At 38.0% G+C, this 72089-nt stretch overlaps 1 protein-coding gene and 2 long non-coding RNA genes across 3 annotated transcripts; 2 read left to right on the forward strand and 1 right to left on the reverse strand.

The window, feature by feature from the left end:
• The first annotated feature begins 24327 nt into the window (after window positions 1-24327).
• On the forward strand, window positions 24328-34883 carry LOC139124259 (uncharacterized). Its single transcript, XM_070690402.1, has 6 exons — window positions 24328-24425; window positions 27982-28572; window positions 32107-32139; window positions 32435-33025; window positions 34389-34421; window positions 34702-34883. The coding sequence occupies exons 1-6, from the start codon at window positions 24371-24373 to the stop codon at window positions 34881-34883; spliced, it is 1485 nt and encodes a 494-aa protein (XP_070546503.1). The 5' UTR covers window positions 24328-24370.
• An 8320-nt stretch (window positions 34884-43203) lies between these two features.
• LOC139152745 (uncharacterized) lies at window positions 43204-57949 on the forward strand. The gene is made up of 5 exons (XR_011556698.1): window positions 43204-43452; window positions 48718-48749; window positions 49069-49192; window positions 56958-57112; window positions 57811-57949. It is a non-coding gene; the product is annotated as an uncharacterized lncRNA (long non-coding RNA).
• A 5694-nt stretch (window positions 57950-63643) lies between these two features.
• LOC139152750 (uncharacterized) lies at window positions 63644-70384 on the reverse strand. Its single transcript, XR_011556699.1, has 3 exons — window positions 70247-70384; window positions 66126-66227; window positions 63644-64018 (listed from the first exon to the last, which is right to left on the reverse strand). It is a non-coding gene; the product is annotated as an uncharacterized lncRNA (long non-coding RNA).
• Window positions 70385-72089: the final 1705 nt, after the last annotated feature.

Consider the following 72089-nt stretch of genomic DNA (forward strand, 5'->3'; position numbering starts at 1 on the left):
GGGGGGTCATCAATTTTTTGGTACAATGGGTAGGGGGGGTTCACTTATTTTGACTGATGCGCAGGAAGAATTTGCCAGCCCACCCCGGCCATAATAACTGAACGCTCCATAAGGGAACTATGCGGGGGCCTCTACCAAGCTGCGTACTTACATAGTTACAGAGTTAGGCTGGGGGAACTATGCGGGGCCTGTATGAAGTTGCGTACTTACATAGTTACAGACTTCGGCTAGGGGAGGTATGCGGGGCCCTGTACCCACTTGCGTACTTAGGGACGGACCATTAAATCTTGGGAGGGGGTGGTCTCAATGAAACTGTGAACATTTTTTTTTTACAATTGTAAATTTCTAAAAAAAAAATTTAAATGAGAAAAGCTGTGCTAATCTTTTTTTCTGGGTAAATTTTCAGATTTATTTAGTTTTTTTTAGTTTGACGCTGTCTGGGGATGCCATGTACATCCATACCACTAGCGCTAATAAGATTGTGTGCTGTAACTCCAACATACATATGGCCTAGTGATTTATATTGCTGACAGTCCATCCGTCACTCCTGGTTCTGTAAACAATTCTGAACAGATGATTCATATAAATGAGACAAATCAGAAAAAAGACAATGTCAGCAATGAGTTTCCCTCCCTGCATCATGACAGTGTTTCCCGTAGGATTTTTTACAAGAGGGCGAAGATCGTACCACAATCGACCGACCACACTTCCACACTTTCAATCAAAATTTTCACATCAAACCGGCTGGGGGAACTATGTTGGGGCCTGTATGAAGTTCCGTACGTACTTAGTTACGGAGTTAGGGTAGGGGAACAATGTGGGGGCCTGTATCAAGTTGCGTACTTACATACTTACAGAGTTAGGCTGGGAGAACTACGCAGTTGCGCACTTACATATCTGGCCCCGACGGAAGATAATCATATTATCAAGTTTGCTCAAGTGAACTGCACACAGAAATTGCGTCACAGTTTGATTATTTTGCACAGCATGATCACATTAAAACTCGCAATTTAAATTCCAATACGTACTTACTAATATATATGTTTTTATGTTTCGTTCTTGGCCGCATTTAAGAAACGGACCTACGAAAAGGCGCCCTCTTATAGGCGAGCGGCAGACACACCCATTTTTCACACTTAATGTACCCAACATACATACGGCCACATCATACATCATTTGAAAGCTTATTATCTCTACTTCAAGAAAATTGACGATGTGGAGCTGCCAAGTAGGGCCATAACCCCCTAATTTGCATAATTCACATGGGTACCCAATTTGCATAAATGTGATATAAAATTAGGAAATTCATTGTTAACTACTCTAAACATACTTTTAAACTATTGAGTGATATATCAAATGAAAGGTATTTGCATGTAGAATACAAAATTGATATCCAAAAAGATATTTAAAATGGTTTTACTGAAATATTTTCATATTAATACTGAAAAAAATATTTAACCCTTTTGAATAACAATATCTTAAATATTTGAACACATTCAGCCACATCATACAGCCACATTATACATCATTTGAAAGCTTACTATCTCTACTTTAAGAAAATAGACAACATTTAGTTGTCAAGTACGGCCGTAACCCCTAATTTGCATAAGTCCCACGGGTACCCAATTTGCATAAATGCGATTAATATTAGATATTTATTATTCACTACTCGAAAAATACTTTTAAACTACGAGTGATATATCAAATGAAAGGTATTTGCATGTAGAATATTAAAAAGACATCCAAAAATAAATTTAAATTCATTTTACTGAAATATTGTCATATTTATATTGAAAAGATATTTTCCCCTTTTCAATAACAATATTTAAAAAAATTTAATACAAAAAGCCAAATCTTACAGCATCATCATACGTTATTTAAAAGCTTACTATCTCTACTTCAAGAAAATTGACAATGTGGAGCTGTCAGGTACGGACGTGGCCCTTAATTTGCATAATTTACATGGGTACCCTATTTGCATAAATGCGATATAAAATTAGAAATTTATTAACTACTATAAACATACTTTAAACTATCGAGTGATATATCAAATGAAAGGTATTTGCACGGAGAATACAAAATGGATATCCAAAGAGATATTAAAATGATTTTACTAAAATATTTTCGTACTAATGTAGAACAATATACTTTCCCCTTTTAATAACGATATTATAATAATTTTAACACATAGAACCGCATCACACAACCACATCAAACGTTATTTGAAAGCCTATTATCTTGCCTCATGAAAAAAGACGATATGCAGCTGACAAATAGGGCTGTAATGATTTAATTTGCATAATGCAAACAGGTACCTAATTTTCATGAATACAATATAAAATTACAAAAATCAATTTTAAAGTACTCTAAACTTACTTTTCAACTATCAAGTGATATATCAAATGATAGGTATTTGCATGTAGAATAGAATCATGAACTCCAAACGTGTATTCAAAATATTCTTATTGAATATTTTCAATTAAATCGTAAACGTTTTGACTAGTTTATAATATTCGAAATATTGTGTACTAATAACGAATAATGCTAAAGTTTTGGGGATAAATATCTGAATTTGTTTTGCAATTTATTTTTGTTTATTAAGGATACGAAAACTGGAACATTTTCCTGTCTAATTCCCATATAGCTGAACAACAAGAATACATAAAACCAATTGGAACTAATTTGGGATAATTGGGTCTTCATATTTTGCAAATTTTCTAAAGCGTGTTTTGTGCTCTATAGTTGAGTGTTGAAATATAACAAGTTACTCTTAAAAACATTACAAGTAAAAAGAAAAGCAGATGAGCTTAAATTTGCAAATTAAACCGACATTACTTCACCATCCAATTATCCCAAATTAGTTCCAATCTTGTTATAAATAGCTGTGTGTTGAATGACCCTTTTGTATTATTGATGTCATTTTGTTTCAATTTCTCTAGAAATCTTGTTTGATGGAGACATCATTGGTTACTACATCTGTGTTACATCTGTATTTTCAGTTCAGTTCTGTGGCATAAGTAGACGGAAGGCACCATATTTCATTTATCGTATTTATTGTCATATAATGAGGAAAAGCAACTCAACACACCGTTCATATCTTCGTTGTTTGCATTTTGTGTATGATATTGTGTATATTGTCAGTGTATATTATGTTTGGCTGTTTTATATAAAGTGTTAATTAGCCATGGCGATTATTCTAGTCGAGAGTAAAACACTAGCACCACTTACAAGTTGGTACCTTATGCTAAAAATACAAGTGAACAAAATGACGCCCACGAGGAAAGTTCGTCGGCCGCCCAACAGTCCAACCTTTCACAGATCAAAATTCATTGACTATTTTCTCAAATAAATCGTGAAGAAATAAACAACATACATCAAAGATACGACTGATTTTACACGGAAAATTGAGACAATAAAAGTTCCGGCCAATGCGACATTGGTAACACTAGACATTGTTTCAATGTACACTAATACAACGCACAATGAACCAATGGAATCAGTCGACAGAGCATTAAATCAGGAAAGATCATCAAATGATTGCATAATCAAACAACCAACAACAAAATACATGATAGCTATGCTGAAAATAATCTGAAAAACAACACTTTCAAGTCAACAGTGAATTTTACCGTCATGTATTTGGGTGCGGTACGAGATCTCCAGTTTTACCAGAATTCCCGACATTACATTTCACAAGACAAAATGAGAATAATTCAGCAACACACTGAACAAATATCGCTCTGACTGAGATTCAGAAACGATGTATGATTCTCATTGGAACTCAACACGAGCTTAATGAATTCATATCAAACATGAAAAAATGCATCATACTTTCAAATTTTCGAAAGCTCTTCTCAAGAAATCATATCGTTAGACCTCATTATCTATAAAGGTCATCGGTGGAACAAAGAGGACATTCTCGACTGCAAAACACACACAAAACCAACAGATACATTGCGGTTCACGAAACCAAACGGCAACATTCAAGGGCCTTGTTAAACGCGAAACATTACGATACATTAGAACAATCATGCAACAACAAGGCAATAGAGAATACAAGATATTTTCGAGATAAAAGTAATGAAATGAGACCAAACGATTCTAAATCTTGTTAAATTATAATTACTTTGGACAATCGGATGACATTTAAATGTTATTAAATTTTCATTAAATTAATTTCAAATTTCCTTGGAATCGTAAATCGTAAAAGGGAACCAAAACATTTTCAGGTCCCCTATATGCTGATCAAAATCTCCAAGTACCCCTCTACAATCTCCCAAAATTTTCGATTCCAACCCGAATTCCTCTGCCTCTCACCGTTATTTGTGAGCGTAGCCTAATCACATACATAAGAAACGGTAATATAAGCGTTACGATGATGCCAAACTTCACAAAACCTACAACAGTCCGATCTCCGATTCAAATGAGCTTACACAAATACAGCCTGAACGAACAGTAGACATCCTAGCTTCCGTACTTGAACAAACTGAACTTTCAGTGGAACAACTCGATTGGTAACACCTACAATCATTCAATCAGTGCACATGTTTCACCAAAAGAAAATGAAGGACTGATGAAGACAACTCAGTACTCTCGAAAGGTAGCATCAAAGGATATCGCAGTGTCACATTAGTCATGCTATCCCATAGGGCAGAACACGTAGATTAGGGTTGCGTCTCGCCATGGCAAATCAACACTATACATAAACGGCCAAACATAACATAATATACACTTACAATATACTCATGTACCGTACACAAAATTCAAACAACTAAGATATGAACGATTTGCAGAGCTGCTTTCTCTTATTACATGTCACCAATTGTGTCTGCTGTCGAATTAATCTTCCCTGCACAGACCTTTGTTCCTGCCAAGGCAGCGATAACTGTGGCAACCCTTTTACTCATGACAATGCTGGTGAAGAAGAGGATGATGAATTCCTACAATTACTAGATTTACTGGAAATGACATGAATGATTTGGATCATAAATCATGCCATTACTTTGACTGTAGCTTACTCTGACACATTGTTTCAGCTACAAAGCTACATTTCAACAACTACAATAGTGTCTTTCGTGTGGATCTTTTTGTTGCATTGATACTTAAATTAATTTTTTTTAATACCATTATTAAAAAGAGGAAATATTTATTTCGACAGAAATATGAAAATATTTCCGTAAATTAATTCAAATATCACTTTTGATATAAATTTTGTGTTTTAAATGCAATTACCATCACCACAGACCATATATCACTCGATAGTGTAAAAGTGTGTTTATAATAGTTAACAGTGAATTTTCTAATTTCATATCTCATTTCTGCACATTGCTTACCAGTGTAATTTATGGACATAAAGGGGTACGGCCTTCCTTGATAGCTCCACATTGTCAGTTTTCTTCAAGTAGAGATAATAAGCTTTCAAATGACTTATGATGTGGCTGTATGATAGTACTCTATGTGTTAACATTTTCAAAATATTGTTATTCTAAAGGGGAAAATATTTTTTCCATATAAATATGAAAATATTCAGTGAAATCCATTTCAATATCTCTTTGAATATTCATTTTGTATTCTACATGTAACTACCTTTCATTTGATATATCACTCGATAGTTTAAACGTATGTTTAGAAAAGTTAACTATAAATTTATAATACTTATCGCATTTATGCAAATTGGGTATGCGTGTTTATTATGCAAATTAGGGGTTATGGCCCGATTTCGTAGCTCCAAATTGTCAATTTTCGTGAAGTAGAGATAATAAGCTTTCAAATGACGTATGGTGTGGCTGTGTGTTGTTGCTGTATGTGTTCAAATTTTTAAAATATTGTTATTCAATACGGGAAAATATTGTTTTCCATATAAACATGAAAATATTTCAGTATAATCAATTTCAATATCTCTTTGAATATCCATTTTGTATTCTACATGGAAAGACCTTTCATTTGATATATCACTCGATAGTTTAAACGTATCGTTAGAGAAGTTAACAATAAATTTCAAATATTATATCGCATTTATGCAAATTGGGTACCCTTGTTAATTATGCAAATTAGGAGGTTATGGCCCTACTTGGCAGCTCCACATCGTCAATTTTCTTAAAGTAGAGATAATAAGCTTTCAAATGATGTATGATGTGGCCGTATGTAAGGTGGGTACATTAAACTCCTAAAATAAGGCCCTTTTTGTGGATTCGCCGCTCGCCTATTAAAATGCCGTTTTACACTATATGACATCGACGGAAGATAATCACATTATCAATTTTGCTCAAGTGAACTGTACACAAAAATTACTTCACAGCTGCATGATTTTTGCAGACAATGGTTACATTACATCTGGCAGTTTAAATTGCAATCTGTACTTACTCATATCTATGTTTTTATTTTTCCTTTTTAGACGCATTAGAACACAAAAATATCGCATAGCATTTGCCGCCTATCTATTATTAAATATCGTAAAAGTCACTGAGTAGCGTATTACCTTATACACTCTACGATATTATCTTTCCTTTTTTCCATTTTCATTGCATGGAATACGATATAGGTTATATATTTTACCTACACTTTGGCTTTCCGTATTTTTATTCTTACAATTGTATAGGCCCTTCATTGTTACTCCTTGGGTTCGTGGCACATATCCACACTTTCAATCAAAAATTTCACATCAAAGACAGGCTCGCACAACCATCACATGTACAATCTTTGTTAGGTGTACATGTTAACAAAAACGAACATGTTTTGTAATTGTCAAAAAGATGCATTCGATTATATGTAGTCACAAATGTATTTTACGTTTTTCACCCTTTTTCATGGTCAAATTTACTAACTCTCTAAGTCATGTCTTGACTTCAATCGACACCTACCTATATTTGAGGGCAAAGGTTTACATTTTTTAATTTCTTTTTTTTTTCTGCATAGTGTCTATTTTGTATATTCGCATTTACAATCGACAATTAATTGTAACTTTAAGGATCATTATGCAAAACGGTAACGGTTTTCACAAATCCAAAACACGGTTTTTTCCCAAATATACTCAGTTGTCGATTGCCTTTAACATATCGCCTACGTACGTGGTTTCCAATTTTACTTGTACTTTTCTCATTGGGAAACCTTAAAATCACAATTTCTTGACTTCAAAACACATACGAAGGTATAATGTTACAATGTCATAACAAATCGCATTTCTTCAAATATATGTTAGATGTGAAACCCCGATTTTATGTTAATTTTTTCATTGAAAATCTGCGTCCACGAACCACACTCACTTCATTCATTTTGTCATAAATTTCATCTTCTTTTCATTGGCATGGTTTGGTCTGATTGATAGTCTAGTTTTCTGTTTACGCATTTATAAGTGTTTCTTGTTGTCTATGAACCAGTTTCCCTACCACCCTGCACGTCAAGGTACATGCCATAGGTAGGGTTTGTAAGTGTTGTTATGTATTATGTTTGTGTGTGTGTGTGTCTTCGTTTTAGCAATGTGTGTGTGTTCGTGTTAGCAATATGCCGGCTCATTTTTATCAGGTGTCCTTCCTTTGACCATCGATGGATACTTCTAATTGGCGGGCGAATATGCAGAGCAAACTTCGTGCTCTATTACTAACTTCTCTTCATTTACCCATAACAGAAGGTTTGGATTTCTGCGATATTATTACACCCTCGTTACGCGCAATGTCACTTTCAGCTCCTGGGTTATAAAGTGTTACAACTTCCTCTTCATTCATTTCCGATTTGGCGCTAACTCTCCCGTGAATGCATTCCATTACCAGCGTTTCTTCGATTTTTCATTTCGTGGTGTTAACTATTTCATTGGATTCGCACATATACTCAAGACCACGTACTTACTTTAATACGACCATTCTTTCTCGTGTTCTCCGTTCTTTCGGTTCACTTTCTCTCTCCGTTACAACTAGTTTGAAATTGTTTTCACAGTTTACACATTTACATCTCTCGGAACAGCCCCTTTCGATCTTAATGTAAAAAAAGTGTAAAAGAGGCTCCCCCCTACTATCCAAAATGTTTTTGTGTCGAGTTTGTGTTTGATTCGTTTTCGATATGTGTTCTTACATTCTTATCCGATGTTTGTGTTGCACCCGTGGCCACTTCAGTGTTGATCAAGGCTACTTGATACAGACAGAAATTCTGCTTGTACAAAGGCAAAACTAGCTCTGTCTGGGGTTGTAAATTAGAGTTTACGATTGGTACCTGCGTTCAAGATTGAGATACAATGTAACATTACCATGCACTGGTCCAAGTCTTGTTTATTTCCATTTCTCCAGACACACTATCTGCATGGGACATACAATTTTACTTGATGCTATATGATTGTTTCGCTTTGAAATATGTAGGGAAATTTGGATTAGTGTGTACGTAATGTTTTGTTTGTGTGGGGAAAGCGTATGGCGAGACGCAGCCGGACCTATGATGTTACAAATTTGATATAGAGTGGCCCTTTGACGCTTGCGTTTCGAAACCCGAGTGTGGTCTCTCATCAGTCTCAGTGTACATTCTTTCCTCAGTTTGTGTTTGTGAAAATTTATTTTAATGCATTTCAGTGTTCTTGCTCTTCGAGTAGCAAGGCAAGTATATCAATGTTTGGGTCTTGTTGTGAGTCCGTTTGATGGTCCGGTTTGTTTGTTCTATGTTTTTTACTTCTGTAAATTTTGTTTTGACTAGTGTGTCTTTTAAATTTTTATTTATCTTGTAAGCAATGATTGGTGACTCTAGAAACAGATATTAGTGTTGAATCCTTCTCCAGATCAGCCCAAAGTTTCAAAAGACTTCCCTTAAAATATTTTGTTTTGATGTGAGGGCTGTATGTTGTGCTGAAGATGAGTTTGTTTGTTGTTTCTTTATGTGTACCTGTGCGGTTTGTTAGTGTATTTTGGAAACTATGGTCTATTTTTGCTGTTATTTTCGTGATTTTGTTGTTTTTGCATTCTCTGTCGAGTAGTTTGTTTGTAAAGAAAGCGACTCATCTAGTAAAGTCGTCATTGTTATTACAAGTGTGAGTGTATCTAAGGATTTCGCCTTTGATAAAGCCATTAAAGTTGCTGTCGGGTGACACGATTCTCTATGTAGAAATTGGAATGTGTCTATCGGTTTAGTATTTGTTTTGATGTCGATGATATTTTCTTTGTAGTATCTTGCACCGTTGAAAAGTACTACATCAAGAAATGTAATTTCTTGTGTTGAGCTTTCGAATGAAAACTCAAATGCTGGGTGCATTGTGTTGATTTTTTCGATGAAGTTTGTCAGTTCGGTTTGTGTTCCGAGAAAGATTGCAAAATATCATCTCTGAATATTTTCCAGCAATGAATGTTGTTGTGGTTATTTACGATTATTTTCTTTTCAAGTTCATGAAAAGTAATGTCGGCTATCTTTGGTGAGGCGTTTGATCCCATCCTGCAGCCTCGGGTTTGGCAGAAATATTGCTTGTTAAATTCAAAACTGTTGTGTTTGAGAATTAGTGATAGCATTTCTATTCTTGTATGAAATTTGTTGTATCTTTTATATATGTTGGTTGTTGCTGAACTAGTAGTTCTATGAAGTAATCCAGAAATTCTGAAATTCTGTAAATGGGACTGGAGCAGCCACTGATTATTGGTCTGCCTGAAATTTTGAGTTTACAGGCGGCAGTTTGTGAATGTAGTCAATAAGTCTGTAACTCAGTAAGTTCGCAACTTGATACAAGCCCCCGTGCAGTTCCCCAGCCTAATTTTGTAACTATAAGTATGCAACTTGATACAGGCCCCCAGGCAGAACTCCCCTAGCCTAACTCTGTAACTAGTAAGCAAGTATGCAACTTGACACACACCCCGCTTAGTTCCTCCAGCCTAACTCTTTAACTAAGCCAGTAAGCAACTTGATACATGCCCCTGCGTAGTTCACCACGCCTAACTCTGTAACTGTGTAAGTTCGCAACTTGACACAGGCCCCCCGCGTAGTTCCCCTAGCCTAACTCTGTAACTAAGTAAGTACGCAACATGATACAGGCCCCCGCAAACTTCCCCCTAGCCTTACTCTGTAACTAAGAAAGCACACAACTTGACCGAGGCCCCCGCGTAGTTCCCCTAGTCAAACTCTGTAACTAAGTAAGTACGCAACTTGATAATGCCCCTCATCGTTCACCCAGCCTTATCCTGTAACTAAGTAAGTAGGCAACTTGATACAGGCCCCCGCGAAATTCCCTGCCTTACTCTGTAACTAAGTAAGTACGCAACTTGATACAGGCCCCTGCGTAGTTCCTCCAGAACAACTCTGTAACTATGTAAGATGCAATTTCATACAGGCCCCGCGTAGTCTCCCTTGCCTAACTCTGTAACTTAGTAAGTACACAACTTGATACAGGCCCCCGCATAGTTCCTCCAGGCCAACTCTGTAACTATGTAAGTACACAACTTCGTACAGGCCCCCGCATAGTTGCTCCAACCTAACTCTGTAACTAATTAGGTACGAAACTTGATACAGGCCCCTGCGTAGTTCCCATAGCCTAACTCTGTAACTAAGTTAGTATGCAACTTGATACCCCTATATTCGTGTCGTCGAACAGTCTACCCCCCTATTACCATATTTGTCCAGAAGTCATTTACGTGTTGGCTACATGGACTATCTACCCCTTATGTCCTGTTTCTCCAATGATGCGTTTTTTCATTTTTGCTCACGATGTCGATCATCAACGGCCGGAATGACGAAGCACGGTCTGGACAGTGGGCGAAGACATGAAATGACTGGCCATCCGATGGTTACATCAATTGTGAGTCCTCAGCTAAAACGTCTGGAAGACCATGTGAAAGTATCTTCCGTCCATGGCAAGAACTTTACAATGTTTAAGTTCCATGATTCTGTTGTTTTCCTCGATAGTCGGAGTCGAGCAGTCGCGATATGCGCATGTGTCAGACCACAGACGTACGTTTCAACGTTGGCGGCGGTGTTCCGCATGACGTTATCGACACAGTGATTGGTTTATTTTAGTCACACGGGGTTTATGGGATATATTTTAAACGTCTCCTGTTTTAGAGTGTACACGAACACCACAAGAACTGTGTACGTGTGCGCTTTTTCAACGCATGCGCATTCAATCTCAGTGAATTGTTTGCTTGTCGTCTCAATATTGTAGCGAAGCTCATATGTGTGTCGCGAAATGAATTCACTCGTGTGTTTGAGAAATCTCAACCGCACACGCCGTTGTTACAACGCATGTTCGATGCATCTCAGTGATACGTATCGTCACCAACGTTGACAGTGTACAGTATTTATGGGGGATGTGTTTGCGTATTGTATAAGTTTGTGCGTCTTGTGTTGCTATGTATCTTGACCTTTCACCATTTCTTCTGAGTGTTCTGGACTAAAGGTATGTGTGCTCGTGCATTAATCTCACAGATACCATGTGGACTTTACCGCGCGTGTATATATATATATATATATATATATATATATATATATATATATATATATATATATATATATATATATATATATATATATATATATATATATATATATATATACGTATGTGTATATTCATGTACAAACATGTATGTATGTATGTATGTATATGTGTATGTGTGTATGTGTGTATGTGTGTGTATCAATTGTATGTGTACGTGTTATGTGTATGTGTGTGTACGTATCCATGCAGAGACTATGATGTGATGTGTGTGAGAGTAAATATATGCGCTTATACGTTTTAAATGTGTGAATAATTATTTTACATTCGGCGCCCCATACATGACATAGTGGATCAATCCACTCAGTATAAAGCCAACTCTTATTAATTTTGAGTGTAGTGTGAAGCGATTCATTCACAAACGGTGACTTAGTTGTAAAAAAAAACTCAAAAAAAATTATTTGTTCATTATGTGGAAAAAGATATAAACAGGGTAAAGTGACAAGTAGTCAATAATTTAGAAAAAAGTTTAAAATTTAGGTATTAAAATTGTTACAGTAAAAGAAGAGTTGTTTCGCCCATAAGTGAGTGTGATTGTTTGCTTTTGCGGAAGGCCGAGCAACACTGTGTGAAGCTATACCGATCGACTCTCCTTAAATTTACGGGCAAGCGACAATATGTCGCGATGAGAGAGATTGAGAAAAAGCCATAAGTTAGACAGAATTTTACATTTATTATGACCTTAGAAAATTTGTGGCTATAGGCTTGGTTCTAACAAAATGTGACCAACTGTTTAACAGTATCAAGTGTTGATCGCTGTCACCGTGCAGTCATTGAATGTGCCTTAATCAGGGACGTCAGGTCCTACTAGGCTTAATCACTTACGGAACTACCAGGGGAAACACAATGGTAAAGTCACTTACAGTGCGTTTCACCTAGGTACCACAACTCAGCGTATGAGACAGACACAATCCACGTACAAAACACACTATTAACTTGGGTATCACGGACGCATTTAAAAGCCACCGACTCGTCGATTGATTACAGTAAACCAGCATGAGGCAGCCGCTGTCTGGACTGAGAGATAAACTGTTGACTGGATTTGATCTACAATGTAACTGTTTCTTTTACAATTTCAGCTAAGAGTTCAAGAGGTGAAGGTATTCTCTAAAGAAACTAACTAAAAAGCCACACATTGTAGATCAAGTGTATCTCTTAGTCTAGACAGGGTGGCTGCCCCATGCTGGTTTACTGTAATTAATCATTGAGTCGGTGACTTTCAAATGTGAGGTGATACCCAAGCTAATCGTTTGTTTTGTACGTGGATTGTGTCCGTCTCATACGCTGAGTTGCGGTACCTAGGTGAAACGCACTGTATTTCAATATTGTATGAACGTTTCAAACTATTAAATTCATTTTCTTGAAAAGAATCGATTCAATATCTAATTTTACGATCCTTTACGCCTGAATTGGATTTCAGTATTTTTGACCGTCGTCATCGTCTGTGTACGGCCTTGATCCACCTCTTTGGTGTGAAACAAGACACTCGCGAAGTGACGTGCGTCCTTGAGATAGGCCCGGGGATGTGTCAAGAAAGCTGACTTATTTCTCGATATGAAGAAAAAATGAAAGAGCTATCATTACGTTTGACATTGAAAGTGCCTGACCAAGTTGAAACTCTCAACCTCAGCAGCGCCTACAGTATATGTGGACGTTGCTTGGACTTTTCTCCCTCACCGGTTATTGATAGTAGCAGAGAATTGTGTGAATAGATACGTCATCACTTTCTGCGCGCTCTTCTCATGTTCTGATGATGTCACATGTTCACTTGTCTTTGGCAGTCGTTTTAACGTAAAACAGCCACTTTTCACATACATCTTTTTTCGGGAGCGATTTTTACGCTCGCTCCGTTATAGACTTTATGTTAAAAGGATGAAAAAAACACCTCTGTATTTTTTAAACTTCTGTATTTCTCGAATAGATTATAAATGCAGTGTTACATGACGGGGTGACATATTTATCCCAAGCCACCAAGAATTGGTCCACGTGCCTATAATTGAAAGTGATACAAAAGTATCGATGAAGCCTGTCGTATTATAACACCATTGCCTGCTTCCGTCATTATAAGGGAAAGCTACTCTGTCAGCATTCTCTCACTTCAATGTCTGCAGTGCCCTGGGTGCAGTGCTAGGCACTTAAATTTCGTGAATGTGCTCCAAGGTTATCCTTTAAATGAGATGACCTTGCTTTTGCTCACCAGTGAACAGTTTGCTATGAAAGCACAACTTTGGGGGGTTTTAAATATCGGATATGTACCGTCTCGTCACACGCGGTTTTGGGCTGGATGGTGGTCTGCTTGATCGACCAATCGGCTGCTCGATCTATTGATGACATACTCGTTGCTCTACCCTACGTGAGGTACATGGCAGAGCAATGAGTTACACGATCGACAGATAGAGCAGACGACCGGGCGATCAAGCAGACTATCAAGCCCACAAACGCCTGTGCGTCTAGTATCAAAGTTTGACGTCTCACAAATTTCTGTGATAGATAACACACATCGATTGTACTAAATTCGACACTAGACGATACTACAACGACGTGCCTTAGTGGGCACGCTGGGTCTTTGAAACCGACAATTTTTTTTTCCTAAATTGGAATATTAAAAGGTGTTCTCACTGCAACGTTTCGCCTGCTCAGTAACGCCCCTTATCCGACTCTGATATACAAAATACGCGAGAACAGTTTCCAATGTCTCTGCGATCATGTTTGTATTCATAGACACAAAATTTCACCGTAGGCACTCAGCGCTGTAGGTCCTGTAATACCTAATCCTGAAACGACTGATTGATAGAAAGCTATGGCTTACTTAAGGTGGTTCGCGCCTTGAGGACAGATTTTTTCTAATCTTCAACGTTGGGGGCTCATTATAAAGCTCTTGGAGTAAGAAAACTTCTTACTGCCATAGTTTTTCGAAATTCGAGACTTTTATTTTTCCCCGTAGAGATAACACAGTGATGACTGCCATTTTGAATTTCAAATATCGATAAATGTCAGGTAATTTGTTTCTCTAGCACCAAACTTTGCATGGACACCCCTGATTTTTATTCTTGATTTGAGAAGATTAAAATTGAAAGTTTAATTGAGGAAAGTTTGAGAAAAAGTGCAAGTCTTTCACTTTCGAGGCGCATACTACCTTAAGATGAAAAGTATCAGCAACGACGGCGGAGTGACAGGCTTGCGAAGGCTTGCCACCAATTTGGCTTCCCGGAAGCAATGCAACTATAGACGAGACAAGGAATCATGGATAATTCCAGATTTACCCCGTGTGTACTTTGCAAGAAAACCCAAACATTTATTATAAGTTGCTGCAGCTAAGACTCAAACTTGCGACAACTCCTTTAAGTTTTTAACACACTAAAAATAAGCCAACCACAATTGCGGCTTATCTGTAAACGGAACTCTCATAAACACAACTTCTGATCATTTTTATTTAAAATATAAAACACAACAGAAACAAAACATGATATTGTATTTTTATTCCCGGGGAATTAGATTTTTTACGTCATTGGGAAGCGAGGAGATGAGTATGAGCTCCCAAATTGAAAGACTTAACGTTAAAGGTCGACGAAAAAACGATAATAAATTTAGATAAAGTTTTATGAGTATACAGCTTTACTCAGCAGCAGATGTGCCCATACAGAGATATATTTCCCAAAATTTAATCAAATTGTACCATGATGACTCGGCAAAAACTAAATGAAGAAAATTACTAAATTCTTCGCGCGGACGGTGATCTTTGATTTTTTATTACTGATTTTAAAAGGCAATTGTTTAAAGTTTCCGTATGGAAGATTGCGCAAAGGTTCAAAAGAGTCAGCAAAAATTAAATGTGCCTTACCCGAAAAAGAAGTGCGGTTATTACTCACCCAATATTTACCAACACATGAAACTCCAAACGGGCGCTACCCCTATGTTTACTCTATTGGGAAAATTAAACTTTCGATTTTCACCAATATAAAGTTTTATTTACCCATTTACCTTCAAAATGAAATCCCCATAATTGGTATACCAACACGGTATTGAAAGGTATGGCAGTCCGGATATTCAACAATAAGCTAAAATAGATGCGCTGGTATTAGAAATCGCTCACCCAATGTTTACCAACACATGAAATTCAAGACGGGCGCCATCCCCATGTTTACTTTGTCGGGAAAATTAAATTTTCGATTGTCACAAAAATACAGTTTTATTTGTTAATTAACCTTCAAAATGAAATCCTCATAAATGGTATGCCGAAACAGTATTGAAATGGTATGACAGTCCAAGTATCTGTCCCTGACAGGAAGCGCATTCTACCAGAACGACCCAACACTTTTGTAACGAATAAAGATCGACTTGATATCCCATGAAACACTTTAGGAAATCATATCAAATTTTCTTGATAATTTGCAACACAATTTATCACTCAAGCACGTAGAATTTTTGAGTTAATTTCTCTACATTGTTAATTTTGCATCCGAAAATTATGTTATTTAATCTTTCTCTATATGTATAGAGATAATAGTATTTCTTGCTGATTAAAGCGTCTTGTAAAAGTGAGGAATCATCTTGACAAGATAATGATATCGAACGTAAAATAAGAGGTCATAACTTCTTCAGCATTCGTGATTTCAAATACGTTTTGATAAACTTATCATGTTGCCAATGCCATGATGCAGTTTGGGTTTACTGTAACAGTTGGTTCTGTCAGCTCAAAGTCTGATTATCAAGTAGATTTCATGGTCAAGACTGATCATCGTCACATCATCTTCACCATTATCATCGTCATTCAGTTTTTGTTGCTATTTTTGCTCATACATTTCCTTTTCGCTTATTGTCACGGATTAATAACCGTCCAACGTCATCGAGCGTTGCATACAGAAGCGGTCATCAAGACAAGCAATTTGCATTTGCGTCGTATCTCTCGTAAAACCTACATTGTCTATTTGCTGGTCTCCAGAAATAATAGCTCATGCCCGCTTTTTGTTCACATCACTGTTATATTTTCCGCGGCATTTTAATGTCTAAAACAGTGTTCTGCAGAGGAGCTCCATTAAGAAATGTCACACTCTGCTGACGTAGAGGTCGACGCTGTAACATTGACACAAAGTAAACACGGTGTAAAATACACAACTACCGACCACTAACATTCACCTCTCAGCAATATAAAAAATTTTCTAAGAAATTCATATGTTGAAAGTACTGAAAGCGCACCGTCTTGATGATTGACAACAATATTTTTTCGCATTTATTTACATTTATGTTGTTATTGTAAAGATGAAAAACAGAATATTATTTTATTCCATTGTCTGCTATTGCTAAGCAAATATTCACATTTCTACTGTGTACATTATAAACACTTTCAAGTTAACACAGTTACTTTTATTACTCAAGGGCTATATGCGGTATGTGAGGAACACAGACCCGACCAGTTCACTGAGAAGCAATCCCCTATTCTTCACAAGATATAAGAATATTTTCGCCGCTCTTTTTTGCTCATGTATGCATCATATATTTACATATTTCTTGTGAAATTCAATGCAGCTCAATAAAGACAAAATGCATGAGAGTGTTGTTGTCCGAGACTCGAATAATTGACACTGTTAAGAAAAGCTTATAAAATTATGGAAATTGTGATAAAATAATAAGTATCATACTAGCTAGACTGACGCAGTATGAGCAATTCATTCATATGATCATTTGCGATGTATGAAATACGTTTGGCGTCATTTACCACACAACGCTGCTAAACAAGAGTCTAAATTAAATTTAATGTTACGCATGTTTATGATCGACACAGCGATTAAGGAAATACTGTATCATTCTTGTTAACAATTTGGGATACTTCCACGGGTCAAACAGGACTAACTGGCCGACCATTATTAACAGTGCATATGTACGGCGGATACAAGCCCTATATCGTTGGTCATTATGAATCAGATATTCACTGATACTTGCAAAACAAGCCGCGAAGCATTTACTTGAGTTCATTCAATATCCTACACAGTACGACATGTGAAACTTTTAAACCGAATTCAATCAATTTAAGTTGTTGTTGCTTTTCAGGTTTTTTTTGTCGTTGGGAGGGTGTGTTTTTTTTAGTGCCAGCCTGCTAAATTTAAGTATACAAAACGAGTAGAAGACGACAAATACGTAGTACACGGATATCAGCGATTTACTGTGCATATCACAAGGGGATTCCCTATATCTTTCTCTGATTGACCTTGTGCCTTGCCTTATGTGTATGTGTCTGTCTGTCTGTCTGTCTGTCTTGATGTCTGTCTGGATGTCTGTCTGGATGTCTGCCTGTCGGTCTGTAAATGTGTCTATTTGATATTTTTTGTGTGTTAACACAGATTGTGACATCCCTTTTGATATGAACATGAGTTTTGGATAATGGGTTGGTATGATACATTTTTATTGTATGATGTCTTTACCATGATGCTAGTTTGTTCTGTCTTCATTTTTGACTTTCAGAGTAATTGTCTACATGACAACTTTTACGCAAAGCATTGGCGACTTTTTGTACAAATAACAAAACACATAGGTGAACACGTTCATCTGCGTTCAGTCTGTATATTGGACATTGTATGTCCATGGTCCATGGCTGACAAGGGTCTTTCCCACGCAATTCTCATAAAATATGACGACATTTTCACTGTGTTTGAACACGTTGTGAAATGTTTCCGTAGACAAGCTATGTAATTTGTTAGTTTTGAATCCAAGGCGAATAATTTGGTTGCACGGTTTCTGGGATGGAAAATACAGCCTGCATCATCAAAGCAAACGACATTACTCTCATGAAGAAGAAGGACAACCAATTCTACAAAACCGCTTGAAAATGTCGACAAGATAAACATATTTGCCAATTGAAAGGCATGTCTTGATTCAAACGTTTTTATACAAGGCTAGCATAATAAATAGTGGGAACACTTTCAAGAGATAGCTATAGCTGTAGAGGACACTGTACTCAAAACACAATATGCTAATTATGAGTTCAACTTTTTACAGCAAATTTAAGGAGATAGTACTACTGCTACATTTGTTAATATCTAAATACGTCTGATAAGTAACTTTTTTAAAAAGCCACGCGTCATTATCAATTCTATATAACTATTCAGACACAGGTATTTGACGTGATGTTTTATACCCGTCCAGGAGAAATTACACATAATCAATGATGATAAACCAGAAGTATTGACTTAGATTCATCTGAATGAATCTTTAAGTCGACACACGAACAAATTGTAAATTTCAGACTCACCTATGACCCAATGACATAGGTGAGTAGGAAGCTAGCTGATTGAAACATGATGCCGTTTTTATTGAAGTCCTGTCGTGACGTATCAATTACGCCATGTCGAACTTTCCTGTGTCTTAAAGATATGAAATCATGTTTCGATTAGTAGGATTCGTGGAAAGTGTCCAATATATAACATGTTACATGTCCAATTGATATATTCTTTGTGATCTTCATATTTTCCTGGCAGCAATGAATGATATTCTATTATAGTAATCTCCGAGGTAGACTCCAAAGGCATTTGCACCTTAGGTATGGATGCAAGTTGACCATTCAAGGAGTACGTAATCGTATAATGTACATATTTGTAAGATTCGGTCTACATGAATTACTCGGAATAGATCGTGCAGATGACTCACACATACGCACTGTATCTTTACAAAGTCCATTCACATTTCATATCAGCAAAATGTCAAATACACCAACGCAGTTGATATGAATTTTATTCAATAGCATTTTCTGTTTAATTGAATCTATGCAATGCCGACACCACACTGTAAAGTTAAGTGTTAAAGGATAGAACACCAATTAAACGCCTTTTTGTAACACTTTTTGAACGCGTCTAGAGACGTTCAGAAATTTAACACTACGTGTTCAACCAACGTTCAATTTTTGAACACACGTGTGCAGATTTTGAACGCTACGTGTTCATCAGACATGATATTGAAACACCATGGTGTTCCATATCTGAACACACGTTGCACATGAAATGTGTTCAAAAAATTGAACGCATTTACGCGTTCAAAGGGCTGTAACACTTTTTGAACGCATGGACGCCGTTCAACGATAAGTGTGTTAAAGGCTAGAACACATGATGCGCGCTTGTTGAACACCTTTAATTTGGGGCGTTCAAGAGGTGTTCAAGCCTTGAAATAACATTACAGACCACTGATATTCAGTAAAATTATTTTATTCTAAAAATACACAAAACATTTTTAGAGTAAAATACAATAATTTACTGTAAAATGGGCAAATAAACATTGCCACTTTGTATGTAAAGTTTGTCAGAGGAAAATACCAACGGTGTTAACACCTTCCTATCAAAAACATAAGCATTAAAAAATCACCATAAACACTGTAGATCGTTTTCAAAAATATGAACAAAGTAATGACAAAACAGGTTTTACATAATAAAGATTGTGGATTGCGTTATATGTTCATACTTGTAAAAACGTACAAAAACTTATATTTTATTTAAAAAAGCTCAAATTTTGGAATACTTATTGTGTTGAAAACACGTATATGTATGAAATGCATACTCCATTTTTGTAAGATGGTTTCTTAAAGACATTTCCTCTTGTATAGACAATTGTAAATTTTGAAGGAAAAAAAGTTAATCAAGGTTTCTCTAGTGCACATGGTATATAGTTGTCCACACTAAAGTAAACACAATATGTCAAGTTGTCAAAGTGTCACAGTAAGGCACAACATGCAGAAAGTGTGGAAAGTGGGTCCTTGGCAGGGTAAAACCTATTTCCTTGTCCCACAAAGTCCTTTCATAAACAGAAAGGTGTGTTTGTTTGTAATATCTTTAAATAAACCCTGAAATCAATCTGTGACATTACAAAATCTACTTCTCAGAAATTTAAAACATATTGATTCGTAAAGACCTTTCAAATTCTGGTGTACCCTGCTATTCATTTTTTATACAATTTTTTTTACCAAAAATGGTAAAAATCACCCTTAAAATAGAAAAAAATGTAGATTTCATCATAACTTGAATATTATGGTAATCCCTAATGTCTTAAAATGTCTGAAATGTCTTTAATGTCTTAAAAATACAAAGTTGCAAATTTCTGCATAATTTGAACAATCTGAAAAAGGCTATCAGTAGAGGTCTATGTCCCAAATATCAAAACTGTTCAATTAGCAGTTTTGAAGAAGATTTTTTAAAGATTTTTTGGCCAAAAATGACAAAAATTGCCATGAAATATAAAATTTGAATATTTCATTACAACTAGCACAAATTTGACTGAGGTCATTCTTAGGGACATGTTTACTAAATATTGAAGACATCAGTAAAAGAGAAGCAGATTTTTGCCAAAAAATAGCAAAATTAGCCTCAAAAATATAAATTTGCATATTTCATCATAATTTGAACATATCTGATTAGGGTAATCCCTGGGGACCTGTAATCCAAATATTAAAGGATTCGTACAGGCTGTTTTGAAGAAAAACCTTTGGATGTACAAATTTAAGGACAATGCTACAATCCACCTATTTAGCTGACAGCAAAGCTAAAAACCAGTTGCTAAGTACAAGAGACGTGTTGAGCTACAATACAAAATAATCTTAGGTTTGGTAGCAGGCTATGATCAACTAAATGTTACAGGGGCATAAGCTTTCAAAGACGTGAAGTCTCCTTCATCAGATACACGGGGGAATGAAAAATTGAAGCAGAAAGTGACAGAAAATTCAGAGTGAAAATTTCAGAACATTCAGTAATTCAGAGTGGACATTTTTACTCTGAATGTTCTGTCGCTTTCAGCTTTAATTTTTCATTCCACCCTTGCATCTGATAAGGGAGACTACACATCTGTGAAAGCTTATTCTCCGGCAACATTTAGTTGATCGTAGCATGCTACCAAAGCTTAGATTAATTCAGAACAAAAATACAGAAATTTATCAAAATTCAGTTACTGACCCTTGGAAGTTTAAATCTACATTATAGATGAACTGAGGTTCTCAAGCTTGTTTCCAGACAGCTACTTGTACACTCATCTTCTTCATTATCTGTGCCACGAGCTTCTGCAACAACTCTTCGATTTTCAGTTAAATCCAACTTTTTACATCCTGAAAATAATGCCACAATAGGTAATGGCGAGATGAGACTTTAAATGAAAGACAAGGGGCTGATTAGGTTAAAGGAAAAGGGGAGACTTTCATATACAGTGCCTCTCTTCAATACTGTTACATAATATTTGCTGCTTCTTGTCATCAACTGATTAAAATAAGAAAGCCAAACTCTCATCTGTTGAAACAATACATTGTATACTCTGCGATGTTTGACTGATGACATGCGATTGTGTCTACTAAAAGACATGTGTTAGCTGTGATTACGCAAGGCGTATCGATCGCGCTCAGGTCAAGGGTTATCGCTACAGTTGTGTTCGTTGACCCTTGACCCGAGTGAGATCGATCGATAGGCTATGGCCAAAAGTACCAATGCGTATTCACAGCTAGTTGTTGGTATACCAGGCACTGAAAGAATAAAGGTTTCTTCACGTAGTTAAGCTATTTCAAGGTACAATACAATTAATTTCAAAGGATAATAATACAGATGCTTCAAAATCTAATACCTTTTACTGTTTTGGAGAGGAAACTTACCCTTTCTGGTCTTGCTTCCGCACGATCACGACTTCAGGGTGCGCTTACAAGAAAAATGTCGCAACTTCCGTTTTGATGCATCATGGGATAGGAAAAGGCACCAAATTTGAACACCAAGTGTTTAGAAGTAGAACGCCTCTTGCACGCCGATGTTAAAATTAAAACGTTCATGGTGGTTTTCTGATTTTCTTTTCAAATTTTGAAAATTTCAACCCGTAATAAACGTGTAAAATTATTTTGTATACTTCCTTTTTTAGAAAAAACATGCTTTCAGCAATTGTAGACCGGAAATATTTTTCACTTAGTGTGAAATTCGTTACACCAAAATTCGTGTACGTTTGCCGGACAGCGAGGCAGTAGCAAATTTAATATAGCCATTGTAAAGTAAAAAACATAAAAGATTGTTAATTGTTTCACAGTATTGTAAAATTTCTGTGATGCTGAGTTTTTGAACACTTGAAGGAGATGGTTGTTAACACATCGTGTTCAGGTTTAGAACATCATTGTTAATGATATGAACACTAGTGTTAACAATATGAACACTAGCCGTTCAAATTTGAACACCGACATGTACATTTTGAACGCGTAAAGACGCGTCTAGCGTCCGCTATTTTTACAGTGCAGATGGAGAGGTAATATTGGATAATGTAGTATCTTGAGTTTCATTCAGAACTTTCGTCAGTTCTTGTCACTCACTCCAAGATCAGTGGGTCCAAACAGTCGCTCTGTCTCAATGGCTTGTCCTTAATGGTTAGAAGCACTGTGTTCTGCAAGCCAATAATCAGACTGCCACGTGTCTCTCTTGCAACGACACGCTTTGGATCAACACTGCCAGTATTTTATCCAGAAAAGCTAAAAGTTAGGTTTTCCGTGGGCATATTTATGGTATTGATATAGCCGAACAGCACATTGACGCTAAGCCTTTACACACATCAAATAACAGTCGCATCAGCCTTGCATACTAATTAGGTTATAAAAAAAGCCGAAAACAAAGATGGCACTGTTTTGTTCAAAAGCAAACTTGCTGCAAATATTTCGAAACGTCTGACTCACCTTAATAAGGAACAATACCTGCCGAATGTCATTGTCATTGTATATATGTAATGTTAAGTGCCCATCCCTGTTAAACGTTATCCCTGTTCATTATTCTCCGAAGGCAATAACATGTGACCTTTTTGCAAGGTAATATAATTTCAAAGTGTTCATGATATCGAGAGCAAAGTAACATAATTTTTTTAATGAAGGTTTATACGCTGAACGTTTCTCTCTAGTATCTTGGAGTTGATAACACAATTTTGAAAATGTAGATTAATATTTCTGACATTACGTACTTGACAATGTTACATTTTTCATAGTTATTTTTGTTGTGACGTACTTGACAAACTTGTTTGGAAATTGGGTGTTTTCTTAATCGCATAGAGAAGCATATGGTTACTAACTAGTCAATACTGTTATTGTAAATGCAAATACAGTCACAAAACCAAAATACGTTCGGCGGTTTACACCATCATGTATTCAAAGTTTAGGAACGAAGGGAAAACCAGATCAAGTTGATTTCGGGCATTAAAATCGCTAAATCAAAGTAATGATATTGTATTGTTCATATTTTCTTTTGGTCCGTTCCTATTTTAATATTTCGTCCGAAAATTGAATGATTGACACATGATTTTATAAATATACTCGAATCAAATCAAGGCATCACGAATTGTGGGCGGTGCAAACATAAGACTTGCTCTGCATTCGTTCTTGTTTTTGCATATCAATTAGTTGAGAATACACCACCTTGATATATAGCAGACAAGTATTTGATAGAAAACAGAAACCCTTGGTTCAGTGGCAAGCATTACACAGCAAAGTAAGTATTCTTTAACAGTTTTGATAATATTGAGTGATTCTTGGGGGATTTTCACGCATCACTAGCTGATCAAACATTTATTATAATCGCACTTAGTTTATCATTATTTTGTTTCCCAACGTAGCGTAGTAGACATGGACTGACCATTAGCCTGGTCTGTATGGCTATACAGCTTTCAAATAGGTGATAAGCAAGCAATATTTCAAAACTTTAGGGTAGATACTTCTATGGTGATCATTTGATATTCATTGTTTCTCTCGAAATCGATTTTGAAGAACTGCAGAGTCCGTCCCAACATTTTTCTAATTGCGCATTAAATAATTTTATGTCGAAAATGTGCAATCATATTACGTACACTCGCGTCATTGTGGATGATTGAATATTTACTATGTGTTTTCTTGCTGCACCAACACTTAGGACTCATCATTAGAACGCAGTCACACTATAACAAGACGTCACTATGCGATGGTTTATGTTCCTGAGACTGGTCGTATCTGTTGTAATTCCATTCACAGGTATGTGTTCCGAAAACCATTATAATATTTGGTCATTTGCACTGTATCTTACTACTTTAAAGTGTACTTTGTCAACTTGTTTGAGAAATATATGTCAGGCGTATCTGTAGATGGGTAAATTTTAAGCTCGAAAATATGCAACTTTAAGGAACCATTACTTTAAAATACATTCTGTTGAAAGGTTTGCATAGCGAGTCTTCACAAAATTATTCATTCCAATTAGGATAGAGATTGAAGTTATATCTTGCATGACATTCTTTCCTGTTGATAGACAAATTACGATCAACAATACATTCAATAACGTTGATTGAGGGAAAAGATTATGCAGGTTTTCATTGATATAACTCACAAATACCAGATTAAAAATTATTGTTCAAACTTGAAATGAAGTCAGTTATCATCAGGGTATCATAGAAACCAGAATGTAATTTTTTTCCGTCTATTTCATTTTAGATAGCACGTAATCTTTCAACGCAAGTAAATACTCTTACAGGCATCGTCCAAAAGGACATGCACTAATGCTTAGGCATATTTACGGATTAGCTGTGTCCATTCGCATTTCCATACCACCCACCCGCCATGGAATTATCAGGCCGTTTCTTGGCCAAAGAATGGTCCCGAGCTATGCTATTATTGTCATGGCTCAGTGATTGGAAAAAAAAACTTCTAGAGAACGCTCCCTGTGCACATTTTCTATGGAAACGGTTGCTAGATTACGCGTTCAGTATCTGGACTCTCCGTACTGATAATATAATGTTATTTTTAACTTCAAAAATACTTTTCATGACACTATAAAATTCACTATGAGAGTAATACAGAGCTCTCTGCCTTTGCTTGATGTAAAACTTGAGATCGACGAAAAAGGAAAAATTCAAACGGACCTGTACAAAAACCCTACAGACACAAACCAGTACCTGGAATTCAATTCCGCCCATCTTTGTCACATAAAATCTACATTCGATAGCCCTTAGGGTTTGCAGAATATACTGTAGAACGGAATGGAGAGACCAACGACTTTCGGAACTCCACACCTATCTTGTACATCGGACACTGCATAAAAACCTATAATACTGACTATATTAACATGGATTATTGCCTGTATTTTAGCTGAAGAGTGCATATACAGATGATACAGTCAAGAATCCATTTTTTGTGTTCAGCAAGTCTGTATTCATGTGGATTCATGTGAATTCACGTGTATTATACTATAATACAGGCAACTCATTAATGTGAATTTATCTGAATTATCAGGTTTTCATGCAGTGGGAGTTATCCCATTACACTAGAATTCAATCAAAACCATCTCGCTAGATTCATCCCTACAACCTAGCTATTCCAATATAATAACAAGACAAAGAAAACAAGCAATTTTCGATCTATGGCAACCAAACCTCAAAACAATCGTCCAATCAAACTTCGATACTCGCCAAAAATCTAAACAATATACCAAGGCCATTCCCATCCTGTCGATAATATGATATCGTGAAACACAAACTTGAGGGGTCTGTTGGTGAACAATAACTTTAAAACTTCAAGGACGGAAGTTGAGTTGCCCAGGGGTTGTAACGTCTGTAAACAGAGCGTTAACACGAAAAACTTTAACAGTACAACTGACAACACTATTTATTCTCTAAGAAAAAGGCTTGCTTGTACAAGCAACAACATAATGTATTTCATAACTTGCAGACGATGCAAAAAACCCAATACAGTGGTGAACAAGACTGCACTTAGGCTTCGCTTTAATAACCATCTTTCTACGATACGTCATAAAAAATACACCCCTGTAACATTACATTTTAATCAGAAAGAACATATCATTGATGATGTTTCAATGAAATGTATCCATACAAGTCAAGAAACAAGATGATGAATTTCGCAAATAACTTTGCGTTTACCTGTAAAGCGCCCTCTATACGCCCTACCAAACTGTATAAATTCAGGTTTTCCTTTGTTCTCACTGATACCGTTTTCCATCACCTGGTATCATCAAGATGAGTCCCATAGCTTATCTGGTAGGTTCTTTTTCTGTATGCATGACATGTCTTTTCGATTCAGATAGCAGTGTAATATTTTGATAATTAAATAACTTCTATTCTGCATCTGTATCACACGCTACATTTTCAAATCTTCTAAACAAGCAATGCCATTTATCTGACTTCTGTGTACGCTCAAGCGAACAGATTCCACTGTTATCCTTGCGATTGACAGGTATATTGAGATTTGTATATTTCATTACTCTAGATGTACCAGAAGAAGTTCTAGCTATAGAGCGAAACGTCGTACGCAAGAAATACATCTAAGTATAGACAAAACAACCAAAGTATGAACCTGTTGTTCTTTTTAGATTAGAGAGAGAGAGAGAGAGAGAGAGAGAGAGAGAGAGAGAGAGAGAGAGAGAGAGAGAGAGATGCACAGACAGATAACAAATCTAAATTAAGGCCCCAGGCGAGTTATGGTGACGTCAGGTGGTACTGGCTGTTGCTTGCCAAGATACGGTTTGATCACTCCAGATGACCGAGTGGGACAAGTGGACATGCCAATGGACATAGCTATTCCATAAGCATGTCTCAGTATAAATCTATTTCCTTTTGGACGATGCCTATTAGGAGAATTGATTTGCGCTGAAAGGTTACGTGCTGTCTGAAAAATAAATAGCCCGATAAAATGAAATTTTTATCATGGTTTCTATGATGATTATTCATTCCATGCTGATTACTCACTTCATTTCAAGTTTGAAAAATCATTTTTATTCTGGTTGGGAGCTTTATCATGGAAAATTGCATTATATTTACCCTCAATCAACGTTATTGAAACTATTGTAATTTGTACACTGGCTTCAGGACAGAGAAACGATTAATTTATGTGAAGAACAACTTTAAATTGCAATCTGGCGTACCCATTGCTTTGAAGCATATGACTAAAATTTTAGTGTTCTGCTTATTTTGGCCTTCTACGTCAGTCAGGTAGCTATATTGGCCAGATCATTCTGTTTAACGGTGCGGCTCTATGAATGTGTGGTCGTATCATAAAAGTTAATGCCGCCACATTGTAATCGCATTTCTTACTACTCTCAACAAATTATTGAATGTAGAATAAATATGCTAAGATAATATTTATATATGTACACAAGTTACAGCTAAAAGTCCCGTCTCCTCTACCCTTGTCTACAGTCCCTCGACATTTGTGGAGGGACCGTGCCTTGTTATTGGTGTTATAGGCAGTTTTCCCAAAACACGATTGGAACTAATTTGGATGGTGAAGTAATGCTGATTTAATCTACAAATATAATGTCATCTGCTTTTCTTTCCATATTACACACTTGTTTTTATGAGTGATTTACAATATCGTAACAGTCAGGTATAGGGCACCTAACATTTTGAGAAATTTGAAATATATGAAAATCCAATTATCCCAAACTTTGAAATTAGTTCCAATCGTGTTCCAAGAATCTAATGGACTACGGATGATACTATCCATGCGCTCCAAATATGGACATCAACTGATCCTTCCTGCGAAAATGGGAGCTTATAATAGCGATGGATTAATTTTATTACAGCTGGAAAAACACTTGAGTTGACAAGTTCGGATACATATGTGGGCGTGTTAAGACAAATACCAAAACTATCAGCTTTGACGTCATGTATCTGGATGAAAACCAGTGCATCTGGTACAAAGGCTACTCCAGTCTCCTACGCTACTTCATCCCATGATAATCAGTTCCTAATGTATTCAACCGCTAGGCTCAAGCTCTTTATCAAAGGAACCAAAGTGACCACTGACTTGAAGGTTGACGATGGTCAATGGCATCACGTGTGTGTCACATGGTCCTCAAATGGCGGCAACTGGATATATTATGATAATGGAGTCCAGTACACATCGGGTTCAGGATTGCAGAGTGGTAAATCCGTATCCGGAGGAGGAAGTCTTATACTGGGACAGGAGCAGGACAAGGTTGGAGGTGGATTTGACGCATCGCAAGCTCTCATTGGCAGTATAACAGGTTTCAATCTGTGGTCTAGAGCCCTAAATAATGATGAGATCGCAGCAGTTTGGAAGGACTGTTCCATTGGTGGCGATGTCTTTGCCTGGAATGTTGCAGATCTCAATATAAGTGGCGACGTAACAGAAACTAAGGGGGACTTTTGTGGTAAGCTTATATTTATCACTTTTTCGATAATCTACCCGGTCCGTTTGGATATTTCCTTTTTAAAGTTCTCACGAGGAATCCCCTGAACAACTTTTGTAGGGTTATAGTATTTGGTGCCTGTGTCTATGTCAATCTCGATTGGTCCACATTTTCCCACAATAATCAAAAGTTGTAGCTAATCAATTACAATATTAAGAAAATAGAAATACAGTCATTCATTACTTTGGGTTAAAAAGTATGTTTTTTATAAACGATATAGTCGTATTTACGATACAAAGGTTTCTGAACGATACTATCAGTCTATTTTCAAAGTACCTCGTCTCTCTGGTTTGCTGAAATTTTACTTTCAAAGAATGAAATAAACCACTTGAAAGTTCATTTCCCCTTTCACATCCAATTTTGTGTACCTTAAAATGAAAAATGTTGAAAAGAAGCACGCTGACATTCTGGCTATTTCCGATCGTCTAAACTGTGATGTATTTCTTGCGTATGACGTTTCGCTCTATAGATACATCTCTAGGGAGTGATGAAATGTACGGATCTCAGTACTGTACTGTACTTATAAAGTGCAAGATAAAAGTGAAATTTGCTCTATTTAGCCTACACAGAAGTTAGATGAATGATTTTGAAACTTTCAAAAAATCACTGCTTGTGTAGACGACTTTAAAAATGTAGTGTGAGATGCAAAGATAGAAGTAAATGTGACTAAATAAATATTACATTGCAACCTGGACTGGAAAGAAAGAAACAAATTTAGACGGACATTCAGCATCATTATCATGATCTATTAATACATGACGTCGAAACGCCGAATTCATTCGACAATATGAGCTACCCGGGCCACCGTGCCCTTGGAAATGGCTAAACATTGTGATTTTATGGAACAGATGGCAGGAGAAAATGAGTGCAGGCTCTGTGAAACGTTGAGTTCAAGAGTCGATTGGACTTGCGGTAATCATCGGCGACACTCATATACATCTACAAAATGTGCCATGTTAGCAAACTCGCATCACGTTCTTATGGTCAGTGAAATACGCGGCAAAAATGGTACCGACAATGGTATTGTTATGCTTTTCCTTTGAATCGATGGCATGTGCCAGGATATCGTATTCGAGCCTATAAAAGTTCATGTGTTGGTTCAAGATGTATATTTACATAAACAATGCAGGTACAGGCCCTTAATTGATTACAAGTGTCATTTACAGCAACACGGCTACAAACTGTAGCCTTGTTAGTATAAACATTATAAACTCTTCATGTTACAATACTCTCCTGTAACTCTAAAAATATTGTTTGTTTTTCCGTAAAACAGAAGATGTTCAGTTCATGCGTTGTTATTTACTGGCATAGTCACTTTCTTGTCATATATTTCAGTGCTGACGTTCTGCATCTCTTTACACACGTCAGTACTTTTTCCTATGCACAGTCCTTCGATCGACAGTCAGTGCGCCCTCTATTGGCGAATTCTACAATATGCTGATATGAATACATATGTATACATAATTTTATGAAAATTAATTTGGTTCGCCTAATTCCCTTCCACACTCTATCAGGCATTTTAATCTAAATTTTGCCCAACAACATTTTCATGTACATGTCCTTTCGAAAAACTATCGGCAAACACAATTACAATAATCCTTAAACGTTACTTAACCAGTTATGGAACATCCATTTGTTTACGAAAATGTGTAACTCTGTACCTCCGTTTTATGACCCAATGATGATTGTTAAATGAAATGGTATGTTGAACGGGAGAGCAAATGATTGTAAAGACTAACATTGGTCACAATAAGCTTAGTTGTCGTTTTGGTACTATTTTCATTATATTTGTTCAAGCACAATATCTCACTGTTACCAATAGTATATTTGAAATAATATATTCAGCTTGCCAAAACAGGATTATACAAATGAATCCTAATCGTTATTGAAAGTAACAGGACAAGGATAGCATCTCTCATGGCCATATACCGTCTGTATTTGCCAGTTAAAACATTGGAATATAGACATATATTGACATATGAAGAATAACTAGAAAATGTTTTCTGCAAAAAGAAAGAATTGAAAAGTAAAAGAAATTACACAAAATTCGCATAGTATACTTTGATCCAAAAACCTACGAAAGTGACATTGAGGAGGTTGTCAACAATTATTTATCTCATACGCCCCTTCGATTCGATTACCTGCGTGAACAAACGGTGAACCATATTTTCTGATGACTTCCTGCTATAAACATATTCTGACTGTCAGCCCCAAATAGCATCAGAATCTAGAATGTGGCGCATCAGCCAATGAGAAACCTCATCAGACATCAAATCTGATAATCAAAATCAGAACTTGATACATATTATTCCGTCTAAGTTTATACAGCGAAACGCATTCCAGGCATCATTTTATTTTGTTTTCAGCAGTAACAGATGTAGTAATACCAGATCCGAATGGCGAGACTGTTAGGATACCATACTTATAGTACTCTGTTGTCCTCGCACAAGCTATACGCTCGCGCGGGGATGGCTGCAGATAACGCCGCAAGTTCTCGTCCCAATAAGCAGAATATGGCGCGCTTGTACTGATTGGCATGGGCTTCTATCATGTTATTTACATAAGGATCAAATGAAAACACATTTGAATAACCTATAACACATAGGATTTTTCTTCCCCTATACAAAGATGTTCCGTTTCCGATTTAAATTTGAATAATTAATTTTTTTTATATATCTTGGAAACTGTCTACGATTTTTGATTGAAGCTCTTTGATGTTTTCTATGACGCTATAATTTATATGACTTGTGATTGATCTTCGGTGTCACAACATTTAGAGTATATTATAAAAAGAAAGACTGGGAAACAAATTCCGAGACACTTTCCGAGTTTATTATGTTTTAAAAATCTGGTCCTAATTTAGACAGGAAACATCGCAGTATTTTTACGGGGAAGGGTAAAAGCGAATTCCTGAGAGATTATTCATATTTACTGTCACATGATCCTTATATAAATAATAATTACAGAATATTAATCACTCAGCCTTTCCCAATATCTAACCTTTACGAAAATACATACTTTTTTGGTGTTACGAGCTCAGTGTTTTGTATAGGATTCATTGTTGTTAAGGGGACAATATTTGTCCAGCACCTCTGAAAGGGACATTATCGCTATCTTTTGACCCTTTTTTCACCAAACCTTGGTTCAGGGGTTTTAGGTAGCCCACCTAAAACCCCTGACCCGAGGTTTTTCTACACAGTGTAGGCAAGATTGGATGGAAGTTGTCTATGGTTGATCATTTTTAGACACCTTCCAATAAGTCGAACGACATCGGCAACTGCTCGTTTGCAACAATTTTGGTGAAAAAAGGTCAAAAGATAGAGATAATGTCCCTTTAAGATTGTTGACCCTTGTGACCAGGTCACAAGCAAGCGAATACAATTGCATGATTTGGTCTACCTTTTCAACAGTTTTTCCACAGCCATAGATATCATACTTTGGCGAATTCTCTTGTACTTCTTTATTAACATCACCGTATCATTATTTGCTATGCAGATAAGCCAGCCGTACACAAGCAATCTGAGGAAGGTATGTAATGACGTCAATTTTAAGATCAATCAGAATGCAAATCCTAATCTTCTCTAAATATTTTTCAAACACCATTACTAGATAAGTTCTGCATGATAAGTTTTCCATAATCAAACTCCAGGGAAACTAGAGATAAGATCGCTCAACCCTCACTATTGTAGGAAAATATACATCATTGAGCAAAACTGCAATATTAGTATTGTGAAATGTGTGCCATAAGTGCATCAAAACTTGCATCTCATAACAAATTTAAAGTATCTTAAGTCTAATATCAATGCTCATTTCATAACTGCAGCTGGCCAAACACTTGAGTTGACGAGCGCAGATACATATGTGAGTGCCCTGGGCCAAATACCAGCCCTTGCAGCTTTGACTTCATGTATCTGGGTAAAAACTAGTGCTGATGGAGCAAAAGCAACTCTGGTGTCTTATGCTGCTTCAACCCACGATAACGAATTCCTCTTGTACACAACCTCTGGGCTTAAGATTTTCGTCAAAGGAACCAAAAAGACCACTGACTTGAAGGTTGACGATGGCAAATGGCATCACGTGTGTGTCACATGGACTTCAAATGGCGGCACCTGGATATATTATGATAATGGTGCCCAATACACATCTGGTTCAGGATTGCAGAGTGGTAAAACCATAACCGGAGGAGGAAGTCTTATACTGGGACAGGAGCAGGACAAAGTTGGAGGTGGTTTAGATGCAAGCCAAGCTCTCCTTGGTAGCATAACAGGGTTCAGCTTATGGTCTAGAACTCTCAGTGGTGATGAAGTAGCAGACGTCTTTAATGACTGTTCCATTGGTGGCGATGTCTTTGCTTGGGATCTTTCAGATCTTTATATAGGTGGTGATGTACTTCGTATAAGCGACGGTATGTGCGGTGAGTTTATGATATATTCTGTTATTATGAAATTCAGCCAGAAGCTGATGCTTCCGTTTAATAAGAAGGCAACTTATAATGTAGGTTTGGAAATCTGTTTGAGTGTTTATTTATGTGTTTATTTATAAGTTTGATTGTTTTGTTTTTTTATGAAAGGGGTCAACGTAATTTGTTAATGCTCTCATGTTGCCCCAAATTGTTCGTAAATCATTACCAATGGCGTGACTTCAAATACAAATGTAATAAGATGCAGATGCTTTCAATAACGAATGACGTTAGCCAGGAGTCCATGGCAAATGAAAGTGACAGATGCCTACACTCCCCGTATTAACTTCAAAAATGCATATTATAACGTCGAAATTTATGAATAACTAAATAAGAACTAACGCATTCGACTTACGTCCTGTGCATGGGGACTTGTTTCCGTGTTGAATAATAGGAAGTCTAAATTGCACCCCTTTCTATCAAAAGAACAAACGTGAAACCTGCAGCAAAAATAAAGCGATGATAAAAAAATGCCACTTATAATATTTGTAAAGATACTCAGAGAAAATAAATATGTACGTATGTATGTATGTATTTCTCTACGTAACCGTATGACTGTATGTTACGGTACGTAACTGTAAGTAAATGTACGTGACAGTGTAACTGTCGTGACTGTATGACTGTACTCGATATGATTCTATGACTGTAGGTAGGTAGGTAGGTAGGTAGGTAGATAGGTAGGTAGGTAGGTGGGTAGGTAGGTAGGGTGGGTGGGTGGGTAGGTGGGTAGGTAGGTAGGTAGGTAGTTAGGGAGGGAGGGAGGGAGGCGGGTAGGTAGATAGTAGTTGGGTGGGTAGTTAGGTAGGTGGTGGGTAGGTAGGTAGGTAGGTAGGTAGGTAGGTAGAGAGGTGAAGAGGTAAGAGAGGCGGGTAGGTAGGTAGGTAGGTAGGTAGGTAGGTAGGTAGGTAGGTAGGTAGGTAGGTAGGTGGGTGGGTGGGTAGGTAGGTAGGTAGGTAGGTAGGTAGGTAGGTAGGTCAGTGCGATATGTATGTGCGTGTCCTAATGTGTGTCTGTGTGTGCGTGTCTGTGTGTATGGATGGATGGATGGATGATTGATACTCACCCACAAACGCATGTTGTACGCATGTTTTGATTTAGTAGCAAGGTACTTGAACATTTAAAATATTATAATATTTCTTATTGCATCCCTAAACTAAAACATACTTCGTGTAACTGGTATTATATTAGTTTTATTTATAGTGCCACTAAATAATGAATCATCTTTTGTTCTTAAAAAGGCAATTTCTTTGTTCCCGGAATGTAAAAATTTAGATGATTGGTCAAGTGTACTTCATATTATGTCGATCTTCCTTTTCAGATAAACCAGCAAAAGGAACTGAATCTCCAGAGAGTAAGTAAAAATGTCGACATTATGACCTATGAAATATTGAAATTGCATAAGATGGCATAACAAGACTCATAAGCTGAGTCAGTTAGGGCCCGGCTTTATCACTGAAACTTATTTAGAGGGGGGTTAAGCTTAGGAAAACCAAGACGAACCCTCACATCTATCCCACATTATATTACAAAAATGTTTGATATTATTGAAAAGGGATCAGTGATATGAGTTATAGACGCTTGTGCCATTGAAGTATCACATTATGTATATCTTCGTGTGTTATTATTTTTAGCGTGTGTGTATCCTGTACCAGTATCGAACGTTGCTCAAGGAAAGCTGGCAACCCAAAGCTCAGACAAACCAAATAAAGATGGCGGTGCTGAAAAAGCAGTGGATGGAAACACAGGCGGCGAGTGGAAGGCAAGTAAATCGTGTTCATGGACTAGGAGAGAACTTCACCTTGGTGGAAAGTAGATTTGGATCGTCGTTTGATGTTTATGAGATCAGAATCTTCAATCGACGAGACTGCTGTAGTAAGTATTCATATGAACTGCATTTGAGCAGTGTTAATTTGGCTTACATTCGTCGCTGATACACGATTTCTTCATCGTTGTAGCTTTTCTTCGCTGTTGCCTTGAAAAATACCTATGCTGATGAATGTATGTATGTATGTATGTATGTATGTATGTATGTATGTATGTATGTATACATGTGGATATGTAAATTGAATTATGTGAGTAAAATGTGAAATTTAGACTAACACTATTGATTGGGAAATTCCCTGGTATTTTGTGTTCATGTAGGACGGCGCATTCTGAACGCTCAGATCCGTGTTGGTGACAGCGCAAATTTCGAAGACAACCCCGTATGTGGTAAAATGGTTGTGGGAAACATGTTCAAAGACCAGCCCATTGTTATCAGATGTGGATGTGAGACTCCAATGAGAGGAAGATACGTCAGTCTTCAGCTGATTGATAAGACGAAGATGTTGAATATTTGCGAATTGCAGGTCATGACTGGTTAGAGTGAACTAAACATTATAATTAAATACCTATGGTTGGTTAGTTAGTTATTAGTTAGTTTGTTAGCTAGTTAACTTTAATAGTGACATGAGATATCGAAAACACAGAAATTATAGTATATTATAGTATAGACGTCATATGATGATGACGATGATGATGATGATGATATTGTGGTGGTAGTGGTTGTATTGGTGATAATGATGCTGTATAATCTGTAGTTCTCAGTCACATCAATTCACTCAACTACGACACTTAAAAGTACCTTGTATGAAATTTTAAGTCGTCGTGTGACTTTTTTAATGAGGTCACTAGAATTATTTCACCTTTTATGTTATCTAGGACGGTAAATAAACAACATTAATGAGCATAACTATGCGAGTCGGCAGTCATTTCAACAACAAGACAACTCAGGCCACCCCCAATATTTACTAAGCATACATCAGCACTTCTCAGATACGCCAGATGATCATAACACGTGCCTGACGCATGAAACTCCGCACATTTAAGAGGGTTAAGGTAGAATGCGCCACGGGGACAGAGTGTCAGACTCTAAAACTTTCATAAATCTTTTCTGATCCACCACTTGTGAACAGTTTATTTTAAAGATCTTGGTGTAAGAAAAATTTCAGTCTTAGATTTTCAAAAAATGCAAAAATTTATTTTTCTCCATAGCGTTAACACAAGGGTGGCGGCCATTTTGAATTTCAAAGATCGGTAAATCTTTGGTAATTTGTTTCGCTAGTATCAAAACTTTCATGGTGACACTGTTTTGTTTTGTTTTTGTTTTTTGGGTTTTTTGGGTTTTTTTATTTTGGAAGAGCATGGTTGGAAGGTTCCCTGAGGAAAGTTTGAGCAAAAGTTTCAGGATTTCACTTTCGAGGAGCATACTACCTTGAACAATATTCCGATTGCACAATCTGTATGCAACAGCTTCGCTATTTTCTCGTGTATGCAGTTATTTATCATCATTCAGATGCTATTTTCAAATGTTTTTGTTCAAAAAACTGAATTAAATCACTTAATACTTCGAGCAGCTCATTTCAGAAATATATCGCGATTAGGGAAAGCAGTAATAGTAATTTCGTCGTCAGACTTTCGCACTTGAACATTTCGTTGGGTGAACCTTTTCTTTCGTCAGAGTACGGTAACAAAGGATGTGAAAACCATGAAAACAGTCAGAAAACGTGAGACAGGAAAGTGGCGCCTTTTTAAATAAATAACTGTTGCACGTGGGTGTGTGGCATGCGTACCATACAAAGGTAGTACTTTACACGGTAGAGGAACAATGCACAGTATCTCGTCTCTCGTTTGCAAGATAGTAAGAGTTCGTCATCTTTGCTCCACACCATTTGGCTCAATCCTACCAAAGGAGACTTGGTATTGAGTCATACACATCTCGATAGAAAATAATGTTTTCACTCTTTTTTTATCTGACGTAGATTTCGTGAAAATATTTTTATGGTATACGTAACAGCCGTTGGTGAATAAAAAAGTAATATGAAAATACAAGGACACGTTTAAATATACTTTGATGTAATGGTCAAAAAAGAGCAAACACGTAGTCTTCAATATAAACTACAAGGGCATACGTGGTCAACTATCTCATGATTCTTTCCATCGACTTACTTTCCTCAAGTGATTAATTATATGCCTGGGGGACCAGGAGAGGAGAGAGAGAGAGAGAGAGAGAGAGGAGAGAGAGAGAGAGAGAGAGAGGAGAGAGGAGGAGAGAGAGAGAGAGAGTATAAACTCATGTTTTTAAACTTGCCCCTTTAAAATGGAACATAGAGAAAGGTAAGGCAAGACTGAATTTGAATGTATACATTACGCATTACGAATATCACGGCAGGGTATTACTTATACAACACTCTTAGTCCATAATATCAAATTCCTGTAATATGTAGAAGATTGCAAGCAAGAAATAACATCGGGGACCGTTGTTATAAACTTTCAACTTTAAGGTAGCTTTCCGCCTTTGTTTTGGTATTTGAGATAAAAACACGATTTTTCTTTTATCCCTGAAAAGTATTCCTATAATATTGATCTTCCTTTTGTGTAGAATATCTTGGTCGTGAAGTTCCTGTTTTGGGTGAAATTTTGGAATAAAAATGTTCGAGAGGCACAGGTGTACATTTTGGCGTTTGAGACTACCGTTAAGTCTTGATTGACAAGGGATTACGCTAAGCAAGCAGCGTAACAGTATTCACGTGCACTTAGACAACATCCGCTGTGAAAATCCCATTAACACCTACCGTTCACTGCGTGGGTCAAGACCATAGAGTGTACCTGGCGAAAGGTGGGTCTTACCGTTTTTTCTATAGGGGTGGCCGCTCCCAAAAGATCATAATTTATCGACACAATCGGACAAGGTCAGACTTATGACATTGTTGACGGTACAATTTCAGATTACAAAAATGGCCCACACACTAAATGTTTTATCTGGGACATTTTTGTGCTTTTGTAAAAGCACCAGGAGTGGTGGATAAGTTTCGTAATGTTAAACATCTTTGAAGAGGCTGTCCCGTATACATAAATGGTACGTTCCACTGGCGGCCTCAGTGACAGCGGGAACACTTGAATACCGCAACAGACACCCTTCACATCTTCAACATTCAAGCAACATTCGGCCTCTTTCGGCCGAAGTTTCGGCTTCTTTTGGCCCCAAGACATTTCGACACCCCCGTTACGATTTATTTTTTCCCTTCAAACTTATAAGTAACTGACAGACCAGTCATATTCATAAGCGTGACCTTTGCGTTCTGACCAGTATGACTTTTACAGTGCCGTTCAGGCGCCGCTTTTCAAACTTTGACAGTGTCGGCGGCTATTGCTATTGAAAATGATATGAAACTCTTTCCTCACGGTTTTTCACCATGTTCTCAAAAACTTTAAAGCATGTGAATGCTGACACTATACTTCTCAGTGTTTTGATTTGTAACATTTGGCACGAGTTCCCCCAACCAGGTAGTGCCGAAACGTCTTTGGTCGCGTTGCCTAAACGTCTTGGCGTCGGAAATTGTGCGGCCGAAACGACTTTGCGCCAAAAGGTCTAGAAACCCGACATTGTCCGTTCGATGAGAATACTGAGTGAGTTGAACAATTTATGAATAAAAATGAAATATCAGAAACCGCGGCACTTGAACTACTTGGGATTAGAAAATACAAGGTGGAAACAAATTGCATGGGCTTCAAGACATCGACAGGAAATTTTCCCAAGGCAAAATACGTAGCGATGCAGAAATCACACGCCACAAAACAATAGCTGCTTTGGTTTGCAGACGTTTTGGCACAATGGCAGTGAACTGATAATGTCGAAGTCGTTTCAATCCCGCGGTCCCGTTTTTCCTTGTCCCATTTCGTTACCGACCTTGACAAGGTAAAAACATACGTCGACTAACAAATGTTCATCGTACACCGGACGAATGTGAATCAAATGATTTTATGGGAATGGACACGACAACATTGTTATCAGTTATCATGGCAGTAGCCAAAATGCTGCAGGACCGAAGACAAATTTCAATATGAATTTGACCGTCACAACGTAATATTAAACGTAATCGCCCTGAGTTTTCATCAACATGTCATCATTGGTCGGTAAACCATTGAATGAGACGCTTACGGGCTAACTACTTGAATACAGTGCAAAACACCATCCTAATCCTGAAATTTACATGTAATGAAGACGGGTCTGATATCATATTCGCCTGGAATCGATGGTACTCATGTTGGATACGAACAGCAGCAGAGAGTTATCTATCTGTGACGTATGACGCTTGACGAGCGGTCTATCGCATGCAACTTGCGCTTGATGAAATGACGTACTTTTCTCTATGTTCATGTTTTCTCAACTTCTCTCCTTTGACTTTTATGCCGCCGACAGGCTGATTGGCTCATTTTGGCATAAATCACTCCAGAAACGGTCTTCACCCACAGAAATGCTGTACAGAGTGAGGACGAACTATTGTCTCAGAAATGCTCGTAGTTTGATTAGTGTTAATCGGTTTTCAAGGCGCGTGAAGATCTAAAAAATGGCGCTGCTCAGAATCCTCGGTTACTCTAACCGTAATGGATCACAGCATGGAGCTGTTCTTTTTATCTCCATGATCACAGACACTGCAAATGTACATCCACATACAAACGCAGACATTTTTGTTGTCAGCCAATATTGTTTTCCCTATATCACTCATCGGGCTCGCTTTCATTCCGCAGCGTGAGTCGTTTCCGAGGTCGAATCGAATGCTGCCATAAACTTACACTGTAGTGTACGCTTGTCATGGAGGTAATAAGTCCAAGCGCTCGTGTAGACGGCATCGAGGTGCCGTAGCAGTTCCGACAGTTAGGTCGAACAGTTAATACTCTATAAACCTTACAACTAATCAGTCAACAGATTATGCATAATCCCTTCCCTGGCACTCCCCAAGTTTATTTACTCATCAGCTACTGTGTAGATTGCGCTCTAAAAAGAGTACAACGCTCCCAAAATTCACCCTTTTTAGCCTCATTTCGACCGTTGACACTGATTTCAATGAGTGAATATACTGTTGAAGTTGAACACTTTGATTTCACTATCTGGTTTTAGTGTTTTGTCGGTTGAGTACATTGTTTATTGCCATTCAAAAGGAAAAACTCGAACCAATTTACTAAATCGCCTTTTTCTCAGTTCGGCATTTTGTCACATTGCAGCACGTTCAAAAGAGTTTAACTCGAGAACGTATGAAGATTTTTAAAGTCGAGTTATTGCTGCTTAATTAGGCGGCATTGTAAGACATATCGGTGGATAAACTTTGACTCAACGATGTGAAAAAGCTAAGGCCTTTTCAAAAATCTGAGACACGGTTTTGTAGCCAGTATTCTGAAGACCAATTGCCCGTTAACACCTAAACAATAGCCCCTCTCCGCTCAGACTTAAACTTTTTTACGTGAGACCACCCATTTTCTTTACACTTTCACTAAGATCTTCAAAAAAATTCATCGCACACTAACTTTCTCGATAAAACAAAAAATTCATAGAAATAGCTTTCAGGTGATATAATACTTGGGTAAAAGTACACATCTTGATGGCAAAATTCACGTTTGAAAATAGGTCGTCGCAAAGGCGGAAAGCTACCTTAAATATGAAGTTATCTTAAATGAAAATTTTGATTACGAAAGATGGCAAACCAAAGCATTACTAGTATCTTCGAAAGTTGCTAATTGCAATATTTGGTCAGACGCTTATATCTCATGAAATCCTTCTGATTGAGAACAGGAGTTATTCAATTAGGACTTATTACTACAGGCGGCATCTTGTGATCACAATACAAAAGCTGTATTATCGTCTCTCAGAGTCATGTAATGCGCCAGTCAATGTAAACCCCCCCCCCCCCACCTCGGGCGATACGGGAAAAATGTGGGGGATATAGACCGTGTGTGCCATAAAACTGTGCCCGAGGGGGTGGGGCAATTGCCTCGTTTTGATCCCCCTATTCCTTTGACGGACAGGCCCAGAAAATGTTCGTGAATAACTACGCATGCGCACATATGCAGGGCCTGAAAATTACCCTGATCCGAGGTCCCGGACCAGTGATTTTTTATCCCGAACCAGTACAAATTACCTCTAAAAAGTCCGCAGACCAGTGCAAACGGGAGCCAATTTATTTTGCAAGGGAATTTCCAGTTTTTCCCTGATTGTGTTCCAGTGTCTTTTGACGAAAAATTAGAAACTACGTCCCCCAAAATACCGAAGTTACTGAAACCATGGAGGTAGCAGAGACGAACTAAAGCCAGTTACACCATGGCTCCATGGTTACACTAAAACCAAGAGCCCATTGAGAGACTACGTCTTCTACCTACAAAATTACAATAATTATTGCGTCTTTAAGTCAATCAAACATTTAAAATTTAGTCTATTTCTTTCATCACAACGTAAACTCTAAAGGAAAATCAGTTACTCTATTACAGTTTGCGATTCATGATATGAGCCAGGCGATGTGCGTCCACTAGCCACTGCACTGCAAAAATCAAATGACGGGCCACGTACTCATTTTACATGTAAAATTTAATGTGGTAAAAACCAGACCATGGCCTCAGCTAAAAATATCAGCAACCCCACCATTGTGTGAAAATATTATATCTCTGTCTATCAAAGTAGTATTTTGCAGTAAAATTCTCTGAAAGGAGTCTCATTACAACTTTCCGATGGTCGGTAGCAAGCAAGCTTCTGAATTTAGAAGGTCACCATGCTGAATTCCATATATAGTCAAGATCCCCTAGCTCGATTGTAGTTGACCTTAACAAGAACCGCCTAGCTTGTCAAAACAGCGTTATGGCAATTTGCTATTGCTATCAAAGGAAAAAGAAGTTCCTCTCAGGTATTTGGTGTTTTCAACCTATTTTTTACAATTTGAATGGAAAAGAATCAACCGCTGGGCAATTATAAAAATGAAGTGAACTTTATAGCAATAGTAAAAAAAAACATGTCAAGTGTGTGTACAAGAACTTGAGCAAACTACCAAGTAAATGTTTATGCAGTGTGTCTGTATTACAAAGATTGGCAGTTTATGCTGTATGTAAATCCCAAGCAAATCTGATAGAAATGCATATATAACATGAGTATGAGAAATGAATCATTCTTGTATTGTTATGCAAATTTTTGAGGACCAGTGGATTTTACCTTTGGACCAGTGAAAAAAAAAGGTCACTGGTCCTGGGACCAGTGGGAAAAAACAGAAATTTTCAGGCCCTGGTAATGGTATGTTGTTGTTCAGAGCCGTAGCATGGCGGAAGGTGGCTGTCAAGGCCATGTGGGCCGGTAAGCAGCTTTTCGAAAGGCTATTGATGAACGCGATGCAGCAATATTTAGAGGTGTGTATGACAGTATATTTGTGATTGATGGCTGAAATATCGATAACCAAATAAATGATTTTCATCCGCCGTGTATTCTTATTTTTTGGAAAATTGAACATACCATACGCAAAATTTCCCACATTTTTCCATGTGAGCATGACATTTCGGACGTTCACGATGCGTCATCGACATGATCCAGCACTGAAAAGACCTCCGGGTCAACTCTATTTTGATAAAACTTAAAGGGACAAAGTCAGCCATTTTTCATGAATTTTGTTTGATGCGAGATACTACTTATTTGTTTGACATGTTGAAAGATACTTAGTGAATGAGTGACCATACATATATTCGACCCCGGTTTATACAAATTAAATAAAACCATCGCGAAAACGAATTAATGGTCAGAACCATGAATTCATTTTCGTGATGGTTTGCATGTATCGCGTCTAAAACCGGGGTGGAATATAAGCATGGTTAGCCATTCATGCGGTATCTTTCGACATGTCAAACAATATAAGTAGTATCTCACATCAAACAAAATTCATGAAAAATGGCCGACTTTGTCCCTTTAAATTGCTGTCACAAAACCTTATTTTAAATGATAAAAATTGTTCTAAAGTTGAACATGAACTTTTTATATTGATGCAGGTTGTTACGACATGGAAATTCCAAAGAGTGGTTGTGTGTAGGAATTTACAAATTCCCCATCCCCATATGTGGGGGATTTACTTGGTTTAGGTGGGGATTTTCCAGATTGTCTTGCCCCAGGGGGTGGGGCATTTGGCAGATTTCACAGGACTAATTTCCAAATCCCCACTAAACCCCGAGGTGGGGTGGGTGGGGGTTTACATTGACTGGCGCATAATATTTATTGGGGATTGCGAGTGACTATGTTTGTTGTTGTGTTTAAGCATGTGAGGGCGCTATAATCAAATAGAACGCAGGCGGTAGAAGTTGCAACTGAAAAATGACCTGAGGGCAGCGCTGCCCTCAGGGCAGCTCAAAGCCGAGTAAACATGTGCACAACATTCAATGACGTCACAAATTATTTGAAAATTGTACCCATCCGCGTAAGCGCGGCAAGAACCCAAGCACGCTGCAGAGAGCATACCCGTATCCGAAGCCCACCCTGCACTGTGACAGAACCATCTTGCAAATAGCGTGCTGGTGTTATTTGAAATGACTGAAGTGTGAAGGTAAGTCAAATTTCCCGAGACAAGTTGAAAATACATAATATATCAACAAGTTTGCCATGATCACACGGTCAACTTGCACAACGTAGTTGATATTGCATGGTAGTATTACTTCGCAATACATCCATGGTCGATGGTCTATGGTCAGCATGGTGCATAACCTGATCGCGGATAACTAGCAATCCTCAGCGGCGGTCGCTAGCAAGGCTTGATGACTTTGTACACGACTTTGTACGCTTTGTACGCAGTAGGGTCGCGTACGAAGTCATGCTGGCTAGCGACCGCCGCTACATTTGCCTAATCATTGCAGCTTAGTCGCCGAGTGCCCTGATGGAAATAGCATCATAATCAAGCGCCTCCCAGTGAGTGCAGACAAACCCCCTTTTCACATTTCAGAAATTGCATATTCTTTTACCTCCATAGTGAATATCTACCAATATGCCCCAAGAGCAGCAATATATCTGTGCTGCCCTCAGGGCAGACATACATTTTCTATCCTTATAGCATTGCATAGTGTCTATCTACCAATCTGCCCTGAGGGCAGCAATATCATCAGAGCTGCCCCCAGGGCAGACATGTACATTTGATATGCTATCTACCAATCTGCCCTGAGGGTAGCAATATATCAGAGCTGCCTTCAGGGCAGACATATATTTCCTATTCTTACAGCATCGCACAGTATCCTTACAGCATTGGATAAGTGTATATCTACCAATGTGCCCTGAGGGCAACAATATTTCAGAGCTGCCCTCAGGGCAGACAAACATTTCCTATCCTTACAGCATTGCATAGTATCTACCAATCTGCTCCGAGGGCAGCAATATTTCAGAACTGCCCTTAGGGCAGACATATATTTCCTATGCTATCTATCAATCTGCCCTGAGGGCAGCAATATATCAGAGCTGCCCTCAGGACAGACATATACATTCCCTATGTTATCTACCAATCTGCCCTGAGAGCAGCAATATAATCATAGCTACTCAGGGCAGACATATATTTCCTATCCTTGCAGCATTGCATAGTATATATCTAGCAATCTGCCCTGCGGGCAGCAATATTTCAGAGCTGCCCGTAGGGCAGACATACATTTCCTATGCTATCTATCAATCTGCCCTGAGGGCAGCAATATTTCAGAGCTGCCCTCATGGCAAACATACATTTCCTATCCTTGCAGCATTGCATAGTACATATCTAGCAATCTGCCCTGAGGGCAGCAATATTTCAGAGCTGTCCTTAGGGCAGACATATACATTCTCTATGCTATCTACCAATCTGCCCTAGGGCAGCAATATATCAGAGCTGCCCTTAGGGCAGACATATATTCCTATCCTTACAGCATCCACATTGATATGTGTATATCTACCAATGTGCCCTGAGGGCAGCAATATTTCAGAGCTGCCCTTAGGGCAGACATACATTCCCTATGCTTATGAATCTGCCCATGGGCAGCAATATATCATAGCTGCCCTCAGGCAGACAAACATTTCCTATCTTACAGCATTGAAGTGTATATCTACCAATCTGCCCTGAGAGCAGCAATAATCAGAGCTGCCCTCAGGGCAGACATATACATTCCCTATGCTATCTACCAATCTGCCCCAAGGGCAGCAATATAATCATAGCTGCCCTCAGGGCAGACATATGATTCCTATCCTTGCAGCATTGCATAGTATATATCTAGCAATCTGCCCTGCGGGCAGCAATATTTCAGAGCTGCCCGTAGGGCAGACATACATTTCCTATGCTATCTATCAATATGCCCTGAGGGCAGCAATACTTCAGAGCTGCCCTCAGGGCAAACATAAATTTCCTATCCTTACAGCATCGCACAGTATCCTTACAGCATTGGATAAGTGTATATCTACCAATGTGCCCTGAGGGCAACAATATTTCAGAGCTGCCCTCAGCGCAGACAACATTTCCTATCCTTACAGCATTGCATAGTATCTACCAATCTGCTCTAAGGGCAGCAATATTTCAGAACTGCCCTTAGGGCAGACATACATTTCCTATGCTATCTATCAATCTGCCCTGAGGGCAGCAATATATCATAGCTGCCCTCAGGGCAGACATATATTTCCTATCCTTGCAGCATTGCATAGTATATATCTAGCAATCTGCCATGCGGGCAGCAATATTTCAGAGCTGCCCGTAGGGCAGACATACATTTCCTATGCTATCTATCAATATGCCCTGAGGGCAGCAATACTTCAGAGCTGCCCTCAGGGCAAACATAAATTTCCTATCCTTACAGCATCGCACAGTATCCTTACAGCATTGGATAAGTGTATATCTACCAATCATTGCCCTGAGGGCAACAATATTTCAGAGCTGCCCTCAGGGCAGACAACATTTCCTATCCTTACAGCATTGCATAGTATCTACCAATCTGCTCCAAGGGCAGCAATATTTCAGAACTGCCCTTAGGGCAGACATACATTTCCTATGCTATCTATCAATCTGCCCTGAGGGCAGCAATATATCAGAGCTGCCCTCAGGACAGACATATACATTTCCTATGTTATCTACCAATCTGCCCCAAGGGCAGCAATATAATCATAGCTGCCCTCAGGGCAGACATATATTTCCTATCCTTGCAGCATTGCATAGTATATATCTAGCAATCTGCCCTGAGGGCAAACATACATTTCCTATCCTTGCAGCATTGCATAGTACATATCTAGCAATCTGCCCTGAGGGCAGCAATATTTCAGAGCTGTCCTTAGGGCAGACATACATTTCCAGTGCTATCCATCAATCTGCCCTGAGGGCAGCAATATTTCAGAGCTGCCCTCAGGGCAAACATACATTTCCTATCCTTACAGCATTGCATAGTGTCTATCTTTCAATCTGCTCTGAGGGCAGCAATATATCAGAGCTGCCCTCAGGGTAGACATATATTTATTATCCTTGCAGCATTGCACAGTATCCTTACAGCATTTGATAAGTGTATATCTACCAATCTGCCCTGAGAGCAGCAATAATCAGAGCTGCCCTCAGGGCAGACATATTCCCTATGCTATCTACCAATCTGCCCTGAGAGCAGCAATAATCAGAGCTGCCCTCAGGGCAGACATATACATTCCCTATGCTATCTACCAATCTGCCCCAAGGGCAGCAATATATCATAGCTGCTCTCAGGGCAGACATGTATTTTCTATCCTGACAGCATTGTTTAGTGTATCTCTACCAATCTGCCCTGAGGGCAACAATATTTCAGAGCTGTCCTCAGGGCAGACATACATTTATTATCCTTATAGCATTGCATAGTGTATATGTACCAAACTGCCCTGAGGGCAGCAATATGTGTAAGCTGACCTCAGGGCAGTTTGGTAGATATACACTGTGCAATGAGGTAAGGTCAGGAAATGTATATCTGCCCTGAGGGCAGCATTATGTGTGAGCTGCCCTCAGGGCAGATATACATTTCCTGACCTTACAGCATTGCACAGTGTAATTAGAGCTGACCTATGGGTAGAAATACATTTCGTATCCTATCTACCAATCTGCCCTGAGGGCAGCGATATATCAGAGCTGCCCTCAGGGCAGACATACATTTCGTATCTTTTCAGCATTGGACATGTGTATATTGCACTAATCTGCCCTGAGGGCAGCAATATATCAGAGCTGCCCTCAGGGCAGACATATATTTCCTATCCTTGCAGCATTGCATAGTATATATCTAGCAATCTGCCCTGAGGGCAAACATACATTTCCTATCCTTGCAGCATTGCATAGTACATATCTAGCAATCTGCCCTGAGGGCAGCAATATTTCAGAGCTGTCCTTAGGGCAGACATACATTTCCAGTGCTATCCATCAATCTGCCCTGAGGGCAGCAATATTTCAGAGCTGCCCTCAGGGCAAACATACATTTCCTATCCTTACAGCATTGCATAGTGTCTATCTTTCAATCTGCTCTGAGGGCAGCAATATATCAGAGCTGCCCTCAGGGTAGACATATATTTATTATCCTTGCAGCATTGCACAGTATCCTTACAGCATTTGATAAGTGTATATCTACCAATCTGCCCTGAGAGCAGCAATAATCAGAGCTGCCCTCAGGGCAGACATATTCCCTATGCTATCTACCAATCTGCCCTGAGAGCAGCAATAATCAGAGCTGCCCTCAGGGCAGACATATACATTCCCTATGCTATCTACCAATCTGCCCCAAGGGCAGCAATATATCATAGCTGCTCTCAGGGCAGACATGTATTTTCTATCCTGACAGCATTGTTTAGTGTATCTCTACCAATCTGCCCTGAGGGCAACAATATTTCAGAGCTGTCCTCAGGGCAGACATACATTTATTATCCTTATAGCATTGCATAGTGTATATGTACCAAACTGCCCTGAGGGCAGCAAATGTGTAAGCTGACCTCAGGGCAGTTTGGTAGATATACACTGTGCAATGAGGTAAGGTCAGGAAATGTATATCTGCCCTGAGGGCAGCAATATGTGTGAGCTGCCCTCAGGGCAGATATACATTTCCTGACCTTACAGCATTGCACAGTGTAATTAGAGCTGACCTATGGGTAGAAATACATTTCGTATCCTATCTACCAATCTGCCCTGAGGGCAGCGATATATCAGAGCTGCCCTCAGGGCAGACATACATTTCGTATCTTTTCAGCATTGGACATGTGTATATTGCACTAATCTGCCCTGAGGGCAGCAATATATCAGAGCTGCCCTCAGGGCAGACATACATTTCTATGCTATTTACCAATCTGCCCTGAGGGCAGCCATATATTTCCTATCCTTACAGCATTGCATAGTGTATATGTACCATCTACCCTGAGGGCAGTTCTCAGGGCAGACATACATTTCCTATCCTTACAGCATTGCATAGTGTATTTCTACCAATCTGCCCTGAGGGAAGCAATATCTCTTAGGAGCCAAGATTTGCAGATACACAATACTGTTACATTATTGAGTCCTTGGGCTACATTAACAAAACTTAAAACGGTGGGAGGCAACAGGGCAACAAAATTTTTACCGCTCATGGAAAATGCCTGTCATATTTTCCTTTTAGAATGTGTACATTTGTATTGTGGATAGACCAGAATCACTGTTTTGTTTATCTTGTGAATTAGACATGGTTGTCCACTTGTACCCATTAATTAAACTGATCACAAGTATATGTTAATCTTCAAGTTCTGGTGACAAGAATAAAGTTGTTTGTAATGTGAGTTGTTGTTTGTCATTACATTTATCACATTGCATACATTTTTTAAGAATGATATGTTTGTAAATCTTTTCCAGATCAACTATATACAGCAAAATGACCCTGAAAGGTAAGTTTTTTCTCAGCCTGATGAATATTCCACTCCCTTAGCTGAACTGTGACACAGACATATATCTTAATATCAAAATTTCTTGCAGTGAAAGCTTTTTGAAAAAAAAGCTGTTGTTCAGTTGCTTTGATATAAATTTTACACATTCCTATATATAATTCAGATTAGCTGTGATGAAGTGTGCATATCTTCTGTTACTGATATTAAATTATTATTGTTTAATCTTCTGTATGTTAGTAATCTACCTCACACTTGTCACTTCCTCATACACACTGTCATTTACTGTTCAGAAAAAATACCAATGTTCTTTGTATGTTAGAAACTGTGCAGCGCCTCTTGGGATGTGAGGGAGGTGATGAAAATATCCTTGGAAGTATTGGACCCCATAATATTACGTTGGGACGATAAAAAGTATCAAACCTGATAAATGGTTGGAAGATAATGTAAGTTTTGTTGTTAGTAATTAAAGTATTGTCTCTATTTATTGGCATGATTTGTTGTACAGTTGTACCTGTAGCATCACTGCGTGTTTCTGCATGTGCTCAAATGTTTGTGGCACATCACAACAAATAAAAGACATAATGATTGACATGGCAATGTTCCAAATAATCACCTAATTGTACATCCACATTATATGAATTACTTATTTCCTTGTGGATCATGATGCGTTATTCTGATAAAAAATGTATAAATACTGGCATTGTTTTGACTGCCATTGCCTTGTAAAATTCCTAGTACAACTGTTTGACATGTCAAATGTTAAAAAGCAAACTAGAAATCACACACACAGCCATATAAAGTGTATTCAAATTTTACAAAAAATTATATTATTCTAATGAATGATTTGATGAAAGGTATTATGGTCTAGCTTAGATCTCACTCTGGATGAATCTTTGCCAATGCTAGTAGATTAATTGTAGTTTTTTGCTTTAAAAAATGTGCATTGTGTCATTATTTTAATAGAACATTGTCTTATAGATTGAGGCACAGTTCCTGTTGGTGCTCCACACCTCCACCCCCAACCACAACTGTGGTTGATTTGATCATCACTTTGTTATGTAGGTCATTTCCCCCACACTCATCATGACCTGAGTTCAATTAGTCTAGAACATTCTCAAGGTCACTGCCCTTGATGACCTCACAACCTTGAATTCAATTAGTCATGTTTGGAATGTTCTGGAAAGTTGATTAGTTGTGTAAGGGAGATAATTTTAGAACAGTAATTAGCATGTCAATAAAAGTTCTAGATTGTTCTTATATGCCTTTATAAAAGGGACGTGCACAGCTTCCAGTCAGACTTTTGGGATCGTGTCTCTTGTGTGTTACTAAACTCCAGCAGTAGTCATTCTCAAGACTTTTCAAGACCTTCACTGTCAACGCTGGATTTATACTGTGGACTTTGTGTAGCTTCAAGCCTGCAAACCAAAGGACTGTTCATTCATCCGACTGACTGTTACAACTCTGAGACTGGAGCTTTGCCGTCCCAGCTGAGATAAGTAGTCTGTACACTTTAAAGCTTGTATTCTATCCCTGACTTAGCAATTAGTTTTATTTTCGTAATAAATTTTGTTTAAACGTTAACTGCTGAGTTCACCCTTTTGTTCGTTTTCTCTGCACGTAACAAAATTGGGGGCTCGTCCGGGATACGAATATTTTGAGCCGTTTGACAACATTTTGACAGCCTTTTCAAAACTACTATATACTGTGAACTCAGCGAAATTAATCATGGCGGAATTTAAGCCAGACGAATTTATGGATGACCTTGATCAGGACACATTTAATTCCCTCAGAAAAGACAACCTCATAGCACTGGCAAATTTCCTTAAAGTAGATGTCAAAAGATCTATGCGCAAGCGAGAAATTCAATTCAAGATTGCAAAACATTTAGTTAATTCTGGCCATTTTGAAGAGTCTGCCTTAAAAGATTATGAGCCTGAGTCTTCCTTCGAACTCAAAAAATTAGAATTAGAAATTCAGGCAGATTTGGAGCTTAAAAAATTGCATTAGAAAAAAAAAAAATACAAATGCAATTACAAATGAAAGAAAAAGAATTGCAAATGGAAGAAAGACAGAAAGAAAAAGAAAGGCAGGAAAGATTAGAAATGGAAGAAAGACAGAAAGAGAGGGAATTGGAAATGAAAGAAAAAGAATTGCAAATGGAAGAAAGACAAAGGGAGAAAGAAAGAGAGGAAAAAGAAAAGGAAAGAGAATTAGCTGAACACCGACTGCAGTTAGAAATGAGACGTTTAGAGCTTGGAAAGTCAGGAAAATTCTTCCCTTCAGACAATTTTGACATCACTAAGCATTTCAGGTTAGTTCCCCCTTTCCAAGAAAAGGATGTTGATAAATATTTCCTTCATTTTGAGAAAATTGCTCAGAGTCTGAATTGGCCTAAGGAGTCCTGGTCTATGCTTTTGCAGAGTGCTTTGGTGGGTAAAGCCAGAGAAATTTACATTCAGTTGTCAGTAGAGCAGGCTTCAGATTATGATTCTGTGAAGGAATTAATTCTCAAGGGTTATGAGTTGGTGCCTGAAGCTTACCGTCAGAAATTTAGGGATTGTGAGAAGGTGAAAGATCAAACTTACGTTGAATTTGCTCGAACAAAAGAACAACTGTTTGATCGTTGGTGTTCTTCGGAAAAGGTCAGTCAGAATTATGACAAATTACGACAACTTGTTTTGATTGAGGAATTTAAAAGGTGCATCCGGAGTGACATCAAGACGTTTATCAATGAACAAAAGGCAGATACATTAGAGGTTGCTGCACGTTTGGCCGATGATTATTCATTGACCCACAAATCGTCATTTCTCAGCAAACCATCCCAGTCCTTTTCCTACAGAAACAATGCAGGTAAATTTAACTCCTCCTTTTCATCCAAGAATTTTTCAAAGGACAGTAGGAAATCAAATGACAACAGTTCACAAAATTCAAGTAACACTTCCACATCATCAGATCCCAAGTCTCAATCTCCTTCTGACAAACAGTTCGGTACACTTCTTGTAATTATTGCAAGAAAGACGGCCATTTAATGTCAGAGTGTTTCAAATTGAAAAGAAAACGTGAAGGTCAAAGTGGTCAAAGTGGATCTAAGCCCACCGGCTTTATTTCTTCATCAACTCAATTAGAGTCTAATAATGTGTGCAACACATTTTCTGAGGTTAAACCCCTCTCATCCCCAATTAATGAGGTCAAGGTCAATTCTTCTCAAGATAGCATTATGGGTATTTTCGAACCATTCATTCATGATGGTTTTATATCACTTTCTAGTGATTTCTCTTCCGCTACCCCTGTCAAAATTTTAAGAGATACCGGGGCTTCCCAGTCTCTTTTGTTGGCAGATACCCTGCCGTTTTCTGAAAAGTCATTTTCAGGTTCTAAAGTTCTTATTAAGGGGGTAGATTGTAATGACTACATTCCTGTTCCTCTCCATAATGTCTATTTGTCTTCGGACTTTGTTTCTGGACCTGTGACTTTAGGTATTAGGCCTTTTTTGCCTTTTGAAGGGATTCACCTTCTTCTTGGAAACGACCTTGCTGGGGACAGGTCATTACTAATCCACTTGTGACTGATAATCCTAGTTTAGATCAAAATCCAGAGCCAATAGAGGAAGACATTCCCGGCCCTTTTCCTTCATGTGCTATTACTCGAGCCATGTCAAAGAAAACTTCGAGAATCAAAATACTCTCAAAAATAATGTCACAGATGTTGACTTAAATGACACCTTTCTCAGTCAGGTGTTTGACACGGATCATTCCGTTATCCCTCGTGGATTTGAAACTTCCAGTGAAACTTCTGCTGACCAAAGTCAGACATTTTCTAGATCAAATCTCATTGCAGAACAACACAAAGACCCAGATATTTTGTGTTTGTTTGACAGGGTAGATGATGAAGATAAAACTTCAGATAGCTCTGTTTCCTATTATACAAAATCTGGTATTCTCATGCGTAAATGGAGACCTCCAGACGTTTGGTTGATGACGATTGGGCTATAAAACATCAAATTGTGGTTCCAAAGCCCTACCATGCTGAAATATTGCGCCTGGCCCATGAAACGCCCTGGGCTGGTCACTTAGGAGTCAGGAAAACTTATCATAAAATTCTCAGTCACTTTTATTGGCCTAATCTCAGGCAGGATGTAGCACATTTCTGTAAAACTTGTCACACATGTCAAATGGTAGGAAAGCCAAATCAGACCATTCCAAAGGCCCCTTTACAGCCAATTCCTGCATTTCAAGAACCATTTAGTAGGATACTAATAGACTGTGTTGGGCCCCTACCAAAAACAAGGTCAGGAAATGAGTACATGCTGACAATAATGTGTACATCAACTCGGTTCCCAGAAGCCATACCACTGAGAAATATAAAGACAAAGACTATAGTGAGAGCTTTAGTCAAATTTTTCACTTTATTTGGCCTCCCTAAATGTGTCCAGTCCGATCAAGGCTCCAACTTTATGTCTGGTATTTTTCAACAAGTAATGGATCAGCTAGGCATTAAACAGTATAGGTCATCCGCCTATCATCCAGAAAGTCAGGGTGCTCTTGAGCGATTTCATCAAACTTTGAAAAACATGATTAGGACCTACTGTTTTGACACAGAGAAGCAGTGGGATGAAGGAATTCATTTTCTGCTCTTTGCTGTTAGAGAGTCAATTCAGGAGTCTCTTGGCTTTAGCCCATTTGAGCTTGTATTTGGACATACAGTCCGTGGCCCGGTTAAGCTCATTAAAGAGAAATTCCTATCAGACGATGATGATTGTCTGAATATTTTGCAATATGTGTCAGATTTTCGTACAAAACTCTCTAAAGCATGTGAATTAGCCAGAGATAATCTTGAGTCATCTCAGCAGTCAATGAAAACCAAATACGATAAAAACACCTCAAAACGGAAGTTTGAACCAGGTCAAAAAGTTCTTGTTCTACTTCCGATTCCTGGCAAACCACTCCATGCTCGTTACTTTGGGCCATACCTAATTGATAAGAAATTGAGTGATTTAAATTACATCATAATAACACCTGACAGGCGAAACAAAAACAGCTATGTCACATAAATATGCTTAAGCCATATTTGGATAGGGATAATCCTACTATAACTCAGCCTGTCAGTGCAGTCAGTTCAAACCATTATGAAGATAGTGATACTGAAACTGACTTGAGTGAAAATACTCTAAACTCAAAGCTGGGCTCGGTCAAGCTTCAGAACTCAGAAATCCTGGAGAAGCTGGAGTCTACAAAGTTGGCACACCTCCAGCCAGAACAACAACACAGGTGAAAGAACTGCTCCATGAATATAACACCTGTTTCAAGATGTTCCAACGAGGACAAACGTCATCTATCACGACGTTGATGTTGGGGACAGTAAGCCTGTAAAACAACATCCATACAGACTGAATCCAACAAAAGCGAAATATCTCCAGGAAGAAGTCAAATACCTGCTGGACAATGACTTTATTGAACCCAGTAAAAGTAACTGGAGTTCGCCGTGCATACTTGTTCCCAAATCAGACCACAGTTATCGTATGTGCACGGACTTTAGGAAGGTCAACGCTTTAACAAAGACAGACACTTTCCCAATCCCGAGGATTGATGACTGCATCGACCGAGTGGGAAAAGCCAAGTATGTGACAAAATTTGACCTACTGAAGGGATTTTGGCAAGTCCCTCTGACGGATCGTGCTCGTGAAATATCCGCCTTTGTTACACCAGACGGATTGTTCCAGTACAAGGTGATGCCATTCGGAATGAAGAACTCTCCGGCAACGTTCCAACGGATGATCAACGACGTCATATCCGGACTAGACGGGTGTGCAGCTTACGTTGACGACGTCATCCTGTATAGTGACACCTGGGAGGAACACATTAAGCTCATGCGGAAGTTCTTCGAGAGACTGAGTAAAGCAATGTTGACTGTCAACCTTGCCAAATCTGAGTTTGGTTGGGCGAGGGTAACTTACCTCGGACATACTGTAGGACAGGGTGAGGTAAAACCTGTTGATGCCAAAATCAGTGCCATTTCAAGTTTTCCCATACCAAACTGCAAACGACAACTGATGCGCTTTCTCGGTATGGCTGGTTACTACAGAAAATTCTGTCCAAATTTCTCCACAATTACTGAGCCTTTGACTAACTTACTTAAAAAGAAAGTAAAGTTTGTTTGGTCAGAGCAATGCCAACAGGCATTTCATACACTTAAAGCCATACTGCAAAGTGCCCCAGTGTTGTCTGCACCAGATTTCACTTTGCCATTCAAATTAGCTGTAGATGCTAGTGATACGGCTGCTGGTGCTGTTTTATTGCAAGAGGATAGTCATGGTGTAGATCATCCTGTTTGCTATTTTTCACGCAAATTTAACAAATCTCAGAGAAACTACTCTACAATTGAAAAAGAGTGTTTATCTTTGATATTAGCTTTACAGCATTTTGAAGTTTATGTTACTTCTTCAAATCAGCCAATAGTGGTTTATATTGATCACAACCCTCTTGTTTTTCTGCAGAAATTAAAGGCAAAAATCAGAGATTGCTAAGATGGAGTTTAATGTTACAGGAGTTTAATCTTGACATTAGACATATCAAAGGCAGAGACAATTTAATTGCAGACTGTCTCTCTCGTATTTAGAAATTATTGTTGTTCACTTTCAAGAAATTTTATTGTTGTTCACTTTCAAGAAATTTTACTTTAGAGTAAAACAAATTTTGAGTACTTAAATCCTTTCAAGATTACATTTGCAAAAGAAAGATTTTCTTTGAAAAATTTTTTTTTTTTTGAAGAGGGGGTGTGTTATGTAGGTCATTTCCCCCACACTCATCATGACCTGAGTTCAATTAGTCTAGAACATTCTCAAGGTCACTGCCCTTGATGACCTCACAACCTTGAATTCAATTAGTCATGTTTGGAATGTTCTGGAAAGTTGATTAGTTGTGTAAGGGAGATAATTTTAGAACAGTAATTAGCATGTCAATAAAAGTTCTAGATTGTTCTTATATGCCTTTATAAAAGGGACGTGCACAGCTTCCAGTCAGACTTTGGGATCGTGTCTCTTGTGTGTTACTAAACTCCAGCAGTAGTCATTCTCAAGACTTTTCAAGACCTTCACTGTCAACGCTGGATTTATACTGTGGACTTTGTGTAGCTTCAAGCCTGCAAACCAAAGGACTGTTCATTCATCCGACTGACTGTTACAACTCTGAGACTGGAGCTTTGCCGTCCCAGCTGAGATAAGTAGTCTGTACACTTTAAGCTTGTATTCTATCCCTAACTTAGCAATTAGTTTTATTTTCGTAATAAATTTTGTTTAAACGTTAACTGCTGAGTTCACCCTTTTGTTCGTTTTCTCTGCACGTAACATCACTTGCATATTCTGAATACCAATGAAATGCCACCTGTCCTCGGAAGTTAAAATTTTGGCACATTTATCTTATGAAATATTTAACAATGTCTTGTGACACTAAAATGACTAATTCATTGCAGTCATGCCTTCCAATTCATCCTCTTTTACATAAAATGATACAATTATTTGCATGCCATATATAGTACTGGAAGTGCACAATAAATAGAAATGCAGACGCCTGCAACTAGAGTAATTTACAGTAACCAATTTTCAACACTCCATGGACAGCAAAACCATTAGGTGTTTACGCGGGAACTCAAACGTTGTCATGGACTTACAAACTTGACCTTTGGTGGTGGTCTGGTGCTTGCAAAATAACTATAAATACAGCCAAATTTTACAATTTATAGCTCTTTTTACAAATCATTACTTAGCATAAACTTTCATCTGAATAACTTTAAATTTTCATCATGTCACCATCAAATTGTAGCAGAAAGATACTTTGTATCTCCATGTGTATAATTTTGTGGTTGGTATTGTCAATGACCTTTGAGGAAGTTTATTACTGCAATAGGAAGTTTCAAAGGAAACTAATGAATTAATCAAGTTAGAAAAATTTACATGTAGCTCAGAGTTCAACGACAATTTGATAATAAGCATACCGGTATATCAGACAGTATTTGTGCCACTGTAAGCAGCAGCTCCAAAGATAGTTTCTGTACTTCTATACTTCAAATTTTTTTGAATATACAATATGAGTGGGTAAAAGTTTGGAGGGGAATACCATACATTTGCCTTGTAGCTTCAGAATTGCCAGGAGTCGAGACCCTATCCATCCTTGTGATCATCCATTTGTAATAAGCAAATTTGATTTTTAACAGGGAGACCCGCAGCTGAGCTATCTTCAAGGTTAAAGGGAGCATGCCATGAGGTAGATTTGGTCACACATGGAATGACCACTCCAATGATTGACACAGTCTCAAAATTATTGTCCAAAGTTGCAGATTGTGAAAGGAGGGCGTGTCTCGATGTCCTGGTAAGTGTTAGTTCACATATGATGTATTTATAACAATAAGTACAATAGTTTGTTTTGCTTTGTGTAAATTCCTGTACTTAGCATGAGTACTGCTTCCTATACATCGAATCAGAATGTGATTGGCCCAGTGGTTTCCGAGATATGCAATATGTTTACAATGTTACAAAATTCAAAATGGCCGCCATGTCACGTGACTCCAGTGAAAATACGGTATTCCACAGTAAATGCCACTCATCTCTACACTCATTTACTTATTGGTCTGTAGTTGGCCCTGTATGCTCTGTATCCACCTCTGTAAATCAAAAGATGGCACAACACCGTTTGGCTATCTAAAATCAAACAATTGTTCTTGCCTAGAGCTAAAAGCAGATAGTATCAGTACAAGTGGTTGAGGGTTAATTAAATTGAGTCATACATCCCTCATTTCTATGGAGAGGATGATGTACTTCAGCCAAATGGTATCAAAGGCTGTTTTACGCTACACCTCTATGGCAGATGACACCCTGATCAATGTGTTCCATGCCAATACAAAGTACATAATGTATTTTAAGCATTTGTATGTCACTTGTATATCCTTTGTGTATCAGAAAATAAGCAAGTGTGTATCAGTGCTTGGTATAGTCACAGCAATACAATTTTTGATAACATAAAACTACAGTTAAAACTGACTAATTGTCACCACACTTTTCATTTTTTAGACTTCCAAGAAAGAGAAAACTGGCTGAAGGGCATCATCAGACCAAGATCATCATAAAATTTTGCCTGGCTTTGTAGACTTCTCCAACAGGTGTTTTAGTACTGTTATGCTAATAAAACAGTTAATAAATTGACTTGAAATATCAGTGTATTTGTTTTAAATGATGTGGTCATGCCAAGTAATGTCCACATATGAGTGTTCTCATTATGATTCATTTGGGTTTATTATCATTTCTTGAAATGATTATATACCCAAATGTAACTTCAGAAATAAATCATAAATTGGACTTTCAATTCAAAATCATAATACATAGAAAACTAGAACAGATAAGAACTGAATATACTCGTTTGGTTTAGAACAGCCAACTAAATAATTGCTACAAATTACAATTAAAAATGTGAGTTTGAAACTTTGATAACTTTATTAACATGCAAGCCACACCTATTGAAAACATCAGTTCTAGTAATTTAGTTGAAATCCGTTCAACCTTCCTTCAGATATTGTGTATACAAAGACATTCACACTGCTAAACCATTAGCTTACCTTAACACACCACAGTACTACAAATTTCCCATGATTCATTCTGATTTGTACCATCAGAGATTCCCAAGTCAGGCCAAGCGTAGCTCACATGTGTAGACAATATTGTAAACTACCGATACAAATTTTGGAAACTGACAGAGACTTCTATTCAATCACCATTTCAGATTATTTTAAAAAGCAGGCATTATTGAGAGAGGCGATCCAAACCTTTTAAATTTTTCAAGCAATACAGAAGAGTTGGAAGTAAAACTGATAATTGAAGCACCTATTAAGTCAAACAAAAAGATATTTTTTTCTATTGACAATACAAAGGAAATTTACGTTTTAACTGTAAGTTGGTTATCTGCTTGTTTCCTCTGATCAAAAGTGTGACATCCGCAGTAAGCTTACATTCATACTGTGATTTCTATGACTTTGATTTTGACACTCTATGTAATTCCTAAATGTACTTTTCTTAGATAAAAATTGATAAAAGTTTTTAAAATGGCAATCTTTGATGGTACAAATCAGGAAGAATTATGGGTAAAATATTTTACTGTGTACACGTAAGCCAGCGTTCAAAATTAACTTTTTTGTCTAGTGGTCCATGTTGACCACCATATTGAAATTTTGGTGGTCGTTAGCAAAATACCTGTGCACAAAAAACCTAACAAAATTTGTATACTAAAGACACCTCTTCATGTCAATTTGAGCATTTTGCAGTACCCTGTGTAATAACAATTTATAAGAACAAATTTACTTGATATAGCTGTGACATCTTATAAACACTCATTGCTTTTAGCTTTATTATGTATACAACAAGAATTTGTTACAGGCAAATATATATTTTAAATTTCTAGATGGTTGGATGCTCCTAGTTATCACACTTTCTATAGGTGTTTCTTTAATATTTTCAAAACCAAGAAGCTTTAACTTATGAAGCAATGTGTTGAACAGGTGTTTGATTCAAAGATGATATTCAACCAAAATACAAAATGACTGAAAATCTAGGTGGTCTCACATTGACCACAGAAAATCAAAACTGTGATCAAAATTAGAAAAGCGGCAGTCATTTGACCCATGACCACTGTTAATTTCAAGAGTCATAAATTGAAAACATACCTAAACACTCACGTAAAGCACACTTCACCAAAATAAAAAAATACAATATTCTGTTTATTGACAAAACAGGCTTCTAAAGCCCAAGCAGCTACTAAGAATTTTTTCATGATTAAAAAATATCAAGATTTAGTGTATACAGTTCAAATTAAACACTAGAAGACTATTTTTATACTGTAAAACATAACAATTGTCAATTTGGTGAAGACAAAACATTGCTGATGACACAGTCCAGCTGGATTAAGGTGTTTCAATTTCAGTGTCTGAATTACTGTCTGGCAGCCTCATTACAGGTAAGAGGGGTGAATTAGTGAAATGTGAGAAAATCACATCAAAATGGTCATGTGGTGGCCATGTTTGTGTACTTGGACAAAAATAGTGTGCCACATACCCATGGTCATGTTGGATCATATAAAATAAATTGAAGTGCATAAGAACACCATAATACATTGTTGTTGTTCTAAGAGTGAACAAATTCTGTACAGGGATAGTTGGGTTTTACTTCAAATACATAAAAAATTTGGAATAAAATGGCAGGCAGGCAGCCCAGCCGGATTGGGGGAACTGATAACTGTGTTTAAAAGAAGTAATGAACATTACATGCAGTTGTAAATGGGTGCTGTAGGATGAGAGGCACATTTCATGATACTTATTTTGAATCCAGTATTTCTCGGTGGAGTTAATGTTTTTGACCAAATAAAGTGTAAGTACAGAGGTAGTGTCCTGATTTGTGAAATAAACAGCAATCAGCAGTAGAGAATCCTATAGATAAAACTGTGTCTCAGAATTTTTAAATAACTCATAGTTTTTTATACAAAAAGGGGTGAAAGTGACTACTCTGTCCTGTAGAATAAATGACTTTTATTTTTAGCATTATTATTCACTGTACAAGAACTAAAAGGAATTTAAAAATTCTTAGACACAGTTTTATACCCTAAGATACCCCATTACCTATATTTATTCAATGTGTGGTGTTTCCCTAGAAAAAGTTGACAGCATCCATGATCTTGGAGTTGAAGTTTCTTCCAATATGTCTTGGGACTAGCATATCAATATATCTATTACAAAAGCAAACCGCATGCTGGGACTGATTAAACGTACATGTGGCCACACCGGTTACACTAAAATGAAACTCCAAACTGTATTTATCCCTAGCCTGTAGTATTCTTGATTATTCATCCCAGTCATGGGCTGTCACGACAAAGCAATCATTGCTACTTCTTGAAGGTGTCCAAAAGAGAGCAACAAAATATATTCTGGGATATCCCCAGGAGATGAATTACAAAGAGCGTATGATTAAATTGAATTTGCTCATGTTGAGCTACAGGAGAGAATTAAATGACTGTGTCTTTTTAGCTAAATGTTTTATTGGTATGTATGATTTAAATTTAAGCCAGTTTGTCATATTCAAATCCCCTGATGATACTTCCATGAAGATGCCACTTTCAAAAACAAAATGTTTTCGTCATTCGTTTTTTAATAGAGCTTTTTACTCATGTACTGTAATGCCCTTTCATGGCAAATCTTCAACAAGTGTTAGGTCATACAAGTCTATATTATTAAAACATTACACGGGTCTGTTAAACAATAAATTTTATCTGATAACACTTGCACTGGGGTGGGAAAGTGCCACTGTAAAAGTTGCTGTCTCTGTTGATTTCTCTGGGGTTTTTTTGAAATTTTTCATACAGTTTTGTTATTGTTATATTTTTGGATTTATCTTATATCAATTGTCTTTTCTGTTTTCAATTTGTATGTGTAACTTGTAAAATTTGCTCTTTTGTGGAGGGTTGCTTTTTTATCGGTGCGACTCATCCTGACTTCATGTCAAAGCTGAATAAATAAATAAATAAATAAATAAAAATGAATACTCTGCAGTTTACAGATTACCAATCGGCAAACTGATCCCTTTATACTTATACTTTTAAGTAAAAAAACTCAAAAACATGTATTTTTGACAAAAACAAACACGCTCATATATTTTAGAAAATAAACACATTTTCCATAATTTTCAGATATAGAGCTTACAGAAAATTGGATCAAAAACATCATTTACACTGAGAAATACTGGATTAAAAATAGAAACATAAGTATCGGTAAAGGGCAAAGTCGGCCATTTTTCACGAATTTCATTTGATATGAGATACTACTTATATTGTTTGACATGTTGAAAGATAATGAATGGGTGACCATGCATATATTCAACCCCGGTTTTAGACCTGATACATGAAACCATCGAAAAAAATGAATTAATGGTCATGACTATTAATTCATTTTTGCGATGGTTTTATTTAATTTGTCTAGAACCGAGGTCGAACTATGTGTGGTCACCCATTCAGTCAGTACCTTTCAACATGTCAAACAGTATAAGTAGTATCTTGCATCAAACAAAATTCAGAAAAATGGCCGACTTTATCCCTTTAAGCATGCATCTCATCCTTAAAGTGACAGTAGCTGTAATTGCTGTGCCACTATGACGCCTCGACTCCCACATCATGGCAGTACGTGCATCCCTGGGTAACATGCTACCCTCCCCAGAGGCTACTCAAATCTGTGAGTGGCCTTAAGGGAAAGGTGGTGATGACGCTGGGATGTGCCGTCGCTCCTGGATTTCTGCCAGACCTTTGTCTCCACGTCGTTTCTTTGCGTTAAACAATTTTACCATTGAGAAATGAATTTCTGTCCTGACTAAAATGCACTTTTCAACTGTAGCTTGCTACACATACATGTACACTAGTTCTGTTGATAGGCTTAACGCTTGGAATTTCAACATTCTTTAGGTAGTACAAGAAGTGACTTGTCAAAAATCAGAGCAAAAATATTGAACAACTCATCAAAGGTTACAGCTACTTACACTTTAATACCAACACTGCTAATTTTGTACATTTCTAAGCCAAACAATTGGCAATAAGGCGAAGAAAAATAAGCGACCTAGAGGCCGATATAGCTTGAGAGAATAACGATATTTGACACAAGTGTTGATAAAGAAGGTTGGAATCTTTGATAGTTCAATTCAGTGGCCAGACATGATTGGCAATAATAGCTGCAAAAATACACAATTGAAGATTTTATCATAATTTGAACATATCACATTAAGATCATCCCTAAGAACATGTCAACCAAAGCTATCAGACGAGCAGTTCTTTGAGCATCAAATTGTTTTAACAAATATGGCACAAATTGCCAAAAACAATACAAAATCGCAGATTTTATCATAATTTCAATATATCACATTAAAATATCCCCTTGGAACCTGTATAGCAATTATCATAGCTATTAATGAGCAGTTTATAAGAAACGCATTTTTGTGACCTAAATGGCAAAAGTTGCCCCAAAAAGTACAAAATTAGATTTCATCATGATTTTAATATTTCAAATGTTGTTCATCTGTAGGAACCTGTCTACAAATTCCAAAGCTATTAGATGAGCAATTTTCGAGAGACACATTTTTTGACCAAAAATGACAAAAATTGCACAAAAAATACATAGTTGCAGATTTCATCATAATTTCAATATATCACATTCAGTTCATCTGTAGGAACCTGTGTACCAAATATCACAGCTGTCAGATATGTGGTTTTTGTGAAACAAATTTTTTGACCAAAAATGACAAAATTGCCTTGAAAATAAAAATTTGCATATTTCTGCACAATTTGAACAAACCTGAAGTAGATCATCCCTTGGGACCTATGTACCAAGTATCAAAGCTAATCTGACAAGTACTTTTGAGGAAGATTTTTAAAGATTTTTTGACTCAAAATGACAAAAATTACAAATATGCAAATTTCACCACAATTTGAACAAAATTAAGTGAGGTCACCCCAAGTGGACTGCAAATTGAATTTCAAAGCAATCGGACTTGCCGTTTCAGAGGAGAAGGCAATTGTTGACAGATGACAGACAATCAGCCTATTTGACAAGCTCTGCATCGCTGACAGCAGAGCTAATAAAAAGTTTGATTTTCATCCTCTCGCATCTCAATACAGATCAATTTGTCTTTTATTTGTCTTTACTTCATATTCTCTGTCTCCATCCTGAGATGCGCATCTGACTGGTCTTTTAGAATTTCCACAAGAAAAGTCATAGCTATGATCAGCTGAGTTTCTCTTTCTTTATTCTTGTTAATATTTTTCCTATATGGATGTAGCAGTTTTATGAGCTTAACCTAACTTTTCACTTTAATATTGAAAAGCTTCATTGTGAGCTTTTTCCAACAAACTGTTCAATGTAGGACTATCCACAAAATCCTCACTCAAACTCCAATCAAACAAATCCCTGATCATATCTGTTGAAGTCAGCTGAAGCGGCTTCTCATCACTACATGTTGGTGGTTGTTGACACACTTCATCAGCTGTACATGCAGAATACATGGGTTCACTGTACATGTTTATGCAGGCCAATGCTAGTATACACTAACACTTTTCATCAGATGGCATTCCCAAATACCATCTGTTGTGGTCATCTTCACACGCTTGTCAAACCCCAATTCAAGTATTCTTTGTGCAACATCCTCACTGCTCTTATTAACTTTAGATAGTCTGCCAGCCAGCTGCAATCCCTCAAGGTAACTAAAAAATAAAGCAAAGACATTGATGAATATTTGGCCCCACTCTCTTGGTGAATGCATTGTTCTCGTACATTTACAAGATTTGTGTACACTACACTGGTACCTAATATGATGTCAGCAAATTTCAGCAATTTGGTTTCATGTCAAAAAATAGAAACATGCCTGGAATGAATAACTAGCCTTGTCTGTAAAACTATCATCTACAAACACATTAGTTACACATCAGGTGAATCTTTTTTTAAAGTATTATATGAAGAATTAACACTATGATTCTATGATCAACTAACAGCATAATTTCTTCTATTCAAACAAGCCTTTGCTTTGTAGCTAAGTATGTCCTGTATCCTCTAGTGTCTAAAGGACAGGATGGATACTGCGATACAAGCAAAGTTCAAGTGCACAATAACCTAGCCGGAGAGAAAACAATATGGGGCGGGGCAGTGTTTTTAAGAATTATATGCACATATGCAAATTTTTCAAGGAATACAAGTTTGTGACATGATTAAAGCATATAATTTCAGTGAATGTACAGTGACAAATAAGAGCTGGGACAGATATGAGGACAATGCAGTTCAATGAATCATAGATTATCCAGCATTGAAACACAGTCTCTCTACCACCAGTCTGGAAACATGCCTGGTTTCTTTGTGACAGAGCATATGGACAAACAAGTGATGAACACCTTTTTGTGTCAGAAAGTTGAGACAAATAGTCATGCATATTATTAAGAACCTATTTGCATCTCACAGAGACACATTACACATTTTCCTGAGTGCAGACATTTTGAAATCTACATTTAGAATTATTTTGATTCAAAATGGAACTATGGTATACTGTGAACTTAATTACATCAATTTTTGATGCAAAGAAACACCACATTGCAAGAAAAGGAGAGCATAATTGTGACAGCAAATCATATAACACTTCAAATGTATAGGTGATTGACACCTTTAACAATACCTGTTTCCAGACAAGTGATAGAGAGACAGTGACTGAAAACAGATACTGTTGAGAGCAAAATATTTTGCGTCTCCACACATCTGAAAAAAATAAACGTTTTTAGTATCAAAATTTTGTTGAACATGTCATATACACTGTAATACCACAAACCCTGAATACAAACAAACAAGAATTGTGGAAACTTATCCCTGCAATGCCTGATTACGGTGGCTTCAAATTACACTCAATTTGCTTACGTGTAGAAAACCAGTTGAGACACATTTCACAAGTGGTACGTGTGACGTCACACAGTATGGAAACCTTACACATATTTATGAGCACATGTAAAACCTATGGAATTCACAGGTGTCAAAGGGGAAGGACGCCCAGCAATTCTGTGTTCATCAAGACAAAATCTATGAAAAACTGGAGCGAAAGCTGTCTTTATTATTCACTTTAACATAGTGATAATGCGATGGTGTCTTTTTAATAGACCCTGATTACAAGTGGAAGTGATGTAACATACTAGTGCCTTCAGTTTGTAATACCCACTGCACTGAGGCTTATAGGGCTTCCCCAGCAGCTGACTATTGTAATTACTAGGCCCTTACGTCACTTCTACCTATAACCACAGAATTCTAAAAGGGCCCGCTGCGCTATAGATAATTGCAAGGGAATAAAAAAGACTGATTTCACACCACTTTTCCTCAGAATATTTTATTGATGAACACCAGATCACTGGGTAACCTTTCCCTTAACCTAAGTGACGACCAATGTTCATGGCCACTTGTGCCACCAGGCTGTTACCTGTGGTGGGACAATACTATCATTAAAAACCTAACATGGCTTATATTTCCATTTGGCTAAATGAGATAACAAGATACATGGCTGTATGTAAAATGGGTTTTGATCTATAGATAAAAAGTTGGAACTGGGTGAAAAAAATGAAGAATATTGATGAGAAAGTGTCACACTCCTAAGAAATATTGATTTCATTCCTCTAAATAAAATTTACAGATCAAGAAGACAACAGAGAAACAAATAGCTGTAACTTAACAAGAACTTTGTCAATTTGTTAAGGTCTGTGCATGCATAGACAGTAGAGGGGGAAGACTATACTGTCTATGGTCTGTGGTAATAGTTACCATGTATATAACAATTGAGCTTACCTATAGTAGATTTTAACTTTTGCAGAAATCAATTTCAAGAGCTCATCAATTCTCCTATTTGCAATTCCCTTCAAAAACTGATACTTCATGGAATGGAAAAATCTGTAAACAAAGCAACAACTTAAATATCAATTCATTTCTTCAAGCATATACATTATAGAAAGTTCATGAAAACAATATGTTCACTTTGATCAAACTTGCAAAATTGGACTTGCTGTCATAAAAAACACAGCCTGAACTTTCTTCAGGTCATTTTCTCAAAGATCTTCGGGAGAATTTTATGCTTGGAAGTACAACATAAATGTACGGTATATTGCTGCCCTCAGGGCAGATTGGTAGATAGGATGAGAAATGTATGTCTGCCCTAAGGGCAGCTCTGATATATTGCTGCCCTCATGGCAGATTGGTAACTTGAATACACTGTGCAATGCTGTAAGAATAGAAATATATGTCTGCCCTGAGGGCAGCTCTGATATTTTGCTACCCTAAGGGCAGATTGGTAGATAGGATAAGAAATGTATGATTGCCCTGAGGGCAGCTGTGATAAAATGCTGCCCTCAGGGCAGATTGGTAGATAGCATAGGGAATGTATACATGTGTACCCCAAGGGCAGCTCTGATATAATGCTGCCCTCAGAGCAGATTGGTATAGGAGAAGAAATGTAAGTCTGCCCTGAGGGCAGCTCTGAAAAATTGCTGCCCTAAGGGCAGATTTGTAGATAGCATAGGGAATGTATACATGTCTGCCCAAGGGCAGCTCTGATAAATTGCTGCCCTTAGGGCAGATTGGTAGATAGCATAGAGAATGTATATGTCTGCCCCAAGGGAGGCACTGATATTTGCTGTCCTCAGGGCAGATTGGTAGATATACACTTATATCAAATGCTGTAAGGTTAGGAAATGTATGTTTGCCCTGAGGGCAGCTCTGATATATTGCTGCCTGCAGGGCAGATTGGCAGATAGGATACGTAATGTATGTCTGCCCTCAGGGCAGCTCTGCTAAATTGTTGCCCTCAGGGCAGATTGGTAGATAGCATAGGATATGTATACTGGTAGATAGCATAGGATATGTATACATGTGTACCCCAAGGGCAGCTCTGATATAATGCTGCCTCAGGGCAAATGGTAACTTGAATACACTGTGCAATGCTGTAAGAATAGAAATATATGTCTGCCCTGAGGGCAGCTCTGATATTTTGCTACCCTAAGGGCAGATTGGTAGATAGGATAAGAAATGTATGATTGCCCTGAGGGCAGCTGTGATAAAATGCTGCCCTCAGGGCAGATTGGTAGATAGCATAGGGAATGTATACATGTGTACCCCAAGGGCAGCTCTGATATAATGCTGCCCTCAGAGCAGATTGGTATAGGAGAAGAAATGTAAGTCTGCCCTGAGGGCAGCTCTGAAAAATTGCTGCCCTAAGGGCAGATTTGTAGATAGCATAGGGAATGTATACATGCCTGCCCCAAGGGTAGCTCTGATAAATTGCTGCCCTTAGGGCAGATTGGTAGATAGCATAGAGAATGTATATGTCTGCCCCAAGGGAAGCACTGATATTTGCTGTCCTCAGGGCAGATTGGTAGATATACACTTATATCAAATGCTGTAAGGTTAGGAAATGTATGTTTGCCCTGAGGGCAGCTCTGATATATTGCTGCCTGCAGGGCAGATTGGCAGATAGGATAAGTAATGTATGTCTGCCCTTAGGGCAGCTCTGCTAAATTGTTGCCCTCAGGGCAGATTGGTAGATAGCATAGGATATGTATACTGGTAGATAGCATAGGATATGTATACACGTGTACCCCAAGGGCAGCTCTGATATAATGCTGCCCTCAGGGCAATTGGTAGATAGCATAGAGAAAGTATATGTCTGCCTTGAGGGCAGCTCTGATATATTGCTGCCCTCAGAGCAGATTGGTAGAGATACAGTTATCCACTGCTGTAAGGTTAGGAAATGTATGTTTGCCCTGAGGGCAGCTCTGATATATTGCTGCCCTTAGGGCAGATTGGTGTATAGGAGAAGAAATGTAAGTCTGCCTGAGGGCAGCTCTGAAAAATTGCTGCCCTAAGGGCAGATTTGTAGATAGCATAGGGAATGTATACATGTCTGCCCCAAGGGCAGCTCTGATAATTTGCTGCCCTTAGGGCAGATTGGTAGATAGCATAGAGAATGTATATGTCTGCCCCAAGGGAAGCACTGATATTTGCTGTCCTCAGGGCAGATTGGTAGATATACACTCATATCAAATGCTGTAAGGTTAGGAAATGTACGTTTGCCCTGAGGGCAGCTCTGATATATTGCTGCCTGCAGGGCAGATTGGCAGATAGATAGGATAAAATGTATGTCTGCCCTTTGGGCAGCTCTGCTAAATTGTTTGCCTCAGGGCAAATTGGTAGATAGCATAGGATATGTATACATGTGTACCCCAAGGGCAGCTCTGATATAATGCTGCCCTCAGGGCAAATTGGTAGATAGCATAGAGAAAGTATATGTCTGCCTTGAGGGCAGCTCTGATATATTGCTGCCCTCAGAGCATTTCCTAACCTTACAGCAGTGGATAAGTGTATCTCTACCAATCTGAGATTGGTAGAGATACACTTATCCACTGCTGTAAGGTTAGGAAATGTATGTTTGTCCTGAGGGCAGCTCTGATATATTGCTGCCCTTAGGGCAGATTGGTATAGGAGAAGAAATGTAAGTCTGCCCTGAGGGCAGCTCTGAAAAATTGCTGCCCTAAGGGCAGATTTGTAGATAGCATATATAGGAAATGTATACATGTCTGCCCCAAGAGCAGCTCTGATAAATTGCTGCCCTTAGGGCAGATTGGTAGATAGCATAGAGAATGTATATGTCTGCCCTAAGGGAAGCACTGATATTTGCTGTCCTCAGGGCAGATTGGTAGATATACACTTATATCAAATGCTGTAAGGTTAGGAAATGTATGTTTGCCCTGAGGGCAGCTCTGATATATTGCTGCCTGCAGGGCAGATTGGCAGATAGGATAAGAAATGTATGTCTGCCCTTAGGGCAGCTCTGCTAAATTGTTGCCCTCAGGGCAGATCGGCAGATAGCATAGGGAATGTACACGTCTACCCTGAGGGCAGCTTTGATAAACTGTTGCCCTTACGGTAGATTGGTAGATAGCATTGAGAATGTATAAGTCTGCCCAAAGGGCAGGTCTGATATATTGCTGCCCTCAGGGCAGATTGGTAGATAGCATAGAGAATGTATTGTCTGCCCCAAGGGCAGCTCTGATATATTGCTGCCCTTAGGGCAGATAGGTAGATAGTATAGAGAATGTATATGTCTGCCCCAAGGGCAGCTCTGATACATTTCTGCCCTCAGGGCAGATAGGTAGATAGCATAGAGAATGTTTATAGATCTGCTCCAAGGGCAGCTCTGACATATTGCTGCCCTTAGGGCAGATAGGTTGATAGAGAACTATATGTCTGCCCCAAGGGCAGCTCTGATACATTGCTGCCCTCAAGGCAGATTGGTAGATATACACAGTGACTATGCAATGCTGTAATGATAGGAAAAATAATTTTGCCCTGAGGGCAGCTCTGAAATATTGGTGCCCTCAGGGCAGATTATGCAATGCTGTAAGGATAGGAAATATGTCTGCCCTGAGGGCAGCTCTGATATATTAGTATTACTGCCCTTGGGGCAGATTGGTAGATGTATGTCTGCCCTAGAGGGCAGAGCAGATAAATCGCTGCTCTCTGGGCAGAGTGGTAGATATTCACTACGGACGTAGGCGAATATACATTATGCAATTTTGGACAAGTTTTAATTGTTTGTTTGCACTCACCTTGTATGCCATTTGCATCAGGGCACTCCGCTAATGTAGAGATCGACGGTCGCTAGCCAGCATGACTTCGTACGCGACCCTTCCGCGTACAAAGGCGGACAAAGTCGTGTACAAAGTCATCAAGCCTTGCTAGCGACCGCCGCAACAATGATTGCAGCTATCCATGATCAGAGTACGTACCATCAACCATTGAGGTATGACGGAGTAACACCACCTTGCATTACTACGTTTTGCAAGTTAACCGTGTGATCATGGCAAACGTGTTGATATATTATGTATTTTCAACTTGTCTTGGGAAATTTGACTTACCTTAACGTTTCATCCTTTTGAAATAACACACCAGCAAGCTAAAGATCGTTCTGACACAGTGCAGTGCCGGGTAAGGTACGACTATAGGTATGCTCTCTGCAGCGTGCGTCGGCACTTCGATGACTTGCCGCGCTTACGCGAACGGGGACTATTTTCTAGTAAACTCATTTTCACGCCTACGACATTTTATTGCTTAATGTACAAGGCAGTGGTATTTTTTTAAGAATTTTCATTAGTTCTACGCATGAATTTTTTGATCGAAAAATTGATGCTTTGTAAAGTTTGGTTAAACATCCAATGTATTCACTTTTTTCCGGACGTTTTTTGATGAAAGTCATATGGTCAACCCGGTCAATGTAGTATCATTCGACTCTTAATGGTACGAAATGTGACAAACTGTCTGCCGACCCCTATCGACCCCAGGCGTTTTCACGTAATTGGGGCTTTCTTTCTGCCTACTTTTAGCGATTTTCTAAAATGAGGACGCCTTATGTAAACATAGCCAGGCCGCTGGGCCTGCAGCTGGGGGCCGGGGCAGCAGGTCACCTCGACCCTGTCCGTTCGACCCACGGTCCCTCCTGTGGAGGGACGTGTTCGACCCAAGTAATTCACACCCTCTTGCCGTTGTTTGTGGTTAAATCAATCCCGGTGCCTTAGTCACTTCGACCTCAGTCACTTTTCATGTTACATGTACCTGACAACGTTTTAAGGTAGTACGCTACCATTCTATATAGGAGAGCGCCCTCTTTTGTCCAGAAGATGTACATGTTCCTCTTAGACTACCTAACCTGGTGAGCGTGAATAACAGGACAAAATGGCAAAAAATCATGCTAGTGACCTTATAATATTTCTTTCAGAAGTTTTTATGAATTAAAAGTACCGAAATTATGTTTTTGCACTGAAAAATCGACAGTTATTTTTATTTTGAAAGATCAGGAGAGAATAATTAACAATTGTAGCTCTGACATAATATCAGTAAGCTAGAGGGTCAAATCGCAGGTCTAACAAAATTCACCTTTTTTCGTCACTTTTTGCTGTTTAGTAAGAAAATTTGCGTGGTGACCCAACTTTTTTTTGCTTCTAAATCAAAGAACACTGTCTGTTTGATAGATATTGCTGTACTTTTTAACATTTTGAAAATTATTTTGTACATTTATATGAAGTTTATATTTTTAAAAAAGACTAATTTTACAGTTAAATGATAAATTTAGGGTCTAATATTTAATTTTTAAGACAAGACATCACAAATTTTAGTTGATTGTCCTAATTCAGCTGTCCTGGCGATGCAAAAAATGTAGTATGCACACTGGGATCTGTTAATCGTTTGCGATAAAATAAAGATTCTGCTGGTAAGTGCAAATTTCGCAAAATTGGAGATTTAGTGGTTTTCTGTCAATTTTGGCATGTGTTTTTTAAAAAATTTTGCATGGGTACCCCATATTTTTTTCATATCTTTGCAATGTACACATAAAGATTACTTCAGAAAAGTCAACTTCAAGAATGTCCCAACATTTTTTGGAATGGTAGCATACCTCCTTAATGAGTACATTACGCAACTTGCTTCTGTGAAAAAAACTACTGGCTTCGCTAAGGACTGTGAAAAATATGATACTTGTGGGAGGCCTGGGGTACCCCGGCCCCATTTTCATTTACTGACTACGGAACGTGTCATACTTAAGTGGGGATGGATAAAGCATGTCATTTACTGATTTTTGGACTTGGCATTCGTCGTTATCGCAATTACTTGCCATGTGTGGCAAGATTGGATGAGCGAAGCCGATCCGCTTGCCTTGGTGTCTTGACGCCAAATGAGCGTATTTCCGGTTTAGGCGTTAGCCTTACA

Source organism: Ptychodera flava, chromosome 2 (assembly GCF_041260155.1).
Source record: "Ptychodera flava strain L36383 chromosome 2, AS_Pfla_20210202, whole genome shotgun sequence".
Classification (NCBI taxonomy): Eukaryota; Metazoa; Hemichordata; class Enteropneusta; family Ptychoderidae; genus Ptychodera; species Ptychodera flava.

What these genes read in the sequence shown, in the direction of transcription:
- LOC139124259 (XM_070690402.1), top strand. Translation starts at nt 24,371, where the DNA reads ATGCGATGGTTTATGTTCCTGAGACTGGTCGTATCTGTTGTAATTCCA. An exon ending in AACTAAGGGGGACTTTTGTG is followed by an intron (nt 28,573 to 32,106) that starts GTAAGCTTATAT and finishes TTTGCTATGCAG; the next exon opens with ATAAGCCAGCCGTACACAAG. An exon ending in AGGAACTGAATCTCCAGAGA is followed by an intron (nt 34,422 to 34,701) that starts GTAAGTAAAAAT and finishes TATTATTTTTAG; the next exon opens with CGTGTGTGTATCCTGTACCA.